This window comes from Cupressus sempervirens, chromosome 10 (assembly GCF_028749045.1).
Source record: "Cupressus sempervirens isolate cs-2001-9-10 chromosome 10, ASM2874904v1, whole genome shotgun sequence".
In the NCBI taxonomy this organism is placed as follows: Eukaryota; Viridiplantae; Streptophyta; class Pinopsida; order Cupressales; family Cupressaceae; genus Cupressus; species Cupressus sempervirens.
The window spans coordinates 266,934,534-267,006,622 of NC_143127.1; the positions used below are offsets into that span (position 1 = coordinate 266,934,534).

At 33.2% G+C, this 72,089-nt stretch overlaps 1 pseudogene; it reads right to left on the reverse strand.

Annotated features, from left to right (window-relative positions):
• Nucleotides 1-4,503: 4,503 nt before the first annotated feature.
• On the reverse strand, nt 4,504-22,348 carry LOC149533668 (2-succinylbenzoate--CoA ligase, chloroplastic/peroxisomal-like; annotated as a pseudogene).
• Nucleotides 22,349-72,089: the final 49,741 nt, after the last annotated feature.

The following is a 72,089-nucleotide window of genomic DNA, read 5'->3' on the forward strand; positions in this document are numbered from 1 at the left end:
TATATATATATATATATATATATATATATATATATATGCAAGTGTGTGCAGGTGTAAACAAAAAAGGAACACAAACATGGAAGTACAAGTATAAAACAACATAGATACAAAAAAGGAAACATGACAACACACAACCCGATAAAGATTATGCAAACACCCCAATCTAGAAATATGTAGATGGGTATAAGAAGTGTATCTATATATAGGAAAAGAATATATATATATATATATATATATATATATATATATATATATATGCGTGAGACCAAATAGTAATAATAACAACAATGATAATAATAACAAATACATATAAAGGATAACCACAATAATAAATATTGAAAAAATAAGAAAAATACAAAAAGGGGATGCATACTTATAGTTTTTTTAATAAAAGTTCCAACAATACCTTGATAGGGAAAATATGACCAACCAGTTGAATTTTCAATTTTAATTTTCCTTTTCAAATCAAAACCCTTCTCGGTTTAAATTCCAATTTGTAAAATCACTAAACAAGGATTCTACAATGTTTTAATCTTTATGTATACAGAAGAATCAACATGCATACTAGTAATTTACAATATTGAAATATTCGTCACAAAGAAATTCAAATACACAATTCATAGTCACGAAGAAGATAGGAATATAACATAATTAAATGGGCGAATCAAAACACAAGTATCTACCTGGTTCTAATGCTAAAATCGTGAACACCCAAAAGATTTGTGAGAGAAATTTCTTCTCTCAAAACTTTCTCTCTGAAAATTCCTTCTCCAAAATTCGTGGTCCCTAAAAATGAACCCTCAAATGCTAATAATGAGTTCTCTCCTAAATTTGGGGCACTAATTGTGCAATCACCTAAGAGGATTCCTTGCTCACAACTCTTTAACTCTTTATTAATTTTTCTTTTATGTTTTCATGCACACTTTATGCAATTAAAATATCTTTATTAAATTTACTTGCTTTATCTTTTTAATTAATATATTATATTTTAATCTCATGCAATTTTAAAGCTCTAATAAATTAATATCTTTTCCACTCTTAAATTTATTTTTGAAGCATTTATTTGATAAAATATTTATCAACTCAAGTAATAATAATATTTAGCATTTATTTAAAAATGATCTCCTAAATATATTATTACTAAATAAAATAAATATTCTTACACTCTAAAATTAAACTATGATTTAATTTTTAAATTTAAGTATTTTTATTTAATTAATTTCCTAGTTAATTAAATATTAAAAATTTCATAGCAATTTTTTGTTAAATTAAATAATTAATTTAATCATTTAATTTGACTTAACTAATAGAAAAATCACCAAAGACTGATACGATGAAATATGAAAACCTATCATAGAAAAGCACATACAAGATTAAACTAAAGGGTTATAACCACACATTTACATCATACAACACATTCAGAAGGTAAGCAACTTAGATACTTGTCCTAATTTTCTAGGACAAATGGATTTAAAGGTTAGGATTTGGACTTAAGAATTTATCTCCCCTCTCTTACCATTGAGATAATGTGATAAGGTATGCTCATCCTGGAAATTCAAGGAATTCGATACCTGGTACCTACAATCTGCATAAAATCCACACATGTACAAACACATATATACTAAACTAAACAGGCAATGACAGGAAGTGGTGCATCGTGTAGATCCTGTCTGGTAGGTGACTAAGACTCCCTTTCTTAACCACATCAAAAATGTCATACGTAAAGAAAACACACACACACACACACACACACACACACACACACACACACACACACACACACACACACACACACACACACACACACATACCTAATGGGGTAAGTATCCATAAGAAAACATGTATAATAATCCATCTAACTGATCATCATCAAATAACCAAAATCATTGTAATAAGTATCATCAAGGTATAATTATGAACACATGAAGTAAATTGTACCAAGTAGTCTCATCATAAAATCAATTGAATATGTAACAATATCTGATAATCTGAAAGATAATGCTACTTTAATCATCAAGCATAAAACTGGCCTAAAAGAGTTTGGCAATAATAGCAAAATGTAAACTAGGGGCAAACACTACATAGTCTACCAAAGGCATATGTTGTTGCCTTGGGCAACATAGATACTTCCTTAAGCAGTATGTTGTTGCCTTTGGTAGTAGTGGCCTGACCTTTGCAGCTACAGTTGCCAAGCTAGGCATGTTACAAGGTGGGGGCTAATGGCCCGTCCCTCAACAAAAAATATTTTTTTTATTTAATTTTTTTTAAAGAAAATAGAGTTTTAATATCATCTACAATCCAAACGGAGTAGCTCATTTTATACTTTCACAGCCCATTCATTCCTTATGGGGTGTATGAGTTTATTGAAGGCCTCTTGATCAAGGGTTGAGCTTCTTAGCATTCAGTAGTTTCAACCTTACCCTCAAAAGTGTAACTGTAGTAACTTCTATCACCCAGGCATCATATGACTCCCATGCATATAACATCCTAGATGCAATTAACATGCAATTATTGTGAGACAAACAAATCAAAAACACTATCCATAACCTAAGGATGATTAAAAAACAAATAGATGATTGATAACAACTTATAATAGGTTTGGTGAAGACAAGTAGTTAATACTTATATAACTATGGCAAGAGAGAAAACTAGATAAAAGTGGTATTTTAGAGGCACAGTAACCACCATGGTATGCTTCCCTAGTCCAATATGCAGGGGTGCTTGTTTTACTACATCATTTCTATACAAAACCTTTCTTATGCAGGGTAGTCATCACCATCCCATTATAGTAATAAGTAATAAGTTATTAATAATTGTTGGCATTCTATATTATAATATTTTTATGGCTATAGAAATCCACCAATCTCCAAAAATTGAAAGAAAATAACTCATGCAAGCTAATAGGAAAGAGGATTTTGTCCTGGATTAACCTAGGCAAATAAATCTAGGAGAAATCCAAGTTAACCTTGCGAAAACCATATTGAAAACATCCAGAAAAGAATATTTATGTCTTTGTTAAAATATTTCATGATACAAAATATTTAGGGAAAAATGTATTTATGGATAACCAAAATACATACATACTCTAGACTTTTCTTAATATTAATATTCAGAAAATAGACACTCAAATTATCCACCTATTTAAAAAAAAATCCATTTGTGGATCCAAAATTGAGTCAAGACCAGAACATGATAGACAAGGCTTGTTAAGTAATAAATAACCAAACCATAACAAAGATCAGTTCTCAATGCATAATAATTAGATACCTTAATGTAAATTTTTGTTTTGCACTATTTAACATGCAATACTTTTTTCAATGTTTTGAGATTACCATATTGGTATAGAGGATATTGTATATTACATAAATGCAAATAACTTGAAGTTATATATCATTGCCTATTTTGTCATTTTTGAGGTGCCTTATCTGTTAAATTAAACTTTGTTACTTTTGCCCCTCAATTTGTGAGCACTTGTCTGCAACCTATCATTCTTTTCCTTTCATCCTGATGATGCATTGGAGTACTATCTTTAAAAGTTGATGTAGAAAACTATGTCGATGTAGAAAACACTTCAGTTGCATTTGCATTTTCTTTTAGAAACAATCTTGATTCCAATAATCTCCTATCTATAAGAATGTCTAATGCCTCAGAGTTGAATCAAAATGATACTGTCAAGGAAAACCACATGATTTGATGGTTGATTGTGAGGTCTCTTCTCAAAAGATTGACAATGATCCTATAAACAAAATTCACCATCGTTGTAGATTAACCATGTTGGCCCTTTTGTACAAGGTTGAGAGTAAATTTATGTTATAAGGAAAATGGCTAAATAAATTTGCAGATAGCCTTATGCTATTGTAGGTCAACATAAACACTACAAGGCTAGAAGACTTGAGTGACCTCAAAATTTATTCTTTGATTCCACCTATAGTACATTGTTTGAACTGGTTAGGATTCTATGCAAATATAGGCAGTACCTCTTGTCCCAGTGTCAAGATCCAGTCTGTACTAGTTTAGGCACGACTAGGGCTTCAGAGAATTATGGGACTTATTCCTGTAATAGTTACTGCACACTTACATACATTAGTGATGTTAAATACAGTTTTAATATTTTATCGTGTGTTACAGTAATTGGTACTTGAGTGCCAAGAACAATTTCTGACAATCTAATTGTCATATTTAATCCTATTTTATCTCTTCTTGAAATATGTCATAGTTTAGGCATGGCCAGGGCTTAAGAGAATTATGGGACTTATTCCTGTAGTTAGTCAAATCAACTATATCCAACTTGAAACACTCCAATTAGGATAATTTTCTAAAAACATATATTATACAAGCTTCCCTTGTTTGAATCCAAGTGGGCCCTAAATCATCTCAGATATAGCTATTCAATTAGCAAAGTTGATAGTCTAATTTATTTCATAATTTTGTCTTCTATTTTATTCATAACACATGAAAATGAATAGAAGAGAGTTTGTCAAAAATTAAGAGCAATATTGTATTCTACAAGCTGCTTCTAGCTGCTGTCAATTCTGAATAGGGTTGAAGTCTCAAAATAATTTCTCTCTTTAGTGCATCTCTCTTCACTTTTCTTGTTGTGGTTCTTGGAAATGGCTCTTTCTGTGGGAAGAACATCCTTGGTGACTTAAACATGTTTATACAATGCACAAACCATTTCTTTCCATTTTTAAGGTGTGGGAAGAAAATCAAATAATAAATTCTTGAAAATGATTTGAAATATTAATTAAAAAAAATACACAGTTGATCCCAGATATAATCTTGTCGATTGTGTCTCCATTGAAGATTTTCCAACATATAAGGCTATGTTATAAAGAATATAGCCACATAATCTACAATTTTTAAAGAGGCTGATAGGAGAGGCATAGCTAGAAAGTCCTTGCTGTTTACAAAAAAATTGTAGCAGCATTGGGGACAATTTTTTGTGCTCATTCATAGCTACATTATTCAGCATTGCGAAATTCTGATGTTCCCAGTGCCAACCATCCCTTAGCTGGATGCATGTAGTAACAATTTCAATAAACCTTGAATCTGGGATTCTGATAATGATAGCTACCAAAATCCTTGGATGCTGTAATAGGATCTTCTCCACCTACGATGGTAGAAAATTATTTACTGGCATATATGAAATAGATGAGTATCATCTTGACCATCAATGAAAATTATGCTCAACAACTAAAGTTGAAGTGCTTTCATTTGAAACAACTTAAGTTTTTGTAGATGGGAGACTTTAAAAAGAACCAAAAAGTGCCAAAGGTAATTGAGAAGAGGTGAACATATCCAAACCAATAACAGAATAAACTACCACAATAGAACAAGATGATTTTATGGGTGCAATTTTACAACAGATGATTTTATTATAAGTTGGCATTGAGCTATAAGAGAAACACTCATCTGGAAGGATAAACATTTTCTCCACCACTTTTAATCATGTCTTTAGATTGGCCAAGAAGCCATAATCTTCCCTCTTCATCAATCCATCCAAGATCCCCTATATTTAGCCATCCATTTTCACTCAATGCTATTGTGGTTGAATCATTTTGGCCCCAATACTTCAGTGTCACATGTGGGCCTCTTGTCATTATAGTCTCCACATTGTATAAGTTATTAGCTTCAAGACATTCATCACTATGTTCTATCTGTATTTCCACATGAGGAGTAGGCTTTCCCACACAAACTCCTATTCGACGATCTTGAAAATTATTTTGATCAGTTGGATCCATGGAATAATCCTATATTTTGTTAAAACTTCCTTGTCTAATGATTGTATCATGGGCAAGAGTGAAAGTCATTGAGGAACATGCCTCTGTCATACCTTTTTTAAAATAATAACAAACAAGAGTTTAGAAAAAGAAGTAAAATTAGGTCTCCTTAGGAAGTAATATGAAATAGGTAAACGAATGCAACTACATGAAAGAAAATAACATGACATAAAGGTTAATATAAATTATTAAATGGGAGAGTTTTCAATGATTCTGTCATCTCCCTTTCCTATTATTAAAGCAGACTGTAAACTAACCATAAGCCAAAAAGATCTGAGGTCTTCAAAAAATTTCAATGACTTTCTTGATAAGTTGTGGTGATAGGCTTCTAGCTTCATTAAGTATCTTCTCAAGACTTGAAAATCATAGCCTTGATTCTCCTTTCTTTCTTCTATTGCAGAAGCATGAGGGATAGACAATTAGTAGTGTCTAAATTAGATTTATTCTCGCAAGTTCATTTTTAGCCTTTACAAACATTATAATTTTACAAAAGCAACAAACATAGAAAGGAATTTTTCAAGTACAAACATTATAGTGATATATGTGGTTAGTATTTGATGTTCTCGTTGACAATAACTGTTGCTCGACAAATGTTCCTTCTGCTCAACACTTGGGTTTGGTTCTAACTTGTGTGTAGCCACATTTTCCAAAATATTACAAGTGACTACATCTTCTTACTACAGCTTTACTACATATTGATAAAACCTCTTATTTCTACTAGGTTTTGGCAAACAAAAGAAACCATGTTTTGCCAAGAGAGTTTGAACTTTGGAATGGTCTGAATAAAACATTTTAATATTTATGTTTTTAGTAAGAGAATTTAGTTACGCAAGTAAAAGTAATTATTAGCGTACCTCGAATTGATGCAAAATGTAACTATATCAGCAAGCATAGTTGGTACAGTGATCATCGCTAATACATAGTATCTTTGTATTGCAAATAGAGCAGAAGCTGCTTCAAACTTCGGTATAAAGATATGGCATACTCCTGCCAGTACAATGGCCAACTCTGAAGAGATTCCACCAATGTGGCATAGTGGGGAAGTGTGAAGATAAACTTGTCAAACATGATATGAGGAAGAACAAATGAGAATTTTCTAGATTCTATAATTTGGAGCCATCTTGAAAATAATTCTTACATTTTTTTTTGTAGTTGACGGCTTAAACATCACACATTAAGGCTTGATTCCTAGGCTAAAGTGTTAAATAGTCAAAGTTGACTTACTTTTTCCAAGCCTAATTTTCCTTAGTATGTGAAGTTTAAGGGTGGTTGTACTCTTCATACTATTTTTTAAATTGAAAAATTTCTAATTTGCTTAACTAGGACATGTGTTGTGAGAAGCAACTACTAAAGCAAATGGAATTACAAAAAATAATTCAATTATACGTTTACAGTAGTACTTGACAAATACACCATTATCAATCTTTGTTATTCTTTATTATTAACTGATATGCAATGATTACAATATTCATTTTTTAGTCTACTAGTCGTCCATGAGTCCTCAACTATGAATCAATGATTCAATACATAGTAGGCCAATGGTAGTTAAGATGACCACTTGTCGATATATACTAGATGGCAACCAATGGGAAATTACCAATTACAATGCATAAGAAATGACTGGCCAAATAATTAGGAAATAAACTCTCGATTGACAATTATACTTGCTTTTATTTGGAAATAGTACAAACTACATCTTTTGCTAGGGCACTCTTGATTGATAATTAAACTTGCTTTTATTGGTTGAAATGTGCACTGGAGCAATTCCGTAAGCCATTGCATTATTGTTTTAGTCATTGGTTGTTTTAGGTCTTAATTTTGAACTGCTTTTCATATTGACCATAGTGGTCTTGAGTTTGGAGAATTGTGTTGCATGACTGACTGGGTTCTTTTTGCAAGTGGGCAGGATTAAGTTCAGAAGAGATCTACAGGGCTATTGTCAAGGCATGGAGGCAACCACCACAATATGCCAGTGTAGTTGGTGTGGGCATCCCAATAGAGTTGTGGAAGATGATTGGTGAATGTCTACAGTTCAAACCTTCAAAAAGGCCTACTTTTAATGCTATGTTATCTATTTTTTTGCGTCATCTGCAGGAGATCCCCCTTACTCCTCCTACAAGCCCAGAGAAGTAAGATAAGTTTTCATTTTAACTTTGTAGAAAACTTCTTTGGATTTAATTGTTATACCTTTCCTTTGTTAATGGTTGCATAATGAAATTATTTTGTATGCTTAAGGTGCTTGTTTCTTGAACATGGTACTAAGTTCCACATATTCAAGTCTTCACCAATAAAATGGGTTAGGATTTTTTTATTGTACAATCTTACTAAGCATTGTGCTTATATGATTTGTATATTGGTGCTACGTATCATCTTCCACTGCTAGCAAGGATTCTCCAACTCCATTTAAATGTTGATATAGTCTGCAATGATCTTTCTAACCATGATTCTCAAGTATTTCAAACATCCAGTAAACATAGATGTTACAGTTGGTGTCCCTCGCCATTTGGCTTGCCCTTCTCAATGTGATTGTAGCATATAATGTAATAGTAATAAGTTGTCCTGGCTAGAGCTTCTTTTTTTTACATATAAGACCCATGTTGGTCAAAATTTTGACCAACACAGGGCTTATACATCCACAAAGGAAAAAAAAATTTGTCATTTTAGGTCTTTCCTACACCCTATTTCATTTTAGGTTTTCTCTAAATTTTTGCATGGTTTTTTCAGAGGGTAGGGCTGGTCTTCAAAGCGAATTTTCCCCTTGCTACAGCTACAAGAAAATGTGGGTTGGTCTTGAAAGTGAATCTGCACCCTGCACCTTGGTCAAGCTTCTTCTGGAAAACATGGGCTTTCTTTCCTATCTACTCAATCCTCATCATGAAGTTTATGGTGTTTGAGGAGGGTTAGTGCACTATTTGCTAGGTATTTCATTATCTTCATACCCATAGTTAGAATATAGAATATAAAATTGCACATTCTTTCCCTTTCTATAGAATTGCACTTAAATGGAGATTTAATTGTAATGTTTTTTTGAGATCAAGTTTTTAAGTCAATTGTATCTTAAAAATATGAGAGCTTTTTTAAATAGTTCGTAACAATTTTTTCATATTATTTCTATAATAGTAGATCTGTTCATTGTTAGATACACATGATATTTCAGTTTTATGTTCTCAAGTTTTGGCTATTTTTAAACTTTTAAGACATGATGGAAGTTTGTGAAGGATTTTCCATGAATTAATACTTTGCATTTTACTCTCTTAACGTTACCAGAATTGATTATTTTGCACTTGATTAATGTGCATTCTTTTGATTCGTGATTACCACGATACAATTTATAACAACTTTCTGCTCATGTATCATTTTCAACCTTGTGTAGGCCATTTTTATCTTTTTCTACACAATTTTTTTTCTTTCTAGTTTGAATCCATTCATAGAGAACATAGAAAGGACAAAAACTAGATCATCATATTGAGGAAAGTAGTAGTTAAAGCTTCTTTGGATGCACATAAAATATTTTTAATGACATTTGTTAAGGTAGATTACCAAGGTTTCAGTTCAAATACGTCGGGATGCAATCTTTCATTACATTGAAAATAATATAGTTTGAAAGACAAAGAGTTGTACTTTTCTAATTCTCATTCTTAAAATTAGTCTTAACACCTTGTTTTTTCATAAAGGGAAGTCTTTATTTAATCACAAGAAGAAGTTAAAAAAATATAATAGATGTTGCCAAATAAATTACACCAAGGATGGTCCAGTAGAGCCAGTGAAGTGCCTAGGGACAATCAGGTTTGATAGCTCCTTAGCTTTGAAAATGTCTTATGCAGGATGATTTCATTGGCCTTTCTATCAACAAGAGTTAATTTTTTGGAGGAATAAACTGCTGGATAATCTGATCAAAATTCTAAATAATCTTAAAATCAGATTAAACACAAGATGAAGCTGTACAAATTTGACTACATATTTTCCCAAAAGACATTGGATTACCAACTTAGAACCTCCATAAATGTTAAAGATTCTTTAACTTTTTTAATTTCAAAAGGAAGGCCAAACTTCCAGATTATAAATTCAGCAATGTTGTTGGATGCTTGCTCAAGCTTTATGTTGAATTTTGATAGCTTTAGAGGAGGTTCAAACCAAAGCACACAATTAGTAGCACAAATATTAATTTTGACTTTCAAGGTACCACTAAAAAAAGAAAGAAGGATATTTGAAATGAATTTTTAGACAAAGGAAACCTGCCGATGAGTAGCTGATGAATTTCATAAGGTTTCATTCTTTGAGAAAATGAATTTCCACATTAGATAGCTCAGTTAGAGTTCATTTTTTCTTGAGATAAGCTTTGACATTTTTCATCATAGCCTGCTGAATATTTTGTATCAAGGTGTTCTTCAGGGTAGTTGTGTCTATAAAATTTATTTGGTTCTTATCAATCCAAATGGACCAAAAGATAGGTAAGGGAGAGTACAAAAAATTAATAAGGGACTTCCTATGTACAAAATTAAATTTTAATGCCAAGTACATAATTCTAATCTCAATTTTGTTTGAAAGTAGACACCAAAATTGAGAGAGAGAAATCTGACTAGAAAACACTTTCTTCTTGTCAAAGAGAAGGTGATGTTGGGTTTCATAGGTGTTGTAGCATCTGAAGCAAATATTAGGTCCCAAAATGCCCCTTTTTCATTGGTGAGAACTCTGTTCTGCTTGACAAGCCACTGAGACATGCAACTTTAGAGGTAATGCTGAAACATTTTTAAGTTTTTGACTTAGAGGACTATTAAGAGGTTACCCTTCTTGGAGAAGATGAAAACCACATCAACTGAATACATCCTTGTAGAAATAATTTTTCTCCAAGTTAAAATGTCAGCCCTATATGAATTTGTAGGAATAATGCCCCTAAATCTCTTCCTAATAAACACCCATTCATTTTGAAGTTCATTAGAAAGCCCATTAATACCAGAACACTTCGAAAAAATACTTTCCAGTCGAATGCAGTATTCAAGCTTTTTCCACAAGTTGTTTCATGGACAAAAAAGGGCCACTCAAAGAGCTTAAGAATTCATTATTGAGAGCTAGATCATCTAAGAAGTAAGATATGATTCTATAGCTATCTTTAGGATGCTTAATTTTATTAGCAGCTATAACAACTAGAGTCCATATTTTAGAGGTGCCTTTCTTTTGAAGGATGGAATTTAGTGAGCACATGCATTATTTTCCATCACCATATTTGATGGAATAAAACAAAGACTTAATGGAGTATATAAGAATGTCCAAACAAGCTCAGTCCTTGGGGTAGTACTCATTGTGAGTGAGATCTAATTTCCAAACCACCTTGCAACTTTTCTTTAGTAATTTTATCTTTAGCTAACAAAATGAAATTTCTTCTCATAGATCTGATTACACTCTTTCCATAAAATGTTATTTTTTATCTGAAAACTGAAGAATTAGAATGGTAACACAATATGACATGAGTTGATAGAGAAAGGCTAAAGATGACTAATTTTATCAAACCAATCTACCTGTGAGATTTAGCTTCCCATTGATGAAGCTTTGAATGTGCATGCCAAATTTTTTCCAAGAGTTAAGTCAGCAATTAGAGCTTTACAAATTGAAGTTAATAGGAACACTCAACTATTAAAAGAGATTAACATCATTGTGCACAAATTGAGGAATCAGGAACAATTTTTTTATTAGTAGAAGAGGCATTTATACTTATAGTGTAAAATTTGCATTTTTCAGCATCAATGGCATCAGTCAAAGTGAAATTAGAAATTGTCAAGACAACTCTTTAGCTGGCTAACATTGAAGTTATTGACTTTCTTAAAAAAGGGTGTTATTAGTGAAGTGAGCATCATTAATCTTTCTGATCTCATTGATAACCTTGATTCCAATACCAATTGAAGCTCTCATTGAAGCTGATAGGCACATACAGGAAGCTTCTTCTAAAATGATATATAGGTAGGGAATGACTGACCAGCCTTGACCTAAACTTTTAGTGGCCTTAAGAAATTGAGTTGGAGATTTTTTGATAATTAGACCCACCCAAGGGCCAATGATGTATCAAAGATTCATTTAATGATTAAAAAAGGGTGCCCAAAAGCTTGCAAGACTTGCGTCAAGAAGTTAAGATCAATTCTGTCAAAGGCATTTTCCATGTCAAGTTCAATGGAAATCCTTTTCTTAGTCATGTTGCTATTGGTATCCAGTGCAACAATAACAATATTTTCATACATTTACTTACCTAGAATGAATCAACCTTTCTCCTCAAGGATGTTAAAACTTAAATCTTTTTTATTTTGTTGGCTAAGATTTTAGTTATGAATTTTTCAGATGAATTGCAAAGAGAAACATGCATGAACCTATTGAAGGCGAGAGTGTTCTCTTCTTTAGGTACCAATGCTAAGGCAGAATTGATGGCTTCAATGAGCATACCACTTTGTGAACATCTTCAACCAGTTGGAGGTCAGCCACAATGAGTTAAAAAAACTAATGGCTGAAAGAGTCAGAGATCTCATCAGGTTCAGGTGTCTTGTCTTATAGCCATGTTCAAAATGAAATCCCTGAGCTCCTTCTTGGTGACTATTTGACAATATAATATTTTTAATTTCTTTAGTGATGATATTAGGAATGTTGTTAAAGGAGAGAAGCTTGAACAATAGGGTCTCGTTTGACTTGTGATAAAGATCTTTTTAATTCCTTTTCTGTTAAAAATCATATTGCCATTACCTAACACAATTTTTCTGATCGTTTTCCTTTCACACCTTTGATATGCTTTGAGGTGAAAAAAATATTTTATTAGCATCTCCTTCATAGCGTCAAGTTATGTAGAATTTGACCCTCAAATGCTCTTCCTGCCTGACTATTTTATGCAACTGGGCAAGGAAAAAAATCTCTTTGATTTAAGAGCTTTAGTTATGATCAACAAATACATTCCAAAACATTTTCATAAGATGTGGTCACAAAGAGCATGTTGATGTTGGCGAAATATGTAATGTCGTGCCCACCCAAGTGTTAACTCTTACCTTGCTCTGATATTTCTACCATAGGAGTAAAAGTTATATTAAGTTTATTCTGATATGCTGTAATTGTAGGATGGATATGTGCCTTCTAGATTGCAATCACCTATTCACAATATTATGATATTCGGCTGTGATTTCAATTATCGAATTTGATGCTTCACCTCAAGTGTGTATAATGTATATACAAGTTTACAACTAATGAATGTATATGGAAAGGAATGACATGGGTTCACTAACCCTTCTTACTGTACCTAGTTTGTGTGGTCAAGTTAGTGACCCTGTTACTCAGGGTATGTTTCGTTACTTCACCCATCATGTTTGGATACAAATGAAAGGATGTTCTTGCCTAAATTGCCAATAATTTGAACTGTTTGTTATTTTGAACCCATGTGTTGTAGATGAACATGCAAAATGGTTGTTTCTATTGAATTTGTAGCATTGTTCTTATCTGATTATTGCTCTCATACATAAATGTGTCTGTATGTGTGTGTGTATACATACATACATACATACATACATACATACATATATATATACATACATACATACATACGTATATATATATATATATATATATATATATATATAAACTGTACAAACTGGTTCGATCTAATTCAAATCTTTGTTATAAAGTAGTGATCATACTATGAATATGATTCCATTATTTACTGTTATTGTGAACTACTTCATTTTGCCATATCACCGAATGAGATTGGGTATTGTGAAATATCATATGCCAATCATGATTGGACTTTTGAAGCACGCAACCACCGAATGTGGTTAAGGATAACAAATAATGGTTTATCTCGATGTGTAAACATAAGCATATGTGATGAGCTTTGGATAGGGGATGTCCCTTCCAAGAAGAAACCTTAGGGGGTGCACTCCAAAGAAGACGGTGCATATTGCCCTTTCATTTGGTTTGCTTGTTATATACACATAGCATTTCCCAATAGAGAATAATTTCATAAAGATGCTACAAGTATCTTAACATACAAATTTTGCATTTATATTAATTTTATTGAATTTACTGTCATTGATGTCAAAGGTTAATTCAAGCTCATATGAATTTCAGAGGATCATGTAATGTATTAGAATTTTTGGTTAAGTTGCTTGCTTGGCTAATTGAGCTGGTTGCCTGTATACGTCAGCTGGCTACTTGTCTGCATGTTGTGCCATGTCAACCTTTTGAAAAGAGGATTGATTTATAGGAAGATTTAAATATGGTTTCAGATTTAAGAGCAAAAGGTGTCATCTCATATTTTTATAATAGCTTCAGATTTCTTTGCCATGCTACTGCTCATTAAGCTTTAACATCTTGGAAACAAGTCACATGTGTCAAGTTACATGGTATTGCCATCCTCATATTATGTAATTTTTGCTAGCTTTTGGTAATACTTGAACCTTGAGAGGGATGGAACACTTGGATCATCCCATCTATATTGGAGGAACCCATAAGAAAGTCTTAAGACAAGGCACGAGAATAGAAATTGGTGTTCTAGTAGTTTGACCTATAGAAAACTATAAAGATGATCAAATGATCAACACCATAAATATTATACAATTTTATCAATTACGTATTTGCTATTAGGAAAAAAAATGAGCCCCATATAGATCAAGAGTTCAAAAAATAGTTTTGGTTGACAAAGTACTTAAATTTGAAAACTAACCTTCAGATAAGCCGAAAAAAATCTGACATGTGTTAGTTTCTTTTCTAAGAATGGTGATACGACTTTGTCCCAGCCGCCTAAAGTTCATAAGAATTTTGCAAAGGTATTCAAAATACTTATAGTCAACTATCTTCTCTAACAAGATAAGCTAATATAATATAAATTTCTTGGCAGCTTTCAATGAAATATATACATGCAAGGGAGGAAATATTGACTTTAAGATCAATCGATGATCAAAAGAAGACAATAGATCCCACAAACACATTCATGACAATGTGCGATGAGTAGTAGGATTGAAATACCATGGTCAGTGCTAGATATTTTTTCCATTTTCAAAGGCGGGACATAGTTATAATTTGAAATTTCAATAACAGGTTATGGGTGTGGTAGAGTTAGTTCTTGCTTTGTCAGGATAGAGAGTCAGATTTTTTTGATTTAATTAGATTTTTTGAAGGTGGGTATCCATTTTCCAGCCGCACCTACAAACAAAAATTAGGGGAGATGACAGATTATTCAGAAGGAGATAATCAGGGGCCTAAGCATTTTCAACATACAAAGGGCAGCATGAGTCTCTTTCTTTTTTAGTTCTTTCTTCTCTCTTTCGCATGTAGAAGAGAAATGCATTGTAACTCATTTTTCTAAGTATTATAGCAACAAGTTCCTTTTAGCTCAATAAAGTGTAGGAGTTGTTCCTTCTTGATCTTTCTTATCTACTCCCTTGAATGAATATAATGTTATGTTTTCTATTTTTTGTAATAAAAAACTCCTGACAACATCTTACTCAAACATCAATGGTGCAAGATGGATTTTTTAGTGTAGGTCATAATCTATGTTAGAGTAACTTTAAGTTGTGAAAACCCTCATTTTCCTTCATGCAAAAGTCAATGTTTAAACCTTTCTATGAAGTGCTTATGCCTGACATGTCTCGATTCAACTTGTGAGTAGAGATTAATCTTTTATTAACTGATTGTGAATGAATGAAGTTTGTAAGATATTGGTCTATCACTAGGTTTAGCTAGGAGTATTTCATTTTAGGATGTTCAAATTGACTTTGATGACTGTTAAGGTTCATTTGTATCAAACAAAAGACATATGAATATGTTTTTGAGGTATAGTTGTATAAATTGTAAAATTTGCACATTGTTCCTAAAGAAACTTTATAATATGTTAACATTGGCTTAGTCTTATTATCCTCCAAACAATAGCAAAACCATAATATGATTACCATAGAGATGAGGTCATATACTTTTTAGCATTTCAATAGTTTATTCATGTGTTTGATATGGAAGTTGGTGTTGCAGCTGCTCTATATGCAAATGTTGGATATTCTCAGTCTAATATATTTATTGCTTTGGCTCACCCAAGATGCAGTTCAACAACCCTCTTTAATTAGGACCTCTCAGAGTCGACATGCTTGATTTTTTTAAGTTGCCCACCTATTAATGAAGATTTGATTAGTAGTGCTTCAAGGTACTGTTCTTCTTATGTGTGTGGAATGGTTCACAATTTCATGATTATGTAATCTACCTGTTTGGCCTAACTTTTTTGGATTCTACAGTAGTATTTTTGCTCCAATAGTACGGACAAATGAATTGTGTCATCAATATTCTGAAGCCTGTGTGCAAGTCTACAAAGAGATGGGTGTCAAGGTTATAGATTCATTACTACGCTCAAGAATGGGCTCATCTTCAATCTCAAAAGATTGAATATGAGCCTATTCCTAACAGTGGTAATGAATCTCAAAGCTCCTTCAGGTTGAGCATATCATGTCCTTCAGAAGATCTTTCTGAAGCTGCTTCAACATTGTATCCTTTAGACTTTAGTTTATACTTGCCAACAACAAGACTACTTTGCATCATTAGAATCATGAATAAGGAATGCAAAGGTAAGCTTTTCTAGGTTTTTGCTGAGAAAATGTTGATATTAAAGCAGTGGGGCTACTTGGCATTTTATGCAAATTTGTTTGGTGTAATTTAAGATTTGAAGAAAACTATTGAAAATTTTCCTGTCCTTCCTATTTTATGCAAATTAAATATGAGATTCATTGTTACTTGACTCCTCTAAAATTTTCAATAACCGCTGGGATACTAAGAGCATATCATCTTGGAATGTTGGTATCATGGCTATTTAACAAGGTTACATTTAATGTTAAGTGCTTAGTAGACCATAATTCTGTATCTCTTATAATCTTGTTACGTGGCTGAAGGCTTTTTTTTTTGAGTGCAGGATTACACACAATACATTCTCCTATCAGTTTATGAATTAGAATCATGGTTTGGGACACCCTTAATTTATGTGTTTGATCATTCTACTGCTAGTATGATTATGAATGCATTTCTAGAGATAAGTTTTACTCAATAAATTGTGAAGCGCATGGAATCTTCTATGATTAATCCAAACAAATACATATGCCCCTTTATAAGTTAATTATTTGTTTGAGTATATATAATATTTTTTTTGATAGTGTCTTTGTTTGATGTGCACCATCAAGACTTGGGTTTTGGTATTTCTTCTGTAGTCACAATGAAGGATTGTATATTACTTGCAGCTTGTGGAGTAGATGAGATTCTTCCTCAGAGTCTTGAATTTCCAGCTGATATCTTAACTTCATGTCTCACAACACCTATTAAAATTGCATTGTGATGGTATTATCTTATTCTCATACCTCTAATCATCTCATTCTTTTTACACATGATTGAGAAACTGCAATTTGTGATGCACTAATAGCTAGCTCCTTTGCTGGGTACAACACCTGGACATATTAGGGAGTGAATTAATAGCATGGTTTCTTGTACAAAATCAATTTAATATAGAGTTTTGGTAATGACTGTTTATCTATCTTGTATCTTAAATTATTCTCATTTCCCTCAAATATGTGTCACAATGGATATAGTGTTTACATGTATCATAATATTGAAACGATTCTCTAAGGTAGGGCAAAGTTGTTTACTATGCACAAATAACTCACTTCTAATGGAATGGAACTTAAAAACATTGGGATACTAAAATTAGCGATCATTTTATTCCCATCACGTGAATTTTTGGGTTTTTGCAATGTATGTTACTAGTTTTGGATTTTTGTTTGCTAAACATGATTACATCTTTATCTAACAAGACATAAAGAATTACCAAAATGCTTATCACCCATCCTTGTACAATGCTAATGATTCTTTGTTGGAGTAGTTCCAAGATAAGTCACCTCTTGGGAAGTATTGATTGTTACCCTTTAGAGCATTGCCTGAATTGAAAAGTGACAAGTGGACCATTCATGCCCACGAGATGGTTTTCCACAATCTGCATTTGATGAATTATGGGTCAACAACTTTGATTCAAAAAACTATGTAGCTGAATCCTGCTATAGCATAATGTAAAAATTACCTTATTTGTCAACCTAATTTGTGTGTATGATTGATAATACATTAATAAATAGCAAATTAAGAGCTAAAATTCAAGCCATAGTATGCCGATTTTGCAAACAAAAACTTGGCCTTATCTGTCCCAGCTAAAACCTTTAAAAAAAGGCTCACGTTAGCATGTTGTGATGGTTAAATAGTGGTGTTGTTCTTTCCATTAATATTCAAATCCTGCTTGGGTGCTAGTTTAGTTCCTCCATTTCTGGGAATTCTATGTCAATAGCAAGATCCTCCAACGTGAGAAACACAATGCAGAATAAAAGGACTATTAGATGATGGATCATGTTTTTCTATCGCATTGAGTTTTGCATATTTTTTGAGAAAACACAATTTTGGTGCTGCCCATACTAAAACACTAGAAAAACCAAAAATAAAGACTAAAAGACTTTGAAGCAACGAGCTAAAAGATATGTGTGAAGGAACAAGCTAAATAGATATGCCTATTCTAGCAGCTTTAAAAAATCAGTGTGCAACGAAAGTAGATTCAACTCCAAAGACAAGTCTATTTTTTCTAATTCTGGCATGCAGCTTTAGGAGAACAGCAACTGAGTACCCCATATGTTCAAAACATGAAAATAAGTCTTTTTATCATATGTTTTATCTTTTGGTGGGCCCTGTCAGACATGGACTGCCTTCATACAATGTACATGATTTGTCTCAATCATATGACTAATTATATATTCTTCATATTAGTTACTATCGATGTTTTTCAGGCATTCTATAAAATAGTTCACATGCTTTATGTATGATATGACATTTTGCATGCATCCTGCACTCTCTCTCATCTGGCTGATATGGATTACGTAGAGTGATTTGAAACCATGATGCTAAAAAAAACACAATCAAATCCAAAATGAACTTGCACTACAAATGGATTGTGGAAATCTGATATTGCTAAAATTGCATGCATGTCTACCAAGACAGTTACAACTTTAACATATATTTGTCCTGGTAGACATGCATGCAAAATCAACAATATCAGATTTCCACAATTCATTTGTAGTGCAAGTTCATTTTGGATTTGATTATGTGTTTTTTAGCATCATCGTTTTAGATCACTCTCTGTAATCCATCATCAGCTCGATGAGAGAGTGTAGGATGCACGCAAAATCTCATATCATACTCAAGGCATGTGAACTATTTTATAGAATGCCTAAACAAAAATTTACACCCAGGTGTTGGTAGATATTTCTACCTTCATTGGTCAAAATTTCTACCTTCAATGGTCAAAATTTTTGACCTTCATTGGTCAAAATTTCTATCTTTCTTAGTCAACATTTTCTACCTTTATTGGTCGAAATTTCTACCTTTCTTGGTCAAGATTTTCTACCTTCTTTGGTCAAAATTTCTACCTTTATTGGTCAAAATTTCTACCTTCTTTGGTCAAAATTTCCACCTTTCTTGGCCAATATTTTCTACCTACATTGGTCGAATTTTCTACCTTTATTGGTCAAAAATTTCTTCCTTATTTGGTCAAAATTTTGACCAATTCCTGATAGAACTTGCACCATGGCTATGGAAGTTTTTCGACCAAAGTATTGGTCAAAATTTCTGACCAATGGGTTGGTCAACGTTGGTCAAATTTTGGTCGAAAAGTGGGTCAAAATTTCAACCAATAATGGTCAAAAAATAGTCTTAGATGTACTAGTGTTTGAAGAAACTTAATGTTGATTTGTGCAAGAATTGCCAAGTTGGTAAAATGGGAAAGACTAGTTTTAAAAGTAAAAATTATTAGTCAGAAGAAGTCTTGGAAGTTGTAAATATTGAATTATATGGACCTATTGGAATAGAGAGTTATAGTGGAGAAAAGTTTTTCGTTCTTTTTGTTGATGACTACTTTAGAATGATGATGGTAATGTACCTAAAAAAAATCAGAAGCCTTTTAAAAATTCAAGTGGTATCTAGCAAGAGTAGAAAAGGAAACTGGAAAGAGATTAATTTTTTAAAGATTAGATAGAGGTGGTGAATTCATCTCCAATGAATTCAATAATTTTTGCGTTGAAAGAGGAATTGAAAGACAAGTATCAGCTCTTGGTAGACCACAACAGAATGGTATAACTGAAAGAAGAAATAGATCTATCACGGATTGTGCAAGAACAATGATAATTGAAAAAATGTTGCTCTCAAATACTGGAAGGAAGTTATCAGGACTACAATTCATACCTTGAATAGAGTACAATTGAAGAAAGATTCAAACAAAACTCCTTATCAACTATGCTATGGCTACAAACCTAATGTAAGTTACTTTAAAGTATTTGGCAACAAATGTTATATCTTGAAAGAGTCTAGAAAAGGAAAATTTGATGTAAAACGTGATGAAGACATATTTTTAAGATAATCCTATAGAATTAAAGCATACAAATGTTTGAATTTGTCTACTCATAAGATCATAGAGAGTGCACATGTCATAATTGATGAGTTTGAAGAAAAGAGTGAAGAAGAAAGCAAAAAGGAGCCAGAGGATTACAGAAGATTTGTCTACTATGAACTTGATACATTGCCAAATCTATTTGAAAGAAAGAAGACTTCATCTCCCAAGTCCCCTAAATTTGCAACGGTTATCGAGTCACAATCTGAAGGACCCTGTTGGCTCCTGATTTAACAGTTTTGAAAATGACCAAGAAACTAGATAAATTCATTTAAGGCTAGCAACTTCCTATGATAGATACATTTGACTATAGTCTTGGTCCAACTATAAGGCTAGACCCTTCTTCTACTTTAGGCTCTGCAAGACCTAGGTGGGTGGACCTCAGATTCAATTGATACCATACCAGTGCAAAAACATATCCCCGAACCTATTAAGAAGATAAAAACCCCTTATATATCCTAATAACTCAAGTAATAATAGAGATATACAGTAGCTAAATGCAAATCTGTGAATCACATAAGTTGAGTTAGGGTTAATCCTTTAAGTCCTTCAACATGAAAGGGAAAGAACGTTTGATTAATAATGTTGAATGCAGTAAGGCATAATAATCTTGTAAACTGATCAGTGTCTTAACCATTGGGAAAATCTGTGAATCAAAAACACACATATGGATATCTCAGATATATTTGTATCTTTAGATATACGATCTATCCATTCACCTTGTAAATAGACATACATGTTCAATCTAAATCTCATTCTTATGTGATATCCTTCTTAATAAACTTGTATCCCTGTTGATTCCTTGAAGCATTTACATAACTCCTTGAGTCATAAGCAACAATAAAACAACATACAACCTTAAGGGATTGCAACTATGACCTAAGCTCTTTGTTCAAAGATCATAAAACATTGAAAATTCACTTAGACTGGAGACAAGAATCAGAATGAAACTAATGAAATTCCTCTACTCTTTGTATTATTTCCTTGAAATTATATAGTCATATGCATGAAATGAAAACACAGAAAACACCTAACAGATCTAAACTATCTGTATTATCCTTCCTAATGCTGTTCATAGAAGAGAGAATATGCTGAAGAAAATGGTTTCACTGTAAAACACTAGAACCCTGCTGGTATTACCTAGAGAAAACTGCCAACCTCCTGCAAAAGAGAAGAAGGAAGAAAGATATAGAAAAGAAGAAATTCTCGGATTAAATTTGCAATTGACAAATTTCCCTTCAGAATTCCTTCCCAAGAAGCTAAAAAATCCTCTCTCTACCTTCTCTCTATAACTACTAATCATATCTTTTCTGTTTTGCCTCTCCAAATGTAAAATATCTCAGTAAAGACAAATATCTACTAATGAACTTGGATATGTGCCAATTTATTAACTTAAAGCAAAAACATCACAAAAACTCAAAATAATTTGATACAATAGTCACTGAATACTTTCATGATGTTTTCCCACTGAATTCTACAACTGGTGACTTGAAACATCTGATAAAACACACCATTCAATCTTTGAGAGAAAACCTTTTGTAGCATGAACCAGTGGAATTCTATGCAAAAACTGACCTCAGAATCAAAAAGTTCATCTTCTCACGATTCCAACGATATATAATATCACATATTTAGCCTTTCGAAAACCCCTTAAAAGCCAATTTGAAAAATGCCCCCCCCCCCCCGGTATGAAACTCAGGTCTGCAACTATAAAATTTAAAATTTCAAAAATTTAAAATAACCTAAAGTAGAAACTTTAGATTATTTCCCTTTGAAAATTTAAAAGCCTGCACATTTGAAAAAATAATTTTTTAAAAGAAAACATTTTAATTATTTTTTCATTTTTCTTTCATTTTTTGGCCTATCCCTTGAATTTTGAGCTCAAATGGGTTTGACCGACCCTTTTCCATGTGGCAGTTCATGATTCATCCACCTCTACATTAGATGCCACATCATCATCTGGGTAGGCCTAGTGCCATGTGGTAGAATTTTTCTTACCCGCATTCCTTAAATCCTGAGCATTTTTGTTTTGCGGGTTTGCGCTAACTTGAATTTCAAGGTCAACTATGTTTGACCGACCTTTTGCCGTGTGGCAATTCATGATTCGTCCACCTCTACATTAGATGCCACATCATCATTTGGGCAGGCCCGGTGCCACATGGAAGAATTTTTCTTACCTGCATTCCTTAAATCCTGAGCATTTTGGTTTTGTGGGTTTGCACTAACTGTTAGATCGTGACACGTGTCACTATCTGATGCCTTCATCTAAAACTACATGTCTCTGCCACATCATCATGCGCCGGGGCCCATCGCCACTTGTCACATTTATGAAAATCCTACATTATTTAAACCTCAATCACTTTCATTTTGCGGATTTGTAGGATTATGATGTTTTCCCACTGAATTCTACAACTGGTGACTTGAAACATCTGATAAAACACACCATTCAATCTCTGAGAGAAAACCTTTTGTAGCATGAACCAGTGGAATTCTATGCAAAAACTGACCTCAGAATCAAAAAGTTCATCTTCTCACGATTCCAACGATATATAATATCACATATTTAGCCTTTCGAAAACCCCTTAAAAGTCAATTTGAAAAATGCCTCCCCCCCCCCCCGGTATGAAACTTAGGTCTGCAACTATAAAATTTAAAATTTCAAAAATTTAAAATAACCTAAAGTAGAAACTTTAGATTATTTCCCTTTGAAAATTTAAAAGCCGGCACATTTGAAAAAATAATTTTTTAAAAGAAAACATTTTAATTATTTTTTCATTTTTCTTTCATTTTTTGGCCTATCCCTTGAATTTTGAGGTCAAATGGGTTTGACCGACCCTTTTCCATGTGGCAGTTCATGATTCATCCACCTCTACATTAGATGCCACATCATCATCTGGGTAGGCCTAGTGCCATGTGGTAGAATTTTTCTTACACGCATTCCTTAAATCCTGAGCATTTTTGTTTTGCGGGTTTGCGCTAACTTGAATTTCAAGGTCAACTATGTTTGACCGACCTTTTGCCGTGTGGCAATTCATGATTCGTCCACCTCTACATTAGATGCCACATCATCATCTGAGCAGGCTCGGTGCCACATGGAAGAATTTTTCTTACCTGCATTCCTTTAATCCTGAGCATTTTGGTTTTGTGGGTTTGCACTAACCGTTAGATCGTGACACGTGTCACTATCTGATGCCTTCATCTAAAACTACATGTCTCTGCCACATCATCATGCGCCGGGGCCCATCGCCACTTGTCACATTTATGAAAATCCTACATTATTTAAACCTCAATCACTTTCATTTTGCGGATTTGTAGGACTCGTTGGATCTACCACGTGTTGAAATCTGAGCCTCTGTCACCACCTCATCTCGTGTGCAATTTCATTTAAAAACTGTGACCTCAATCTCCTAGATGGCATCCACTTTATGTCGAACATCGGGCCCCACACGAGCTTGTGCTTCCAAAACGTGCCATTTCTTAAGACAACGTGTATATCGAGTGGAGTAGTTTTTAAAAATTAGAAAATCCCACAATCTGGGCAATGTGGGATAATTTCTCTGGAAGCTTTTTCTTTAAAACGTCTGAACTTGGCTTATGCATGTAGTTCTTTGCAAGATGTTTGCTGCTTCATTGACATGCCGTTGACTACCCTTCTCGATGCCATGGGAGCTCCTTATTTCTTTTCATTGAAGTCTTCTTGTCTTTTGCAATGCGTGAAGCCTTCATTTTGTGGTCATTGCCGCAACCTCTCTCTGATGCGCAGGGCCTTTTATGTGTTAACCTCCCTTTTCTCTATGACTGCCCCTTTTTTTTGTTGCCTCTATCTTTGTTGGATTTCATGCAAGGTATCTCCCTTCATACTGCTCCTCTTTCCTACATGGATCTTCCCCTTAATTTCCACCTTGGCGGCTTTGCATTCAAATGCTGCTACATCAGCTTGAGGCATGGAGTTTTGCAATGTTTTCCTCTTGTTAATAGTGTATTCTACCTCTCCATGCATGAGCTTTCTCTTTTAATTGTAGGTGGATTTTTATTGACAAAGGGCCCCTCTCATTTCTACTATGGCTTCTCCCTACGATTTCCCATGTTCTTCAAATTGACGCCACTTCCACTTTGATGGCAGAGTCTTTGGGCATGCGGCCTTATTTTTCTTTTGGTCTTTATCTTTCTAACGTGTTCCCCTATTTGCTTGGTCTTTTATGAGCTTTATAACCTACAGTTAATGCTTTCAAGCCTCATTTCTTGCATAATTTTTGATTATTGTTTGCGCGTGCTTGGAGCTGGACATTCCCCATCTACTGCGGTCTACTCTTTACACGTGCTCCCCTACCTTTAAAATGTTGGCTACCTTTTCTTGACACACGGAATTCTCTGGTTGACTCTTTCCTTCATTCAAAAGATTCTATTCAATGTGAAGTTCTTACTCTAGGCGTGAACATGACAGCTTCCTTGTGCAAGGCGGCTTCCAATTGCTTCAATATTGGCTCTGCCCCTATTTTTTGTTTGCCAACAAAAATCATCCTCTTCTTCAAGCATAAAGGGGTGCTCACAATATGGGCACACATGATTTGCATGTGCAACTCTTTCAAATAGATCAAAAATCCTCCGCATTCCATCTTCACTTTCAAAGTGGGGCTTTTTTTGTCGTGACCTACTCATCATATGGTCTTCCCCTTTTTTTACTTGCTCGTGCTTCATCACTTTTGCTGATGAAGTGAATGGATTTCTAATTGTTAAAGATGTTGCAAAATGATTATTGTGGAAGAAATAAGTCTCTATTTAGAAAAATGAACGAGCTTTGATAAGTGTAGAAGATGGAATCTTTCTGAGTTTTGTGAAAATGCAAACTGTTGGGTTACAAAATACCGTCCCTGCAAAAATTTCAACTCTTGGAGAGCTGTAGTGATTATCCATCACTCCCAATAGATGCCCAACTTAAACCTTAAATTTTGAAGAATGATTTGAAATGTAAAAATTGCCAAAGGAGTTTGGAGAGAATGGGGATTTCCCAAGCTGGTTTATCTGGAGATTAGAACATATCTCTTTTGGAAGAGTTGCTTACATTGGAAAATGAAGTGATGCAATGTCTAGAACTACTAATAATAAAAAATTGTCCAAACTACAATAATTCCAGACTCATTTTGAAGGATTCCTCATTCAACATTAATGCTACATCATCTCCATCTTTAGACTTCTTGATCTCTCTCATCATTCAATCAAAACACTCACACATAGCAATTAAATTTAACCATAATTCTGAGTCAATTTTCTTTTAATCATCAATGGCTGCCCTGACATTCTTCATCACACTTTTTACATTTGAATTACTTTTTGGAAACAATTTTTTGATGGAGGTCTTACTGCCTTGAGAACATGCAAGCAAACAAAAAAATTCTTGACATACCCTATCAGCTTGTTGAAGTCAGTCGAACCCCAAAGTGGGTCCGACTAAATTTTTCTTCCGTTTTTGGACCACTGAAATGCTGAATTGATCTATTGATAATCTCGAACTAATTGAAATTGATTTCAAGCATTAATTTGATCATTAAAGACTCATTTACCCACTTTTTGCAAACTGTGAATTTGGTGCCAGATGGTCTGTTGACTAGCCTTAAAAACTAATCCAAACCTCTGACTAGGCTTTGAAAACTGACCCATTGATTCTCTGTTCTGCACACTTGCACCCTGTCAAATCTCATCTCGTGAAAAAATTGGGGTCAAAAGATATTCGTTGTCAAATTTGATCTCTTAAAATCACTTGCAGATAAACATGTTAGAAAGCAACAAACTGGGTTCAGATTTGTCTTTGAAAATTGGACAGATGGACACTTGGGAGAACGAAACTTGGGGCGGTGGTTCTTTGTCACAAGGTGAGTATAAATCTGGGATTTGGGCTCATGGTGAATAATAGGATGCATTTGGCGAGCGGTCAAAGTGAGCTAGTTGGATTTACTAACTGGAAAGAATGACAAGAAATCAATTTTTGCAAATGGAATTGACCTGGAAAAGTGTGCAAATGGATTCATCATGACTTAAAAACTGACATACTTGGAGTATTTTCAGAGGAAAACATAGGGGTACAATCCATTTGATCTTACCAATCATGGATCTCAAGCTATGAAATCCCAAACAGGGGTACCAAATAATTTGCAAATGCTGACACTAGTTAAAAGATATAAATTGCGTTTAGAATCGTGTTTGAAAACTGATCAAATAGATTCATCATAAGCTGAAACTTGAAATATAACAAGTCTTTGACATTTAAAAAGCAACGAAAAAGGAATTTAAATATTTTGGTCAACTGGTCAAAAGTTATAACACGTCAAACAGGGCTTCGCAGAATTATGTACAATGTGCATCAACATGAAAACAGTAAACTACCAACTTTGAGGGATTCAAAACCTAGTCAAACGGATTCAAAATGACTCAAAATCTAAAACATAGGTTCTTGGATATGGAAACTTGACACTCCCAAAGTGGTGGGTCATGACACAATTCTGGATGTGAGATATTCAATGACAAACACAACTTCCTGTCACTGTTTGACACTTTGGTGAAAAATGCAAATTTGACATTTGCTCAAAATAGGACTTCTCAAAATAGGACTTCACCAAATGACTCAGAATCTCAATTTAACTTCATGAAACACATAGATGCACTAAATGAAAGGTGTTAGAAACATTAAACACCTCATGGGGCTCAAAGGTACAGCCGGGTATAATCTCATCAGAAAGCATTTATAGGGCTCAATTTTCTCAATAGTGCTCAAAATCTGGGCTACAATTTTGAGCGCCAACAGACCCAAGTTGCAATCAAAGGCTACCGAGCTAGTTCAAACCAAGTCTAATGAACCCAAGTCACAAACAAAAGGACCCAAGCTTGAAGTTTAAGTTCATAATGAAGATAGTGGAATTCATTCAAAGCTCAAAGAGCCTGTGTTAGCAAGATATTATAGAAGGCATCATGCACCTGACCAGATCATTGGAGACAAATCAGATGGAACAATGTCAAGAAGAAAATTAAAAGGTACATATTTAATTGCTAAATTTGAACCTAGAAATGTTGAATATGCTCTAGAAAATGAAAGTTGGATTGAAGAAATGAATGAAGAAATAGAATAGATAGAAAAAAATAAAACTTGGAGTCTTGTTCCTAGACCCAAGGATAATAATGTAATTGGCACAAAGTGGGTATTCAGAAATAAGCTAGATGAAGATGGAAAAGTTTCAAGAAACAAGCCAAGACTGGTATGTAAAGGCTATTCTCAAGAAGAAGGTATTGATTATGGTGAGACTTTTGCTCCTGTAGTAAGACAAGAAGATGTTAGAACTTTACTAGCATACACAACACATAGAGGATTTAAAGTTTATCAAATGGATGTTAAATCTACATTCTTGAATGGAATTCTTGATGAAGAAGTCTTCATTGAACAACCATAAGGTTTTGTAGATCTTAGCAAAAGAGGCATGGTTTGCAAGTTACACAAAGCATTATATGGTCTCAAGCAAGCTCCAAGAGCTTGGTATGAAAGACTACATAACTATTTGATACATATTGGTTTTCAAAGAACAAATGATAATAGTAGTCTATATATCAAGGAAGGTCCAGACAAGAAGATTGTGTTGGTAGAAATATTTTTTGATGATACCCTATTTAATGGAAATGATGACTTATGCAAATCATTCTCGAAAGAAATGAGTAAAGAATTTGAGATGTCCTTATTTGGTGAGATAAAATTCTTTGTTGGATTGTAGATACAATAGAACAAAAATGGTATCTACATCACTCAATCTAAGTATATCAAGGATATATTAAAGAAGTTTGGAATGGAAGATTCAAGACCAGTTAGAACCCCCATATCTACTAGACATAAGCTTTCCAAAAATGATGATTCCAAAGAAGTAGATCAAACCACATACAAATCAATGATTGGAAAATTTTAGTATGTAGTACATACAAGGCCTATATTGCTCCAGCAATTGGAATAATGGTAAGATTCTTAACAAATCCTAAAGAAAATCACATGATGGCAATCAAGAGAATCATGAGATATCAGAAAGGAACTAAAGACTATGGCTTATGGTATAAAAATGGAGGCAATTTGGACTTGAAAGTATTTACTGATGTTGATTGGGCAAAAAGTCTTAATGACAAAAAAAAAACTAGTGGTGGAGCATTCTTTCTTGGTAGAAGACTAGTGTCTTGGACAAGCATGAAGCAAAAATGTACATCTCAATCCACAACAGAGGCAAAATATGTGGTAGCAACAATTAATTGTTCTAATATTGTTTAGTTCAAACAATTATTGGAAGGAATGAAAATAGAGATCAAGCATCCTATAGTTATATACTGTGATAAAACTAGTGCAATCAATATATCAAAGAATCTAGTGATGCACACCAAAACAAAGCACATTGCTATAAAATATCACTTCTTAAGAGAGTTGGTGCAGAATGAAGAAGTAAGATTAGAATATGGTACTACAAAAGAATGGATTGTAGACATATTCACCAAGCCATTGCCTGAGGATGCATTTTTGTACCTAAGAGGTAAGCTAGGGGTCATTCCCCTATCTAAAGCTCACTAAATGAAGTTTAGTGATGCATCAACAAGAGCTAAGTTGAAAATCAATTAGTTGGTGCATAATTGACAAGAGCATATTGCAAATGAATTAGTACCTAAGGTATGTTGATATTAATAGAGTTGTTATCTTTGGGATGTGTTGTCAAAGAGGGAGTAGTTTACTGTCATATCTTTGAGAAATTTTTTCATTCCAAAGAAGAAGTTTGCTATAAGAGGAAGAGAGTTTTGTGAATGAACTTGGAAAAAGTTGTTCTAGATAGTGAAAGGAAGAGATCATATTACAGAGGGAGTGAATCCAAAATTTCATTGTGACATGACATATTGTGTTGCCATCAATGCTAAAGAGGGAGATTGTTGCATATAATTGATTAATTGTGTGTTGTCTTTGATGCTACAAAAATATCATATCAATTATCAGTTAGTATATGCCAAGCTCACTCAGGTAGTGAAGACAACTTTTTATGTCTACCAAGCATTCCTGTGGTTACCTAGTTTAGAAGACAATATCTATCGAGTTCATTTAGGCATCAAAGGAAAGACTGCAGAAGATGAGTTTTAATCAAGCTTCTATTGATTAAAATAGGAAATCACTTATGAGTTAGTTTCTATTGAGTTGGTTCAGCTAACGAAGGATTTTCTTATTTTGGCATATTAAGCTCAATTGATTTATCTATGGGTTCTAGCCAATTGAGGTGATAAATATTAATTATTCTAAGTTGTATTTGAGCCAACTTGACAATATGAAAGATATAAGTATAAGGTCAAGTTGTGGTTTCAATGTGTGGAAGCTATTATGAATGAATTAAAAGGATGAAGAGAGGAAGAAAATTTGAAGGATAAGTAGAATATCCTATTGGAGTAGAAAAACTATATTTGATTAGGAAGAATCAAGTACAAGTTAGAAAAGAGATCTATAATCAGCAATTTAGTTGCATCAAAATTAGGTCATCTCATTGTTACTTTCTAACCATTATAGTAGTGATCTAAATCTCTTAACAAGAGTTGGCTTAATAGCTATTTGTAAATCCTCTAACAAGGTGGCAGTTCTATTGAATTGTCTCAAGACCTCTAACAAGGCCACTCTTAATAGGGTAATTAGATCCTTTAACAGGGTCACACCTAATAGTGTGTTTTGTGACCTTTAACAGGGTTGGCTCCTAACATGGCTCACTTTAGAAGAGTGAAAACTATAACTAGTTGTAATTGGTGGTTTTTTCCAAATTAGGTTTTCACATTAAATTCTACTGTCAAAAGTGTTCATGCTATTTTCTTTTATGTGTTTGCAACTAAGTTAAAATAATGGTAATCATAGTTTTTTACAATTTTTTTATGTATGTTTACCAAGCATCAATGGTATTCAATTTTTAGTTTGTAGTTTAACTGACATCTAAGGGATCTGGAATTTATTTTAGTAGTAACTGATTCACCCCTCCCCTCTCAGTGACTCCTCTTATATTTCCAACATAGGGCACTTCAGATTGAGATGGAGCTTACCTGTCTTGTATTGGATTCTTTTCCTTCCATTGAGACTTCTTGATGAAGACCAATCAACATAGATCTTTATTGCAAGGTTGTGGGAAGACCAAGATTGATACTAAGTGCATCTACTTGATTCCTTTTAAGATTCATGGAAACTTTCAGATGTTTGCTTCTACCTTCTATTCCATCAAAGATGCTTTTGGTAATAGATTTACCATGTCATCCTTTGAGGTTTTTTGTGATCATTTGACTTGAGAGAAAGCTAACATCTTTTAGTTGGATTCTCTGACAGGTTCACAAACTTATTTATTGGTATCTCAACCATCTTCAGGGATGAAGGAGAAGACACATAATTTCATTCTATATATTCTCAGATTCATTCTAGCACTTCATCAGGGTCACCTTCTCCTAAAGGGGGTAAATTAAAGCCAAAAAGACCAAAGTGTGCTTATTTTAATAAGCCTAATCATGATGAGTCACATTGCTATGAGAAGAAGTTAGATGGCTATGCCAAACATATTTCAAATTTGACAGCTCTCCTTTAGAAGAGCAATATTGATATACCTTCTACTTCTCATTGATCTTCTTCTTCATCATTATTTTACTTAGATAGTAAAGATATAGGAAAGGTTCATGCACTATGTGCAACTACTATTCCTCATTCTTCTAGATGTTTACTAGATTTAGGTGCTTCACACCATATGGTATCTTCTCAGGGTTTGTTCTCCTCTGTTGAGGTTCTCCTAGTCCACACATGTTGATGGGTAACAACACTATTATGAATGTATGTGGGAAAGGTTCTATTGACATTGATGATGGTACATTTCATGATGTACTTTGTGTTCTATCTTTGTCCTATAACCTTCTCTCTATTTATCAGATTACACATAGTGGGATAGGGAAGACAATTGAGTTTGCACAATATTTAGTGCACATCAGAGATAGTGAAACAACAAATATTATTGCCATAGGACTATTGATCATGCTTCCCACCTATATTCCTACTCACATTTTGGCTTTCCATCTCCACTATCAAAAGCTCACTCTCTTTTTTCATGAGAGTCCACTTAGGTGAAATCATGTCGCTTGAACTTATGTATTGTTAATGAGACCAATGTTGTGACTTCTACACCTCCACCTCCTATTCAAATTCCATCTCTTTCACAATATTGTTCTTTAGCATTGCCTTCTATTGTAGCTCTAGTCATCAATCCACCTATTGCAATTGTTAAAGATATATCTATTAATCTTAGATTGGTTTTAACAAGTGAGTGTCTATATAGTTAAGTCATTTACTTAGTTCATGCCAAACAAGTAACATATGCTAAGCACAACATATAAATTAGAGCACGCCGAGTAAATAGTGAGTTTCAAGTCACTCAAGTGCTAAGTAGATAGTATGTGCCGAGTGATTTAGGAACTAAGAAAGCATGCATGGTGAGTCATTTAGATGCTGAGTAACAACATTAAAGTCATAGTATGTGTCAAGCATCAAGGACCTCAGATGCTGAGTAACATAGTTTTTTCATATTTGTTTATAGTGGCACAAACACCTCTATAAACCATTTTTGAGCCAACTTAAGTATTGAATTATGATATTTTGTTGATAAGGATGAATCTTAAGTGGGAATACCTATTGTGTTACATACACCTAACAAGGTAAAGTGAAGGTTTAAGTGGAAATGTGGATTAATCATAGCCATTGATTCATATCTAACCCTAATTCACCTAGGTCTTCTTAAGGAGAAAAATCCCTAAACTTCATATGTGTAAGTAAGGAAATGAATGAATGATTAAGGAGAGTTTTACATGCACAAACTAGGACATTCATGGTGATCAATGCATTATGGTTTGAATTGAATTACATAATCAATTAAAGGAAAACAAAGGAAGGAAATAGTGAACAACATAAAGAGATCTAATCAAGAAGGATCAAGTACATAGTAGAATAGAGGTGATCTATCATCAAGCATCAGAGTGCTAACCACAGGGTCATTTTTGAGACATTTTAATAGAGTAGTCCTAATAGGCTCTAACAAAATCCTCTAATAAGGTGCTTAATTAATTGTGAGTTGAAGTCATTTTACCAAGTACACTTCTAATAGGGTGTTGAAATCCTTTAACAGAGTGAGACCTAATAGTCTTTGTAATCCTTTAACAGGGTAGAACTTTCACAGGGTAGATCATGTTTCATGATCAAGCATTGTAACCTTCATTAGATAAACTTGATTACTGTAGTAGTGAAGATTTTTGGGTGTCATCCCCACCCTAGTTTTACCTTCTCATTGGAGGGTTTCTAGGTAATCATATCTTGTGTCATGAATGTGTGAATTCTTACTTACATACTTTAGATGTATATGCTTTACATGGTATTTTAGTTTACTTATTGAATGTGTGAGATGGATGTGTGGTGCATGTTTTTATGGGTCAAAGTTTGAAGCAATAATTCACCCCCCTTAGAAGTTTACCTTTCCTATTTTAATTCAAACAATTGGTATTAGAGCATAATTCTCTAAAAGTGAAGCCTAACAACCTTGAGGAAAGATCTTGGAAATAGAAGTCTACAAGTTGAAAAAAATCATTGAGAACTAGGGGATTGAATTACAACTCATTCTACATCAGTTGAATGAAGCAAGAGGTGACCTAAAGAAATCATTGAGAAGAAGGAAGGAAATTTCTATCAAGGAGAATGACACACAATACCAAGAGATGGGCACTACTAGGCTATTTGCAAATAGAAACTCCAATGAATTTGATGTAGCAATTGTAGATCTAATGGAAAAGAATAGAACCCTAGCTAAAGAGATAAAAAATCTTAAGATAGAGTAAGAATCACAAGCCATATTACTATGTAAGGTGACCGAAAAAAAGAAGAAAGCTATGGAAGACAAAGTCATGATTGAAGATGACAAAAGAGTTTTGACTAGCAGACTAGAGGAGAAATCATCAAAAGTAAATAAGATTTTTCACATACAATTGGAAACAATGAATTAAGTCATGATTGCTAATCATGACATAAATAGTAAAGACATTGAGATAATAACACTGAAGTTGTAGAATGAATAGTTGAGCAATGATCTAAAAGGGAAAAAGAGTTTGCTAAAAGTTTCAATAAACCAAATGAAGCTATTACATACTTTGAACAATTGATAAAATATCCTAGATCTAACAATGATACATTTGGACTAGGATACACAAGTACTGAAAAAGGAGAATCATCCAAAAGTGCTGAAATAAGAAGTTAAAAAGGTAATGACTCAAAACCTACTTGTCATAATTATGGTAAGAAAGGACATACTACTAATGTGTGCAGGAGAAAGTTTGAAAATCAAAACGTTAAGTAGAAGATAATGGGTTACTACCACAAGTGTAAAAAACAAGGTCATCAGGCACATGAATGTAGAACCAAGACCATGCACATTCAAAATTTGAAGGATATTGTTATAACTATTAGAAGTATGGACATGGAGCTTTTGAGTGCAAATCCAAATCCATGTGGTCATCAAACATGTAGAAAAAGGTAATGAATAATGACAACCTTTATAGTTGGGATTATAACACAAGGTATAGTTGTCACTACTATCAAGAGTGTGGACATGTTCCTAAGAACTATATTAAAACCCACTTCAGGAGTGACTACAAAAGGTGGTTGAGTCAAACCACATGTTTTAGTTGTTTGGAGACTAGTCATATCAGCCAATATTGTCCAACAAGGTCAAAGGCACTAGGTTGTGAGTTCAACAAAGGAAAAGGCAAGGCAGCAATTGAAAATGTTAGAGATGAGATGAACAAGACATGGAAGAGAAAGGAGGATTGTAGCACATCAAGTGCAGATGGGATCACTTCACCCAATGGGTCAGGTGATCATACCTCATCAAACTAAGCAATCAAGAGGTATGTGGGACTGATATTTAAAAGTTATACTATACATTAGTTGCAAGGATTTAGTTCTAAAAAGATTACATATGCATGAATAAAGATGCAAAGTGTTATAAGAAATCAAGGAAAAATCTTTAAAGTTTTGTCAACTTTTTCATGTTACTGCCGAGCATGAAAAGTTTCTTATGGTTCTTGAGAAAAATATTAGTGGATGCTGAGCTAATAAAATTTATTAGTTAAGGCTGAGCTTGTAATGGTTGCTGAGTGAATGAAAAGACATGTGGATGTCGAGTGAGGCAAAAATTAGTTGACGCCAAGCTTACAATTGTGTAAGCACTTAATATTAATTGTAGTTTTTTAAGGGCTATTTGATCAATTTCTACTCATTTAACATCATTTAAAATTGAGAAAGAAGATGAAGAGCTAAAGGTGAGCTGTAGAACTTCATTTGATTGTTTGCAAGAGATTTGAACATTTGCTCATCACCATTTCATCAGAATTTGTAAGGTATTTACCATGTGTCGAGCTATGTAGTATCAAATTTTGCAAACCCTAGATATATGTAATGGCATCTAGTTCTTCAAAAGTGAAAGGAATAGAGGGAAAAAAAGTTTTACATATTTAGTTAATTAGCAATGAGATTAAACAACCTACTTTCAAGGCTATTCTAAATATAGTGTATAAATAGGATCCCTTCGGTGCATTATCTATGATACCGCTATGAGTCTTAATGATACAAGATGTCAAGAATTTTTATAATTGAGAGATTGGAAGCATAGGTGACATGGAAATTGGAGAAGAATATGGAAGACTATGTGAAAATGAAGTATTGAAGGAAGAATACAATATTGTCAAGAAGAAAGGGTTAACTCATGCCCTAAATTTTCTAAATGTCTTCAAAACTAGGTGGATTAGGATTGTCTTGAGTAGAATTTACGACAACTTAGTATGTTTAGAGGATGAAGCGGTTAAAATTATAAAGAACATTGTTCAAAGTCTAACAAGGTATCCAACCCTAGATCAGCCAAAGACTATGAGAAGTGAGTCAAAGGAGGTCATTGGAAAGAACATAGGAGTAGTATGGAACAAAAGGGGAATGACAATTGATACAATCATAGATCCCTGATAGCTTTTGTAGGAAGGGTAATAGCACAAAAAATTTATTAGTCAAGTAGATTAAATAGTGTACCTTGCATTGTAGTGGACATGGGATATATAATTATGAAGAAAGATCATACTTATGATCTTGCCAAGTTGTAGTTGCAACAATTGATTGAAAATTAGGGAGCAATAAGGAAAACAAAGAGTGCTCAATGTAAATTTGGATCTATTTTGGTATGTATTTTCTTCTATGTTTAGAATAAATTTCCTACATTTGGTAAGGTTGCATGGAAGACAAATAGATCAATGGTAGTACATATAGGAGAATTCATTGAACAGTTAGTTGATAACTTTGAGTCAGTAATGACTAGTTATTTTGAATTTTTAAAACAATCTATGAAGAAGATTAAGGATTCTAGTCTCACTAGTGGAGAAACATTATGATGATGTTTTCTTCCTAGTTGATACTGACCACACATATGTTCAAGGAAAAATTCCTAAAGTGAGATGGCTAAGGCCATTAGGTTATGAGATAAATGTTGATGAGGCCTTTGGAACACTCACAACATTACTTGTAGAAGAAGTTGACAAAGAAGCCAAATCAAAAATCACTATGGAGTTGAAGATTGCTTCTATAATCAAGAAGAAGAACAAATTGGTAAAGAAACTAAAAGAAAAAATTAGTGAGGGAGCCAAGGAAGAGGAAGAAGAGGAATAAGAAGAAGAAGACACACAAGCTCAAGCACCACTAACACTTACACAAGGTTAGGGAGAGGATCAACAATAAGAGGAAACAAAAACTATAGAAGGGGTTGAGGGAGAAGAAGCCAAGAAAGCACCTATTCCTACTGACAAGAAAAAATGAAAAGAAAAGACACTAGTAGTGACAAGACCAAAGAAGGTTGCAAAACCTAGCCACCCCAAAACCAATTACACCTACCACAAGGGCTAGTACAAGATTCACTACACGAAAGGTTAAAGAGTTAGCCAAGCCTAAAGAGAAGGAAGGTGGGGCACATAAAAGAAAAAGAAGAAAGTATGTTGCTTAGGGTAAATATGATGAGTAGAAGACTAAATTTGATGACATCAACTAATTTCAAGTGGTGAGTCATAGTCCCTCCTCAAACCTAGATAATTTATGTGAGAACATTAGAAACAATGTTGATTTGTCAGGTTTCTCTCACATTGAACTCGATAATCTTGGAAAGATAGAGAATAATCAAATAGAGGAGATAATATATGCCATGGTGGCCACTTTTAAGAAAGCTCCTCTAGAAATTTTCAACTCAATACCTAAGATTTTATATGACAAAGTTGAGCAAAAATGACACTATTGTTTAGACACAGAGAAGCAAATTTGGGAGACAACCCTCACTCAAGTTATGCCAAAACTTAGAAAGGTACAAATGTCTAAAGCCATAAAGAAATATGCTGTGAGATTTGTACCTAAGTATAGAGCATTCAACATATTATAGAACAACATAGAGGATGTTGTAAAGAATTTCAAATATATTTGGAAACTAACATATGGACTAGCCATAGACAAAGAAGGTGAAATAGAACTTATTGAGGTAGAAGATGATGAAGAGAATAAAAATGAAGAAGGAATAGTTGAGGGAGGAACTAATATGAATATTGATGATGAGGTAATAGCTAAGGAAGAACAACAACTACATCAAAGTATACAAGATACACAAATGTTGAGTACTAGTCCTACATGGGTAATAAGTGCAAGTACTAAAACTATCATAGTAAAGGATGTTTTTGATCCTAATGATCAAAATATCAATCACTTAATAGAGGAAGACTTGAAAAGATACTTATCCAATCTACATTATAGGTCAAATTATGCGACAACCTTGTATTGGTAAGTGTAGATGAAATTCACAAGTTAGAGACTATGACTGTAGGGGAGGAAGTGAAAACACAAGAAATACTTACAATCACTCCTCAAGTCACAAGTGTACAACCTTCACAACCTTTAGTTGTATACCAAGAGAAGGAGACAATAGGATGCATTGTCAGTACACTCATGGAAGGAACCCAAGTCCCAGAAAATTCACAAGAACCTGAAAAAAGACAAGGTGGAAACACAAGTGAATGATGGGACACAAAGCAAAATAGGTTAGGTGGATGTACCTACACCTTTAGCAAAAGTTCAAGGTGCAACTGAAATCAAAGAGTTAGAAAAGGACAAGTCTAAAGAGACAACTTTGACACCCAAGTTGAAGGAGCTAGAAGCAATTCAAGCACTAGTGACATTAGGAACCCCTTCTAGTTAAACTCTTTAGAGGTTGAGCATAGATCTTACACCATTACAATTCCTAGTGCTGAGTCCTAGCTCATCTAAGACAGAAGAAGTAATTACATATGGAGATGTTAGCCTAGATGAAGAAATTGTATTGCCTAAGTTTTATTATGCAACAATAACAATTGAGTAGATGGATATACTAAAAGAAGCTCTAGCAAGAAAGAAACATAAACATCAAGAACTACTTAGATTGGAGCATAGGCAGAAGCAAGCTTTGATTGAGATCAAAGACATTTTCTTAGATGCATTTAGTTTGCCTACTCTAGATGAAACAAAGCCAATCATTGAATAATTAACCAACATAGTGGAAATAATAAGTAATACAGAGCTAGATACTAATGTCAAATTATTAGAATGGTTTGAGAAGAAGTTTTAACACAAAGTGAATGAGAAAATATGTAGTGATATAGCACTAACATAGGTTGCATTGGCAACTAAAGTAGATAGTGTGAAGAAGGCACTAGAGACCATTTTCTCTCTATATAAAAAATTGTGTAATCCTATACCCTTCACATAGGAACTAAGGAATCACATCCTGAGCTTGGAGAGTCAAATGTAGTCATCAGTTACCAAATTGCCCATGATTCTAGCTCAAAGTGAGAAACAATTTCAGACTCTTTTGCAAACCCAAAGTCAATTAGCAACATTACATGCAGATGAAGCCAACATAAGGGCTAAACTAATTAGCATCCAATCTACATTAACTCCTCACTTGGAGATTCTACACAAGGAGACAGGATATGCAGAAACACTTATGAAGAAAGATCCCAATCTTTCTACATTAGATGGCTTAGTACACCTTGCCTCCAAGCTGGACATCAAAATTAAGTCTTTGGAGGTAGCATGTGATAATTGAAATGCAACTCTTAAAATTGTACTCAAGATCCACAAATTCCTTTTGGAGAAATACACTATTAGTGTATAACCCATTTACATCAGTGTGAAAAAGGGGGAGTAAGAGCTAAGGGGGAGCAAGAATGTGGGAGTAAGAGCATGAGTAAGAGCAAGTGCAAGTGCAAGTGGAAGTAGAAAAAAAAAGAAAGAGTATCACTTGAGGAAAACCTAATTAGAAGGAGAAAGTTTTTGATATAGAGTATAATACATAACATATGAAACAACTTAGAGGGAGTTATAAGATTTTGAGGTATAAGCATGTTGCAAAATTTTGATATTTGGAAATTTTGTATAGAAGTCAAATAGTCATTTATGTTATGCTCGTAAGAATAAGAGTATTAATGTATGACCAACTATTTTTGACACTCATGTAAAAGGGGGAGATTGTTAATCTTAGATTGGTTTTGACAAGTGAGTGTTTACTTATTTCATGCTGAACAAGTAACATATGTCGAGCAGAACATGTAAATTAGAGCATGCCGAGTAAATAGTGAGTGCCGAGTCACTTACATGCCAAGTCACTCAAGTGACAAGTAGACAATATGTGCTGAGTGATTTAGGAACCAGGCAAGTAGTACATGTCAAGCCATTTAGATGCCGAGTAACAACATCGGAGTCATAGTATGTGCAGAGCATTAGGGACTTCAGATGTTGAATAACACAATTTTGTCATAATTGTTTTGTAGTGGCATAAACTACTATGTAAACCATTTTTTAGTTGAGTTAAGGATTGAATTATGATATTTTGTTGATAACGACTAATCTTAAGTTGGAATCCCTATGTGTTACATGTACCCAATCAAGTAAAGGGAAGGTTTAAGTGGCAATATGGATGAATTATAGTTGTTTATTCATACCTAACCCTAATTCACCTAGGTCTTATTAAGGAGAACAAAACCTAAACTTCATATGTGTGAGTAAGGGAATGAATGAATGATTAAGTAGAGTTTTGCATGTGCAAACCTGGACATTCATGGTGACCAAGGCATTATGATCTAAATTGAATTGTAGAATCAATTAAAGGAGAATAGAGGAAGGAAATAGTATATGCTAAGAAAAGTAGTGGATGCCAAGTAAAGTTTAGTTGATGTCGAGCACCAATAAACTTTAGTTTGTGCCAAGTGATTTTATAGAGAATGCTGAGCAATGCAGTATGTGCCAAGCATTAGAAGAAAGTTAATTTTGAGTGCCAACATTATTAGAAAGATTGTGAATTCAATGGATCTAAGTAGAAAAGTTTGTTTTCTTGAATTGTGTGAACTAGGTGGAAGATAGGATTGATGAGCTAGTGGCACATAATTCATGGTAAACCATTTTGAGGAGAATTGAAAGAGGATTGAAGGAGAAGTTTCTAAAAGTGATATGAAATGAGGGGTAGATTCATTGAATCCTACCTCATCTATCCTAAGCCTAAATTGGATGTTGGAGAATGAATGACAAAAGATCTGAATTATCTATTTAAAGGGATGGCTGGATAGAAGCAAGGGTTTTCATGTGTGAGAACCTAAGGAAGGCAAGGAGTCAAGGGTATTACTTCATTCAATGACCTAATTGAGAGTGTTCATTGGCATGTTAAGAATGAAGGCTTAAGGGTATGGACGCTTGAAGGGTGAACAATCTATCAGAGCTAAAATATGTGAAAGTCAAGTAGAATGGAGGACTAAAACAAAGATTTGTAATCTACAAATGGAGTTATAAGTTGTTATCAGATCAAGCCTTACTGTTACTCTCTAATAATTGTACCAGTCTAGGGTAAATCCTTCGGATTAAGGTTGACCTAATAGTCATTTTTAAATCCTTTAGCTAGGTGACATTCCAAGTGAATGGTCTAAAGTCCTCTAACAAGGCTTACTCCTAATAGGGTGATTGAAATCTTTTATTAGGGTCACATTTGATAGTGTGCATTGTAACCTTTAACAAGGTTGGCCTTTCATAGGGCATCACTTCTGAAGAGTGAAAAAGAGTAGGATGTTACTAGTGATTTTTCCTAAATTGGGTTTCCATGTAAATTATTGTGTCAAGTGTGTTACCGAATCTACTATGTTTCATGTTTACATTTTTGCAAATTGAGTTGATAGTAACCTACAAGTTTTAAGTGATTGCATAATCTTATGGATGCATGCATGAAGATAAATGCTTTATGGGTTCACTAAGCTATGAAAAGTTTTATTTATATATCTAGACCTTAGATAACTATTTCACCCCTAGTTATCCTAAAGAATTTTGATAATTGGTATTAGAGCCATCTTCTTAAGAGGACTATTTTGAAGGTATTAGAAGGACAATGATCAAGATGTTAAAAAGAGATGTATACAAGCTTGATAGAGATAACTTTCCTACATGAATTTTTTTGATGAAGCTGCACCTTGAAAGACTTGGAGATCATGCAAAATCTACCATTACTACTGAGCATGTTGATCCTGCTGGAGCCCTAACTGCTGAGGATTTGAAAAAGAAAAAGAACACAACTAGGCAATGTTGGAGATTGCCTCTTCCCTAAGCTATGCTAAATTTGATGATATCAAGAGTCTTGAAAATGCAAAAAAAATGTGGGATGCCTTACACACCATCTATGGAGGAGACAAGAATGTTGTAAGAGCAAAATCTAAGAGTCTCAGAGGTAAGTTTGATGATATGAGAATGCAAGAAGGTGAAAATATTGCTCAATATTGCTTAAGAATAAAAGATGTTGTTAATGCAATAAGAGGAGCTACTGGTACAATAGATGATGATACTGTGCTAAGAAAAGTTTTAAGAACACTGCTACTTATATATGCTATTAGAGTTTTTGCAATACAAGAACTGAGATGTATACTATGGAATACTCCATCTCTTGAAGGTCCAATAGGTAGACTCACTGCTTTTGAGCTATCTAATTTTGATAATTACAAACCTAAAAACATTGAATCTACTTTCAAAGCTAAGCTATCATTGAAAGAACCTAATTGTGAAGAAGAAAATGACAAAGTATGTTTCCAGTGACAGTGATACAGATGATGAGGACGTAGATAAACTTGAAGCACTACTGGCAAGGAGATTTCATAGAGGTAAAGCCAATTTTAATGGTAAATTACTAATCATTTTTTTTAGTTGTAATGAAGTTGATCATATTGCTTCTAGATGTCTAGAGAAGAAGAACTATAGAGGTGGTGACAAGTATAAAAGTAGATGAGATGAAGACAACAAAGATTACAAAGACAAAAGAAAGAACTCTTGCTACATTGCTGAAGAGGAAACAAAAGATGAATTTGATGAACATGATGATGAAGTGGTGTGTGTTGCAATGAAGGACAAATCTGATGAAGATGAGGTAACTGCACTCATGTCTTGTGTGAAAAATAATGACATATGGATCATTGACAATGGGTGTTCACATCACATGTGACTGGAGATAAAAGTAGGTTCATTTCCTTGAATTGTTGTGATGGAAATAGTGTAAGATTTGGTAATGCTACACCATGTTTGATAAAAGAAAAAGGTTCTATCAAACTCATAGAAAAGATTTTATGTGACAATGCATACTATGTTGAAGGGCTTAACTATAATCTGTTGAGTGTGTCACAATTCAATAATTCAGATTGTGAGGTTGAGTTTGAAAACAAGATTACTAAGATATATGATACTGATAGAAAATTGATTGGAAAGGGTGATCAAACTAGGAGTAATCTATTCTATTTTGATATAGAGGATGCTGCTTGTATGATATGTGGCTATGGAACAAGAGGTTATGTCATGTTAATTTTGATAACTTGGTTTGTATTAGTAACATGAGAAAGTTAGGGGTTTTCCTAAGTTTAAAAATCCTAATAATATGATGTGCAAATAATGTCAGTTAGGTAAAATGACAAAGTCAAGTTTTAAGAGTAAAGATCATACATCTAAAGGAATATTAGAGATTGTTCATGCTAACTTGTGTGGACCAATTGAAGTGCAAAGATACAAAGGAGATAAGCACATTATGCTATTTGTTGATGGGTAAAAGTACAAAGTTGTGTTACCTTTCAGGCTAACTTATCATAACGACTAAAATTTTATATTTCTATCTAATTTTTTTTTCAAACATATGATCTTGATAAGTTTATTATAGTTTAGTTACATATGGTCTCACACGTTTCCAATAGGAAATGTCTATTAAATGCATGTTTTAAACTAGTTTGTATCCAATTACTAAAGAAATAAAATTATTTCAAAAAAATAATGTTTCAATAACTCTTACTATTTTTTTAGTATATTTTTTTAATAACATATAAAAAACATTTTTTAGATGTCAAAGTCAAGAATATTCTCATATATAATTTATAGTGTTTTAATTAGATATATTATATTATAATTAAAAAATTCTACAAGTATATATTTTAGCACTTGAGAAGATGTCAATTTTAAGAAAGAAAATATGTTAAACCATATAAAAAAATAAAAAATTATATGATGTTCTAGACGAGAGAGTCATCTTCAAGAATGTATAAGCTTTATTTTGGTTGGAATAGATTTATTTTGAAAGATGTAGTGGGAGATGAAAACTATCAAAATTAAGTGAGTTGAAATTTGAATCATTATAAAAGAGAAAATATAGGTCTAAAGCCAATGTTTATTTTTTATTGTTCTAGCTACATATGTTATGTATAAAATAATATAAGATTAAAGGATAATAAGTTTATTTGCATATAGTTTTGTGGTGGGAACTAGACCCTTAATTTTTAACATTTTTCAGCAACTAAAAATTTAGCTTTAAAAAGTAGGAAAGTATATCAATTCTTATTCCAAATAATAATTAAAAATTATAATCTTAAACTTCATCCATTTCTACAAATTTCATTAGTTTACCTCATTTTATAATTCTACATAATAATACCAATTTTATGTCATTGAAGGTAAAAAATTATACTTTTGTTAGCCTTTTCCTTTGTAAAAGGGTGACACAAGTTTGTGCTTTTACCCTAATGATTATTCTAAATTGAGGACAGTTATGTTTCTGAAACATAAATTTGATACTTTCCAAATGTTGAAGTGTTACTTAGCAAGAGTTGAGAAAGAAACAGGTAAAAGTTAGAATTGTTTGAAATCTAACAAATGAGGAAAATTCACATCAAATGAGTTCTAGATGTTCTATAATGATAGAGGAATCAAAAGAAAAACATCTGCTCCTAGAACCCCTCCACAAAATGAAATTGCTAAGAGGAGGAACAAGTCTGTAATGGACTATGCTAGGACATTCATGATGGAGAAAAATATTTCTTTAAAATAATGGAGAGAAGCTATAAGTACAACTGTTTATACCATAAACCATGTACAAGTCAAGAAATGTACTCATTCAACACATTTTGAACTAAGGTATGGATACTCACCCAATGTAAATTATTTTAAGGTATTTGGAAGTAGATGCTTTATTCTCAAAGATTTTAGGAATGGTAAATTATATGAAAAAAGTTTAAAAGGTATATTCCTAGGCTATTCCACAATAACTAAAGCTTATAAGTGTTTAAATACTAACACTAACAAAGTTGTGAAAAGTGCAAATGTGAAATTTGATGAATATATAAAAGTATATGAGGCTGAACCTATGAGTGAATCAGAAGAAGACAAATCATTTGTATATTTTTATGAAGGTATTCCTATTGAAGAAGATGTTGCAAATCAAGCTAAAAATCAACAACAAGTTTTAGTGATTGCTGAGTCACATACTATGAATGTCGAGTTGCATTCAGGAGTCGAGCTACATTCAGATGCCAAATTACAAAATGAAGTTGAGGCACATTCTGATTCTAAGATTAGTGTACATGAGAGAGATGTTGAAGTACCTGACAAAGATGTACATAGTGACTCTTAAGTAGATAGGCCAAATGTATAAACCAAAGCTGAACCAAGATTGTCTAAATATGTCAAGAAACATCATCTTGTTGCACAAATCATCAGAGATAAAGATGCTAGACCAATGAAAGGAAAAAATTGAGAAATGATACATGTTTGCTAAGTGTTAGCACTCATAGTTTTAATGCAGTTTGTTGTCATGGTCTCGTTCTCATCATGGAAGTTGAACTTGAAGTTTTGTTCATTTCGACTTCAACTTCGGGTTAGTGATAGTTTTCATCTACCAATCCAACTTTCTTTCCCCCACGCCTCCCTTTTTCAAGCCGAAGTAGAAGTTGAAACGCATCCCTCCAAAACTTCAACTTCAAGTTTAGTATCGATTTTATGCACTAACATAAGTTGTTTGCAGGTTTTGAGTCGTCGAATCAGATCTAAGGTGGGTCCCATTACAACACTTCTCGAGGCATTGTAAGTCACAAATAGAAATATCTAAGGTGGTACGTGCTCAAGCTATGGCAGAAATTTGAAAAGGCTAATATTGTTACGACATGATTATCCAGTTGAGCTGCGTACGTGCGGATTTGAGGGAATGAATAAATCGAATCACACATGGCGTCCTTCCCTACTCATGCCACATTAATGAGCAATTATTGCCCTTACTTGCCGAATCTGCTCCGTAATCTTCTGCACAACCCTGCCTTAAATGCATTGATTTCCAACCTTTTTCTCACTCTTTGCAATTTCTTCATAGGAATTTCAGCATACTGGGTAGGAAGGGCAAATTGCAGGCTGAGTCTCTATTAAACTGTAAGTGCCTTTTTCTCATTCTCTTCTTCATTTCAATTGTATTTGCTTTGTTTTGGGCCACCTCTAGCCTTAGCCTCTTTTAAAAATCATGACACTCTTTCGTCCAAAGTTGCCTAAGTTAGAAAAACCACCTTTGCTCAGCTCACTCCCTAAAATTCGGGACACATTCTTAGTAAATAGAAACCCATCTGAGGTAATAGAGAGAGCTAAAAACACACCTTCAAGTCCTATTTACTAGAGATTAGTAGAGAGTGGGTTGATAGAGGCCGCTACTTTTCCTGCTGCTATCCCATACCTAGAATGTGTCCTTGAGTGTGCGAGCCATTTCGACCCTGTTTCTGGGTGCGTTAAAAAATCATCAGGGGAAGTAGTTGTTAAAATCAGCAGAAACAGTGTAAATTCCACCCTCAGGATTCCTCATAAAGAACCCTATGAGCCATGGACATTTGAGGAGGCTGAGTGCATGTATGCAACAAATAAAACCAGCTATGACACCAAGATTGCTCAGTCCTTGCTCTTGAAGCCTGCAGAAGGGAGTTCTAGGCTGCCAAAACCATTGACGATCAAGCATTTTATCAAGGAGATTGCAGATATTGTCTTCCTGTTGAATAGAATTAAAGGAAACAAGCATGCTTTCTATTGGGAATCCTAGATGTATTTCTTTATTCAGAAGATAGTTGAGGGAGTCAAGTTCATCGATTGGTCAGACCTCATAGCCGAGAATCTGCATAAAGGCTTGATTAATGTTACCAACTGTGATCCTTTCTTTCTATCTTCCTATCTAATTTACATTCTGGTAGCATCCAAAGATTGGGATTATCTTCCACATACACCCTAGGTTGATGACATGCCTATCTATCAATACTATACAGACCTCCAGGATGACACGGTGTGCAAAGAATTTAAGAAAATAAATGATGCCTTTTTGGGGAAGTTGGTATTTGAGCTGCAAGGGCGAGAAAATGATAGAATGTCAGAGGAAGCCATGCAAGCTGTTCAGATTTATGGATGTTATTTCATTCAGTTTCCCAGATTTACATATATAAGAATAGGTGGATTTCTTGGTGAACCCTTAAAATTGCCTCGCTACTGTTCAGACTCCATGGTGCCAGCAAAAATGTGTAGACAGTTTGCTTCTCTTGTTGAATCCTTTCAAATTTCAAAGAAGGCCTCTTCAATTTTCTTCCCAATTGAGATCGGGCATTATAGATGCCCTAGTGTGAAAGAAGCTCTATTGTCGACCAAGTCATTGACCCGTTTGTGTCTTAAACCTTTCACTCGTTGACTAGATTTTGACTACACTGGCTTTATTATAGACAATGTCAAAAATGCATTCACTCTATTTCACTCCCCACAGCTAGAGGACTTCTGGGCAAATTGTCACAATGAATTCAGGGTGAGGAAGAGACTGTGGTCACACTTAACCATCAAGCAGGTCATCATGTTCAATATAGAGCTGGATACTTATGGTTTGAAAGATGATGATTCAGAGGAAATAGTTGATCAATTTTACCTGGATCAAGTTGAATGCATGCCAATTCCAGAGATCGACTGGGAGAAAAAAGAAGAAAATGATGTGTATGCCCATTCCAAGGATGTAATAGCCAAAACTGCCAAATGGATAAAGTCGAAGGCGGCAATTACTCCCAGCTTTTCTGAGAAACCTTCAAGGAACAAAGATAAAAAGACTCCCTGAACACAAACTAATCAAAGTGTTCCTGAATTTTTTGCAGGTCCACTTGAAGCTGAACTTGAAGCAGCCCCGAAAACACTTCAACTTTAGGTTCAAGAGGAAACCCCGAGAAGTAAAAGGATAACTCGCTTGAGTACAAAGAAGGCACGGATCACTCCAAGCCAGAGCACCATAACTGTGGACCTCAAAGCGGCGAAAGACCCACCCATGGTAGATAATTTACCAGAGTCTCAGAGCTTGGCAGCGACCGTCGACAATCAACAGGGTAACCTTGTTCTGGCCAAATGTCCCTCCACTGCAGAAAAAGAACAGGCAACTCCCAAATGGCTAGAGACGTCTGTGGAGAAGAAAAGAAGCATTGTTCCCATCTCCATGCCAATTGATGACCTGGTTAGTAAATGCCTAGGTAAGATACCCAAAGTGAAGAAAGCAAGGACAGAGTCGAGAATTAACTTTGACAAAGCCTCAAGGCGATGGACAACAGAAATAGCCACACCACCTGATGGAAGTGCTTGCGATTCTATGGCTCCTCAAGATTATCAGATAACCAAGGTTGACCTTGGAAAGGCAAACCGCGAGACAGATATGAAATTCTTCAAGGTGTCTAATAAAAAGATCACTGAAAGAGTATGGAAGGATGGGCAGGACAAACAGGAAATGAAAGAAACAATCAAGAGCATGGCCCAGTACATCAATGCCATACTTCACCCCAAAGTCAAGCCTATGAGCAAGATGTACGCAATTGTCGACGTATCCTCTATGGTCAATCAACAATCACTTGAAAATTTTCATAAGTGCAAGGCTGTGGCAAAAATAGTAGGTGAATGGGTGTTGGATGTTCTGCATAACACTGTCCAACATATAGGCCATTTAGACCAGGCATCAAAGGAAATATTGAATATTTCCAAGAAGGTGGAAACAAACAACGATGTGTATGAAAAGGAGAGGAATAATTGGTCTAAAATAGTCATATGGTTGGAAGATGTGCAAGAGCTTGGTTTGCAAAAGTTTCTCGCTGAATGTCCAGTAGCAGGTCTTGATGAGAAAGTTTTATATGTCATTAAAGACTGCATTGAATGGAGAAATGAGGCGTTAATGCAGGGAATATCTGAAGTCAAGGAAGCTCTGCAAGAATTGAAAGTTATTCATTAGATCATCCAAAATGATTTAAAATGGTTTGCCAAACATTTTATGGGAAAAGATGATGACTCTGTGGCCCAATCGGATGAAATAATCAAGGAAGTGCAGAAGAAATTTCAGGAGTGGCAGGATAAAAAGACACTAGTAAGGCAGGATTTCTCCAACGTGGCACATGCGGAAGCTATGCTAATTATCAACTCAAAACACCTGGAGATGCACGAGGAAAAGGCTGCTGAGCTAAAGAAAATAAAGGAGATTTGGAAACAAAGATTCGCCTATATCGGCTTGCCACATCACTCAGTTATTTCGGCCTTTTCAGCTGCCTACGAGACATGGAAGACTATGAGAAACACGGCTAGTGGAGACAGTTTGGCATGATCAAGACAAGCAGTTACACTTGAAAATGTTTAGTTACAGTTTCTTGGCCGTTTTCCTTGGTTTTTTTTTAAAGATTAGTTTTAGCTTAGTAAAAAAAGACAATCTACTCCTAGCGGGGTAATTTTGGCTCTAGTCCAGCCCCTTCGCCTATAAATGTAATAATTGGTATTGTTTTAGGGGTTGGATTCTCTCAGGCAGACCGATAAACAGAAATATTTTTGTTTATGGTTTGGTTTCAATTTTAGAAGTAGCAACTCTGGATCTATGCAGACGTATTGAAACTCTATAGTTTGAATCTCAGTTGAAGGTTTTGTGAGTAGATACTATTATCTGCTTATTTCAGTTAGTATTTCTATAAATTCTAGTTAAAGCTTTTAGCTGTGTCTGTTATCAATTCTGGGTTTGCGGATTCTGAGTATGGGAAATGCTGTGAGAAACTAGCGGATTTATATTGCCTGCTCGATGCTTTAATTCTCAATTATGTGGATCATTTTGATAATTAAAGTTGAGTGGTTCTTTTGCATTAAAGTTTGTTTCATATTGATGAAGTGAAATAAGTTGTTTCAGCACTTTCAACAGTTAGTTTCTTTTGCAAAGATCTTTCTGTTGAATCCTTTTGAACTGAAAACTCCATTTGCAATAAAGGTAGTTGCGCCTGTTTTCATTGAGAAAAATATTAGGTAGAGAATTCCTAAGCTTATCAAATAGGAATTCATTTGTTAGTTTACATTCTTTTCTCTATTTTTATATACAAACTTTATGGAAAAAACTGTTAACTAACACTAAGCATGAAAAAACCCAAAATAGTAAAAGATGCCTTAGAAGATGTGGACTGGAGTAAAGCCATGGAAGAAGAGATTGAACAAATTGAGAAAAACAAGCCATGGACTCTAGTTCCTAGACTAGAAGAAAACAATGTGATTGACATCAAGTGGGTATACATAAATAGGCTAGATGAAAATGGTGAAGTCACAAGGAACAAGGCAAGATTAATCTGCAAAGGATATGCACAAGAAGAAGGAATTGACTATGGAGAAACATTTTCTTCTATTGCTAGAATGGAAGGAGTAAGAACTTTGCTTGCTTATTCTGCATACAAATGTTTCAAAGTTTATCAAATGGGTCTTAAATTTACATTTTTGAATGATATATTAGAGGAAGAAGTTTATTTAGAACAACCAAAAGGATTTGTTGATGTTAATAATAAGAACATGATATGTAGATTACACAAAGCTTTATATGGTTTGAAACAAGCACTAAGAGCATGATATGAGAGGATTCATAATTATTTTGTGAAAATTGGATTTGAAATGACTGATGATAACAACAATCTATACATGAAGACAAAGAAAGGAAAAGGCATTTTGTTATCTAAAATTTTGTTTGATGATATCATATTTAGAGGTCAAGATCCTTTATGTAACGTCTTTGCAAATGAAATGAAGCAAGAATTTTAGACGTCTATGTTTGGAGAGATCAAGTTCTTTGTGGGTTTACAAGTGCATCACATGAAATATAGTATATATATCACTCAGTCAAAGTATGTCAAGGAGATACTAAAAACTTTTGGATTGGAGGATTCCAAACCAGTAAGTACACCTATGGTGACATGACATAAATTGTCAAAGACTGATGATTTAGCTAAGGTGAATCAAACATTAGATAGGTCTATGATTAGCAAATTACAATATTTAGTACATAGTAGACATGATATTGTATTATCTGTAGGGATAGTTGCTAGATTCTCTGTTGACCCTGGAGAGAATCATTTGATGGTTGTAAATAGAATACTAAGATATCTAAAAGGAATAGAGGAATATGGTCTATACTACAAAAAAAATGGGAAATTTGAATTAAGAGCCTATACTGATGCTGATTGGGTTGTAAACATTGATGATAGAAAAAGTACCAGTAGAGGAGCATTTTTCTTATGTAAGAGGTTGGTTACATGGACTAGAAAGAAACAAAAGTGTACTTTACAAGCTACCATTGAAGTTGAATATGTCATTGTTTCTATAAATTGTACAAACATTGTATGAGTCAAACAGCTACTCAAAGGTATGAAGGAAGAGATCACTAAACTGGTGATACTTTATTTTGATAATATAGCTATAAATATATCAAAGAATCTTGTGATGCACACAAAGACTAAGTACATTGCAATCAAGTAACATTACTTATGAGAATTAGTTCAAAATAAGGAGGTGAAGATGAAATATGTTAACACAAAAGAGCGAATTGCAAATATCTTCACAAAAGCATTACCTAAGGATTCTCATGAGTATCTGAGAGGTAAACTAGGGATGATACCCCTATCAAAGGCTATTTAAGAAACAAAAGGAGTGCCTTGCATCAAACAAGCTGATTGACATATGTTACACATTAATGTAGTGGATCTTAGTTTAGGAGCTACCTAAAGTAATCACAATGCTGAAACTACAAATCAATCACAAGAAAGGTGACTAAAAAGAATCAAAGAAGTTCATATTTTCATATTAAGATAAAAAATCTTTGGCATTTTTGGCAAAGAGGGAGAAATATAAAAGATTATAACTAATCCTAAAGGGAGAAATACAAGAGATTGAACAAAAAGGGAGAAATCCTAACACACAGTATGAGGGAGAAATACTGATTGTTGAGAAAGAAAGTGTATCTATTGATAACATCTATGTACCTAGTAAAAGGGAGATATTGTAGAAGGGAGAAATACAAAGTAATTTAGAGGGATTCATAAGGATGAATTAATTGCTATTGATAAGAACAAAACAAAATTTTATAACCTATTTAGAAGATGAAAGTTGTTGATAGAGGGAGAGATTTCAATACAAGTTTTTTTTTTTTTTGGGTAGTCTGTTGGTCTTATTGTTTTAACTGAGTCAGTTTGGTTTTCAATCAATGCCAAAGAGGGAAATTGTTAAGAAGGAGATTATTGAAAATAGATTGTTACAAGTGTGATAAATGTGTTCCAATCATTGTTTTTCTGATAAGACAATTGCTCATATGATTTAAGTACTATCACCTATTTGATTGATGAAGATGATTTGATCAAAGGATGTAACAATAGTGCCACCTAAAGGAAAGGTTGAGTTATGAGATAAAAAGTAGTACAAGAATTAGATAAGGTAGTGATATCATAGCACATTGATAATCTACTTAAGTTTTCAAAGGTTGGTTACACTAAGCAAGTTCAGAAGAACAAGTTGAATAAAGTTTGTCTACCAAGCTTAATTGAATGGATAGTATGTGTTGAGGAAAGTTAGTGCAAGCTAAGAAAAAAATTAGTTGGAGTCAAGTCAAAGTCTATTTTAGTGTATGCTAAGGAAAATAGTGGATGTCGAGTAAAGTTTAGTTGATGTCGAGCACCAGTAAACTTTAGTTCATATTGAGTGATTTTATAGAGGATGGCGAGAAATGTAGTATGTGCCGAGCATTAGAGAAAAGTTATTGTTGAGTGCCAATATTATTAGAAAGATTATGAATTCGATGAATCTAAGTTGACAAGTTTGTTTGCTTGGATTGTGTGAACTAGGTGGAAGATAAGATTGATGAGTTGGTGGCACATAATTCATGGTAAACTATATTGAGGCCAATTCAAAGAGGATTGAAGGAGAAATTTATGGAAGTGATATGAAATGATGGGTAGATTCATTAAATCCTACCTAATCTGTCCTAACCCTAAACTAGATGATGGTGAATGAATGATAAAAGATCTTAATTCTCTATTTAAAGGGATGGTTGGTCAGAAGCAAGGGTTGTCATGTGTGAGAACCTAAGGAAGAAAAGGAGTCAAGAGTATTACTTCATTCAGTGACCTAATTGAGAGTCTGCATTGGCATGTTAAGTAAGAAGGCTTAAGGGTATGGATGTTTGAAGGGTAAACAAGATATCAGAGCTGAAATGTGTGAAAGCTAAGAAAAATGGAGGACTAAAAAAGAGATTTGTAATCCACAAATAGAGTTGTAAGTTGCTATCAGATCAAGCCTTACCTAATAACTATATTAGTCTAGGGTAAATCCTTTGGATTAAGTTTAACCTAACATTCATTTGTAAATCCTTTAATCGGGTGACATTCCAAGTGAATAGTCTAAAGTCCTCTAACAAGGCTCACTCCTAATAGGGTGATTGAAATCCTTTAACAAGGTCACATTTAAAAGTGTTTATTGTAACCTTTAATAGGGTTGGCCTTTTATAGGGCATCACTTCAGAAGAGTGAAAAAGAGTAGCTTGTTATTGGTGGTTTTTCCCAAATTGGGTTTCCACATAAATCATTGTGTCAAGTGTGTTGAAAAATCTATTATGTTTCATGTTTACATTTCTGCAAATTGGTTTGATAGTAACCTACAAGTTTCAAGTGATTGCATAATCTTATGGATGCATGCATGAAGATAAATGTTTTAATGGTTCACTAAGCTGTGAAAAGTTTTATTTATACATATTGAACTTGGATAAGTGATTCGACCCCCCCTCTCATTTATTCTAAATAATTTCAACATCAACTAGCTCTGACACCACATTGTTAGTGGGAAAAGACAAGGAAGAAGATAAAACAAAAAAAATCAATGTTATATTGTTGCACAATAAAATCAACTTTTATTTCCTTGAGAAAAATATGATTAAAAATACCTTTTTATAGAGGATTTGGAGCAATCTAGAATCCTCTAGTCATATTAGAATGTGTAATGAAAATATGTGATACATCAAAAAATAGTAATAAATTTGAAAAGATTGAAGGATGACAATGGATAGTGGAAAGAGTCAATTTTAAATACATTTGTTGACCTATGGTCTGTAGAAATTAATATCTACCAACATATTGACAATTCAAATCATTCTATGTTAATAGTTTTTGTTTCAAAGTCATACAAAAGAATTTAGATCATTTAAACTAATTCTCATTTCATCATAATTGAATTAGTGAAATAAGTTCTTAATAGTTTTGTGTGATGTCTCATCCTAACCCATCATAGCATAGATGATATATTCACATTTTGATATTCCATGAAATAATATTTTGACACACTTTTGATTTAGTCAGACAAAGACTATATGGTTGTGTTATTTAATGTTTGCATTATGATGATGCTTACTTATGTTGTGTACTAAGACCCAACTTACATGTTTTAATATTTCAATATACACGGTTTCATTATTTCATTGTTTTGATTGAAACTAAATCATAGAGATAATTAAAATGTTAAATTATTATGTTAGGTGAGAATTAATGTTGATGAGAAGGTTATGATATTTTAATGTTGCAATGTTTTATGTGATATTGTTAGTAGGAAGAGTTAATTGCAAATGATTGGACATGCAAACCTAATGTTGAATGCAATTATGTGATAATGATTGTTGTAGTTATATATTTTCTCATATGATTACCTTAGACTACTAATGCTCAAGTTAGTGTGTAGGAAATTAAACATGGAATTTAATCAGGGAATTAAGGCTCAAACTTATGTGAACACAATTAAGCCAAGGTTGAATATATTGGAAACATTTGAACCTTGTTATCTTTTATTTTATTTCATAAATGTAAATGGAATGCATATAGTAGATTTAATTCATTTCGTAAAGGGTATTGTTCCTTATTGTGTCACTTGACACTTGTATTCTCCATGTGTGAATGAAAAGTCATTAGGGTTGTTGGCAAGAAGTCACCTAACCTAAACCTTACCCCAATGTAGCACACAAGTTAACCACACATGGAAAAGTGTTAGGAGAGGTCTCCATCAAGTTGAATTTCGAATTCTAACTTCCTAGTGACCTTGGAGGACCTAAAAGTGGTCGTAGAGTGTTAGTTTAGTGGGAAAATGATACCCATATGATAGTAGTGCGGGTTGGGGGTCTAAAATTCACCATTAGTTGGTCTAGATGACTTTGAATACTCTTTAAACAAGCCACTTTCTGAGCATTTCGAAAATAGAGTTCTCAAATGAATTTTTCTATACATTCTTACTTGGTTAAGGCTACATTTTTGTAAGTGGACGATAATGTAAGAAAAGGGAGGCTTGTATCATGGCCATTTTTAGATAGTGAGGTTTTAGGAATCCTTTCTAGAGGATTTGGGATCAAATTAGTGAGTTGTTTACCCACTCTAACTTTAGAGACACTTATGGTTCTAGAGGATTGGAGGTGAAGGAAAAGGGAGTTCTACTCAACCTTCATTGCCATTTTGCATAGGACCAAGGGTGGTGCTTCTTGCCCATCAAATTTTGTTCTTCATTTTAAAGATGAATATTTGTGTTGCATTCATAAGCATGTAGGAATGATAATTCTTATTGTAAGTAGATTGTATTGTGTTGTGCTATGATGAGTATGAAGATTGGTTGTATTGTTTTATTTTTCTTCTTGTTTCCTCCCTATTTTCTATGAGTGTTGTTTATGGGTGTGAGAATTGCAATCATCCTTTGGGAAGGGGAGAGAAGTCTTGGATGAAGGGGTTATTTGGGATTGACAATATAGTTGAGAACCTTTTCTCATGGAGAAGAGAGCAATTTCATTGAGTATGGGTTTTATTGAATCCATAGCATTGTAATATGTATTGGCAGTGATAAGGGAATTTTGTGGAGAGAAGAATGTATTGAAAGAGCCTTTTAGAGGCATGGTAATATTCATGTTATGTTACTTGTAAGCTATGGAAAATCTCCTTTTGAAAATCCCACCTTCACCCTATGTTTATGGCTCCATTGTAAACCATTGTGAAGCCATGGTTGGGGTTGTTAAATGTTGTATTTTTGATGTCCATACATTTGCATAGCTTGTATGTTTGTATCTCATCTGAGTTGTAATTTTCAGAGGGGAAGGGAAAATGCTCAGAACATGTGGGTGTAGATCTTTATAAAATTTAAACAACTAGAACATCAAGGCTTGATTGTAGATAATGTACTTTTTTCCTTCTTCACATTCTTTTCCTAATGTGCCAAACACAATCTTCCATTGAGTCTAATAGGAGAAAACAAAAATAAATGCATTCTTTGTTACATAAATGATTCATGATAGGGAAATGGTAGTTGTTGAAAACCTTAACTCATACTTCAAGGGTGACATTGTACATCATAGCAAACCATATTCTATGGCTCTGGAATATTCTCATGAGAAAAACTACTTTGAAAGCACACAGGGGGGTTTGTCTGAGTGAAAGAAACTCTTGAGGCTCGCTTCATCATTAATCATAAGCTACTTGCTCTATGACTTCCCTTCCAGTGAGAGGCTAGTGGCATTGGCTATCAGTTCTTCTGTGACATGAAAAGCGACCCCATCTCTAGAGACCCAACGTTTCTTCTAGGAAAAAAATTCTAAATTGTTGTTTATAATGATTATATTTATTGATCTATAGTCTAGAATTAATCTTTTGTACGTCATAATTTTGTACATATATTATTTATGAAAAATTTGCTTCATATAGATTCTATTAAATAGTGAAGATGTGCTTTTGAATATCTTTGTACTTGACTAAAAGTTGCTTAAATTATAGTGAATTTTTAAGTTCCATTCATTATAAACTTCACCCTTCCTTTCATTAATTAGCTTACTACCTTTAGGATAGTAGGGTCCCTCCCAACCTAATGATAGAAAGCCTTGGCTAGAAAGGACATGCTCAAGAACTAGATAGCAATAATACCAACTCAAAAACTCTAGATAGTAGAAACAATAGGGATCTCAATAATCATTTTTAACTAGCTCCAATAAATCTTGAAATGGAGAGATTTTTAAATTCTATATTCAAAAGAAATATTATTTTATTATTTAAATTTGATTGATCGTTTCTCCCACAATATTAGACTTTCAATTGCTCTATATTTTTCACATATATTTTCTCCATTCTCACTCTTTATAAAATAAAGACAATTCTTTCTAAAACTTCTAGCTTTGATTAGAAATGTTTTAGGAATTAATTATTTCTTGAATAAACTAAAAAATAATAAAGAAACAAATTTTTATTGTTATTATATTGATCATTGCACAAAAAAAACTAAATATGAATACAATTGAAAAACAAATTTAAAATAGAATAACAAAATTTATTGCAACAATATGTTTCTTTTTATCATTATGATTTTGGTATGTATATGATTTACCTAAATGTATTGTGCATAACATAAATCTTCTAGAAAAAGAGAATGAGTAGTCAAAAGAGAATACACAATCACATTAAGGATGACACATTTTCAATAGAAAAAAAAAACCATTACAAATTATAATGGTTATAAATATTCTAGAAAAAGAGAATGAGTAGCCAAAAGAGAATACACTATCAAAGGATGACACATTATTAATAGAAAAAAAAAATATTACAAATTATATTGTTGTACATTTTTAACATTAAATTTTGAAGAAGCCAACTATTTGAACTGTATGACTATAATCATAAACTTGTGTATTTGGTACACTAGAATGAGGAATACATATTCTCACACATGTTGATTATAACAAAAATCTTGCTTATCAATGATAGAAATAAATGGATATTAAAATATAGATGTCATTTTATCAAGTTTAACTTTTTAAAGTAAGGAAAGATAGTCTTATAAAGAATTTGGGAAAATAGCATTGTGTAATATGAATAGATAAGTTCAATTTTGAAGAATAACTATTAAATTTTAATAAAAAATTATATAATATGGTAATATAAATTAAATTTATAATATTATTTTTAAGGATTTGATTGTGTTAGAGTTTTTAGCATCAACATTTCAATTTGATGATGGAACTCTACCATAATCAAATCCAGATACATATGACATTCTAATAGATTATGGAAATTTGATTACATTAAAAGTTTATAATGAATAATAAAAAAATATTAAGTTAAAATTTTAATTTTTTTATTAATCATTCACAATCTTTAAAAAGATTAAATCAAAAGATCAATACTAATATATATTTCATTTGTATTATACATAATTTTTTTCTTTTCTATTGATCAAAATTGATCTTTGTTTATTTAAAGTAAACAATATCGTGTGACTTTAGAAATTTGTTGTATGTTAAACTTATTAATTTACAATGAACATTCCCAAGAAAAGTATTGTTCAAGGCAAGCTAGTAAATTAGCTACCACTAATAAATAGCTCTAAAACTTGTGAATCATTGTGAGCCTTTTATCTGACATTCAAGATAGAAGAGCTCGTAAATTATGAACATATGAATCCAAAGATGTAAAATCCTAGGTCGACAACATTTGCCACTTATGAAAACAACCTTAAGATGCAGAAATATATATGGAATTTGAAAAGTCAAAAGTTGATTTAAGTCACATAACTATATAATTCAATGTCCATTTCTAGATGGAAATCTACACATATCAACAATTAGTCAAGAATAACTGGAATCACAATCATTATTACATATCACCAATTTCTCTAAATACACTTGATAATACAAAGTCATCCACATATCGATACCATATACAAAACAAAGTATAAATGCTGGAAATGAATCAGGTGAACATGATGTCTTTTGTCAAGACTATGTAAATCCTGCAAGTCGAACATGATTATAACATCAACTCATTGTATGATATAAAAACATATATAACATAATCATATAAAATTAACATGCCATTGAAACTTAGTGTCCATCTACATGTACTTTCATCTTCGAGCCATCATAACAATGTCCATCTGCTATCATGAGACGAAAGAGTGGTCCAGACACTTTTATTGCCCAACCATGGAGTGGTTAGCTCCTTGAGATTCTCCTGGTCAAGGAGAACTACCCGACCCTAGCACAAGAAGGCTAGCAACTTGGCACAATTAGATCGAAAAGATTTGGTGCAACCTTTGTGCCTAATCTACTTACACACATGCCTAGTAGAAACATACACAAGGATGTGGGAGAGGGAAAACAATGTAAAATAACCAATGCATTTCAATCATATGCATAAATGTTTTACCGAGCTTGGCCAAGCATCATGAACCAGTTTAGCATAAAAGATTGGTAGGTAATGTGTAAGGAATATTAACACAAAATTTCAATAATTACCCTCCTCTTTGATTCCACATTCAACACCCCTCCAACAAAATACAATGTATCCCTTAAGAACGAAATTCATTCAATAAAGTAAACATTTACTTTATAAGAATTTTTTTTTTTTAGTTCCACTAGAACAATTTCAACTACAAGAATACCAAGAATACAAATTTCATGCGCACACACACGCGCGCGCGCGCACACACACACACACAAAGAACCGTTACTTAATTCAGCAGTAGTCTAAAAGTTGATAGGTTTAAATTAATTAATTAAAATAATTTGATTCTAAAAAGTAAATTCCACCTTCACATGGGTTGATTTAAAAATCCTAAGTTTTGCTCTTTACTAAATTCTACAAGGAAAAGAATAACCACTTATAGCTCAACCCAAAAACTCTACACCATAATATTTTTCAAACATAGACACCATTCCAAAATACTTGGGCTTAACTGAACAAATATGTACAGAATACGTGTTTTTGAGAAAAGCTTTACAAGTTACAAAATTTTCTTCTTTTCCCATGTAAATTTTTCTACTATTTAGCAATAGATATGCCTACTCCTTTTACCATTCCTTAATCATAAAACAAGAATGCAATTACACCCATTTTTTTACATAGTTTGACATTATCAGGTATTTTCATCATGCACTATTTTGATACTACTTCTTGCTTAATTTCACACTGTTGGTATGCTGGAATTAGTGATATCAAATTTGCATTAGTCTCTAGTTTCTGTATGATTTAACATTCTCATGCACAACATTTAGTAAGTCTTTTAATTTAAGAACTACCATTTCTAACACCAGAAAAATACTACACTATAACACCTATTTATGAGAATGAATAGACATTGGCTGAATATACATGCTAGATCAATCATACAACCAGTTAAAGGTACAATTTTTTCAAACTATATAGACACACACACACACACACACACACACACACACACACACACACACACACACACACACACACACACACACACACACACACACACACACACACACACTCTATTCTCTTAATGCTGAAAATTTTCTTGAAAATGTTTTCCTAATGTTTTGAAATGATAGTCTTTAGATATGTTTTCTAAGGAATGCTTAAAAAGATCCTTTTAACTACACAAACTGCAATGCTTCCAACAAACCGATAGGATAAGACTTCTTTAGACATCAAAGCAAAAACAATAATAAACAAAACATTTCTCTATCAACAATAAACAATTTATTATTAACCTTATCTATCAAACATAAAATGAATTATATTTATCATGCAAATGGGAACTTGATGATTTGTAGTCAATACTTTTGTTGAGGGTAGATGAGTCTCCCAACAACTTGGCAAACAACAGGTTTACTAAATTGCTATCCCTCTCCTAGCTTCTAATTTCAGCAATAAACATTTGACTCCTTCCCTCTCTTTACAATCCGAGCCATATCCTCTCAAGTCCAACTGTTGTCTCCACAATGATGGAAAGAGAGATTAACATATAAAACTTTTTCCTCCCTTCTCCTGTGTTATTTGTTTTAAATGGAATTCAGTCTTCTTTCCCCTCTTCCCACAAAAACGTCCCCCCTCCTTTTTAGAAAAATATCTTTCTCCCTTTTTAGAAATCATGTTTTCTCTCCTCTTTTCCCAATCGTGTTTCACACTTTTTTCCAAATTTCATCTCTCTCCCATAGGAAAAATCAGAGATTTCCTTCCAAGAAAAACATCTTTTTCCTCCAAATTAGTGCCATCTCTCTCTCTCTCTCTCTCTCTCTCTCTCTCTCTCTCTCTATATATATATATATATATATATATATATATATCCTTACCTACCACCTTTCTTCTTAATTTAACACTTTCCCTTCCTTACTAAATTAATCTCTATCTAAAACATGACCACTTCAACATTTTTCCATAATTTGAAAATTAAAACAAACTATCTATTATCTATTTAACTCTTTAATGAACCATTAAGATTAAACTTATAACATAAATAAAAATAATATTTAAATCTTTTCATTTAATCATTTATGCTATATATATATATATATATATATATATATATATATATATATATATATATATAATGTTTTAATCCATCTAGATAATTAAAAGTCAAAACACTTAATTTAAAATTAAATAAAATTATGTGTGTGCGCGCGCGCGACTACACCAAACAAATTTCGGACCACCTTGCCGAGGAGCTAAACTCCTCTACCTCAACCACCCCTCCGCCTTCAAGACTTGCACACTCGCAAACTCAACATCACCCAATGCGTCAGTAATGTCATCATCATAATAAATAAATAATATCTTAAATTCAAATTTTAAAACATTCAACATACATTATCAGATATAAACATATAAATGAAATCACAATTTTGACCATCATGTTGAAATCTCATAAGCTCAACATATTGCGACTATTCTAATGATTATTAAATTAAATTACCCTTCCACTAATATCAACAATAAAAGTTTTTAAGGTATTCAACTCAAGTCGAGTCCTACAAAGTCAATCATAGTCTTAGTCAAAAAATCAAATAACATACTAAGTCATAATAAAAACATGTCGAAAATAATGAGTCATGACAAAAGATGTATAGAAACACGCCTGCAATGAGTCCCCACTACATGGGCACTTTCTCTGCTGCCGATTTATCTGCACAGAGAGCGTTACAATATAATTCCTGGTTGGTATAGTTTTTTATGATTCATTTTGAGATTTGCTGGGTATGTTTTCTGATTAATGCTAAACTGATCTATCGTTTAGATGAAATTAATGAAAAATAGTATATGCAGCGAATTCAGAAATACATTCAATTTTACATTTTCCTCTAATTCCAGATACTCACATGACAATGGAACTTAGAAACTATATCTAACTAATTTAATCGCTTTCCATTCAAGTCAAATGAGTTGAAAAGATATAGAAATCTCACGATGAGCTGCTTGATCCACTTCAGTTGATCTGTAACGAGTAGTGCAGCTTTTATCGTAAGCCTGCGCTGATGAGTTGAGTCCCTCGTATTGCCTTGACAAGCATTTCCCGCTGTTGTGGGGAGACAGATCCCCTGGAGCACATCACGTAAGTGTCCAACTTTTGCTGTGCGGGAACGGAGTAATAAACGGATCCAGCAGCAAATCCATTATAATTGCCCTGGGAAGAAGCCAGCGTAGACAAATTGACCAAAAGCGTTCCCAGAGAAGCATTAAATGCAGCAGGGCTCTTGGATGATGGAGTAGGCCTTGTTGGGAGAAATGTTTCCATATGATGTCGCATAGAAGCCCGTTCCGGGCGTGTTGTCGACGAGATCATTTAGTGCCCTAATCAGATTGCTCTCAAACGCACTACCCTCGTCATATTCGTCTCTGGAACACCATACCATGAACGGGTCTCCGTCTCCACACCCCATCCGATCTGATCTGGGTGGCAAAGTTGCTTATCAAGAGTAACAACAATTGCATTGCCAATGCCGGGGAGATATTATAGCCCTTCATTGAACTCTCTTTCGCCTTATTTCAGCTCTGGATTACTTTGCCTCGGTTTTGGAGGCAGATCATGTGAGAATATGATTTGCAATGAAGTTGGGATTTTTATTAGCAGACTAGCATATGCCTATTGAAGGATGAATTTGTGGTCAACAAGATTGTAGCTGTTCATTACGTACACATTCAGTAATGGCAGGTGGGGATTGATTATACAAAATTAAGGGCAACGTGAGAAAACGGTTGTCCACTCAATATTTTAGCAACTAGTTGCACTCCCTGAATTTGTCAACCTTTGAACTGTACTCGCAGTGGCGTTTGTTTCGATTGTAAGGAGTTGCTTGAGTCACTAAGCGGCAAGTCAATCATGTGAACGGTCCAAACATTAGTGGGTCTAGAGTGTCCACATGAGAGTCCCATCCGTTGAGTCACAGGGGAGGATTACAACATACACTAACAAGGATTGAAATATTCGTAGAATAGTGTCATCTATTAATATGTGGAGAAGGAAAGTCTGAATTACTAGATATATCAATTGTATTTCTTATTTTCTATGAAAATCTATATATCATTAGGCGACAATGAGGGAAGATCTCAACCATGAGAGTTATTGCATACATTAATCAGAAATGTTCACATGAAAGCCCCATGGACTAGAGGAGGATCTCAATCGTTTGAATGACCATGCACATTAGTCAAATTTAAAGTGTCTACAATGGCCATACTATTATTCGAACAATACTATATTAAGAGTGGGTTCTATCATTTAATTTTAATTTTGCTAATACTTTCTATTAGAGGGTTTTGGATCTCTTCAAAATCTGTTTATTTTGTAATAAAAAACTAACACTACATTGATGAATTACAATCAAGATGAAACATCATATTAACATTTGATCACCAATTTTTATTAATCCATAGACCTAGAGTTATTACAATCATAATCTTGTATAATTTTTATTTAATAGAAATCTTTAAAATATATAATCAAATTAGCAACATATAATACTATTTATTACTTCTTCTTTTTTTCAAAAAATCATCCTATACAATATATTTTTCAAGAGTTAAATTCTATATAATACATGGTTAAAGATTTATAATTACTTATGTTTTCAAACATCCTGGTAGAGGCATATGAAGCAATTTGGCATGAGTTCAGAGAGTTTGTGCATTAATGATTATGCATGTATTTCCTTTTATGGGTTCATTTTTCACAGTATTTTGTTCATTTTGGTTGTGAGTTGGGTTAGGATATTTATCTTCAATGTGTAGCTACAAAAATGGTATTTGTCGTTCTTTTCTCTATGATTTCATGAAGTCAAAATTAGAGTTCACTTTAGTGGTAAATATTCACCATTTGATGAATTTCACTCATTGACCAATGTCAGTTTGACAAATCTTTTCTACATATGTGGTATGGTGCATCACCCCAAGTTTACCAAAAATGGGTCACACCCCTAATTCCATCGCCACAAAATTTATGCCATCGGATCTCCTTTTGAAATGAAATAGCCAGTCAAAATTTTTTTTTGCACATGATAAATTAAACACATTCACCCATGATTTCTAAAGAAGAATGTTTTGGACAACCTCAATTCATCCTTGAAATTAAAATAATGTTTTATGATAGGGACAACATTTGCCCCACAAATATGTGGATGCATGTCACACACTAATTCAATTTTTCCAACTATATTATGTATGGCCATATAATGGACAAAATCATATACGCCTTGGAAATTCAAGAAGATATATTTTTACTATGTAGGCTTCACCAAATATTTTGTATTCGCTATAATATTCCTACCAAATTTTCCAAAAAAGTATAAATACATTCATAGGTTAGTAGGTTATTTCAATTCCAATCAATATCAAAGTCTCAATTTCTCAAACTACTCAGATTATTGCCAAGTGAGTGGTGAGTGTGACCAGGGATAGCTTTAAGAAACCCTTGTTAGAAAAAAAAGTATAAAATTTTGGTGAATTGAACATTAGTTTAGGGGGGGGAAATTATTTTCTATTGGAAATTTTTTATTTTTAAGTAGGAAATTTTTAAATTTTATTGGCGATTATTTTTCAATCATATGAGAACTTTGCAAAATCATGGCAAATCTTTCATTATTGATGAAAATCATGGAAAAAAGTACACTTACCTAGAAACAATGATTTTATTATTATTATTATACGGAGCCTAATTAATTATCAAATTTTACGATTAAATTTAGCCCTCTTTTATGATTACAATTTCCCTCCAAATTATTAAATGGTGCTTTGGAGAAAGCACCTCTATTATTTTTAACCATTAGATGATCCTAGAACAATTACCTAAATCCTATTTCAAGCCAAACTTTTCAAAGGATACCAAATTTTGAAGAAAGTTCCCTATTTTGTAGAAAAGTGAGAAAGGATAAAAAGTTTCATGAAAAGTCTTCAGAATAGAGACACATGTCAAATCTAAATACTTAATCTATAGTATAACTTAAATTGTTACCAAATATTGACAAATATGACCATCAATTAAGATAAGCCTTGAAAATTATAGGCGAATATATTTAAATCACTACCTAGAAAAATTAGATTCCATTGGTGAAGTCATCACTAAATATACATATTTTTGTATTGTTATTGGCAATTAGACTAAGCATGGGACTTAATTTTGGTAAAGTGTTGGCAACATGGACACCCCAAAAGTGAAAAAATCTTAGCCAAATCTAGGGTCCCCCATGGTTGAGATTAGTCAATTAGCGAATATTAGCCACTAAAATTATCCTTGATGTGTGATGACTACAATTTAGGCAAAGGTGAGTAGCTCAATTTGTCTATTCTCTATAATTTTAGTTCATTCTTGTATAGTAGATACAAGTTAGACTCTTGGTGGTCAATTACCAATTGAGACTAGTACCTAGTACCATTGAGTGATGTACTAACTATGGAGACCTAGGACATCTATATTTTATAGTGTAGGTCATAAAACCAACGAATACTATTTAGATAAATATATGTAAGAGTATAGTTGACTGCCACTCTTTGAACAACTTGAATTTTATGGCAGCCTATATTTCTTGGTAGATGTTGAACATGAACAAGGATAAGAGTCCTACATGTGGTGGAAGTCAAGAAAGTCTAGCCAAATGCACTCACAAAACCTTGTTATCATATGTTAGTGGCCAAAATTAGGAAGCTACAACATCACAAGTACATTTGCAAGATTCACAACCATTACCTCTACTAGTTCCACTGGCACATACTACAAAAGTTGGCAAAATTGATATCTTCTATCATGATGAAATTGAAGAAGATATTAGGTAAATACCCAAAGTAGCCAAGATCCTCAGGTCAATACCCATAGTAGCATGAATAATATAGTAGAGTTAGATGAGAATTCCAAAGATGATGATGGTGCACAACTAGAATAGGGAAAAAGGAAATATGATGTAAAAACTAATGCAAAATCCAAAAAAGATTGGAATGGGATCTATCAATCAGGAACTTTCAAAATTAATGGCCCTTGGAGAAAAATATCCATTCATTGAACCTATACACAATCCGAATGAGGGTGAGCCTCTAGTAGAATACATATGTACAAAGTGCACAAGGATAAATAAAAAGGAAGAGAGGTTGTAGCTAAGACTTGACACCATAGAAAAAAAAGGGGTAAAGTTTATGAGAATAAAATCATAGATGGAGTGGAAAAATCAGCGATAAGATTGAAAAAAAGGGAGGAATTTCAACATGTTAAGAATGTAGAAATCTTAGAATTTGACAAGAAAATACAAACAAAGCCTACTAAAGTAAAAGGCTCCATTGAATCTCTTCTTGGAAAAGAAATGGAAGTTGAAGAAATGGGTAAAGTTCTTCAGTTAAGTGTTGTCTTCTATATTTTGAGCAAAGGGCATACCATGAAAGACTACCCATCATTGAGTGGTTTATTACACTTTGTGAAAGTTTATTATTATCCAAGGAGTCATTGGTCAGTAAATAGCATATGTGAATGGGTGAGTTATCTTTCTGAGGTTGAATAGGAAAATATCAAAGAAAAAATTGAAGAGTCCAATTTCATTGCATTATCTTTAGATGGGGTGACAGAAATAGATAATACTTCCTAGGTATCCACACACACACACACACACACACACACACACACACACACACACAGAGTACATAATTTTGTATGCCAATGTAATCTATTAATAGTTCTTAAAATTAAGGATAAATACACAACAAAATTTTTATTGGAACTAGCAAAGAGTTCTCTAATTGAAAATGCAGGTATAGATGAAATGACAATTGCCCAAAACTTGATGTGTGTTGGATAAGACAGAGCTTCAGTAATGCAAAGCCACAAGAATGGTCTTGTTACAAAGTTAAAAAATATTATTGCACCTTAAGTTGTTGGCATTCATTACATGACCCACATAATGAATCTAGCTTTTGGTATTGTCAGTAACTCTCCAAAAATATACAGAGTTGGAATTTTAATCAAAGAGATCGATAGGAACTTTTGTCAAAGTCCTAAATGATTGAGGGAATTTCAATAGTTTTCCAAGGGACTAAATAATGAGAAATCTTCTTAGCTGGGATATTAATACCAAAAGAATCTCTTTGGATGGGTTAGCTTATTGAGTTTTTTTGTAAATACCCATCATTGTTTGGTACAATGGAGTCAACTAGCGACAATCAATATGGTCAATAGAAATATGGTGAGCTACTTGAAAATTCAAGTAATGAAGAGAAACTCTTAACATTATTAACCATTCTCCCCATGCTAGAGGATATAAGAAATATAATGAAGAATATCCAACACAGATTTATGCATATTGCATAATATAATACACTATGTAAAATGACATGCATGGCCCTCAATAATCTCTATAGAAATCCAAATTCATTTAAGTGGATAAAAAACTTTTAGGGTGAATGAGAATCACAAATTTAGATAATGTTCATAACTTTTTAAATATGGATGCAAAGGGGGATTTATGTGCCAATATATGAGGTGTTGAGAATCCAATGTACTACTATGGAAGGCCCATGTCCACAAGAAAAGGAAACATACCCACACAACCAAGATTAAATATTACAAAGGAAGTGTTTGAACATATTGTTGTGTATGTAATAGATTCTATGAAGGATATTTATTATGATATTTCCTCAAAAATTAGGAAAAAATTGCCTTGACATGAATTACTTGAATCAATGTATATTATGTTTCCCCATTATTGGATTTTAAGAAGTCCTAAACATTTTAGAGATAAGTTATTGGTTTTGATAGATCAATTTTGTAAAAGCAAACAAATCAATGGGGTAGTAATAAATAGAGTTGTAGATGAATCTCTTTTGAGAGAACAATCCTTTCATTTTTCCATTACAATGATGGAGCAATATGATCTTATGTAGAACCCTAGAGAAGAAATACTGGTAACCAAACTTTGGAGAAATCTAGCTCAAAGCAAAGTGTTGTGGGATTCAATATCAGAAATTTTTAAGCTTGTTGAATTATTTTTTACCATGATAGTGGGGTCTATAGAGGATGAGAGAATTTTTAGTGCTTTGAGATTCCTTAAGTCAAAGGTAAGAAATAAAATAGACAAGAATTTGGAAATTTTTTAAAGGTTGTATACATCCAAATATGAAGTCAATAATTTTCCTTATGAAAGGACACTAAAATTGTAGAGGAATAAATGTCAAAGAAGAGGTTTGGGCAATATTTTAAACAATGATATCACTAACTCAAGTAGTGGTACTAGTATTGGTAACATTGATGTTGAAGTTGAGGATCAGATAAGTGAAGGTATGTAAAATGAAGAAAACATGGAGCATAATGAAGAACTATTTAAACTTGATGGTGAGGAATCCAAAGATTTAGATGATGAGATGCTATGTCAAGTTTAATCATTATGGTACGATGTCTCAACTATGAATTCATTGCTTATTAGTAATTACTATTGCCTACATTTTGGATTCTAGACAATATTCTCTGAATCAAATAATGATTCATTTATCATGCATAATAAGTTATATCATTTTATAAATGTCTAATGTCAAAAAAATTGTACATTTTGGGTTAGATGATGCCATGAATCAAGATTCATTCAAATTTTATCATTACTATTATGCTCATATGATACGTTGTTATGGTACAATCCTTGATAAATTTTATGAAAATATAGCAATTCTAATGATAAAATTTATATTCACTCTCACTAATTTTTTTCATGATAATTGATACAATTTAGTGAAGTCATGTTGCAAAAGTTAAATTTGAAAACCCAATTACATAATCATGAGTTATAAGTACTAAATTTACAACCATTACATTTAACAAATGACCACGAATTCCCTTCTATAGAAATATAGAAGTAAGGGAGAAACAATAGCTTTAGTTCATTTTGCCCCATGGGAAGAGTCTTAGAGTAGCATCAAATTCAGTATCAATTTTTTTTTCCTTTGCATTTGACATGCCTATTAAGAAAAATAACATTTGGATTCTGCTACATTTATCGTGTTCAAGAAACAAAGTTCAAACTTTAAACTCATATCAAACAATTATAAGTAGAAATAAAGTAAACACTACAAAGATGAATAAAATCACTTTCTAGGTTTCACATACTCTATGGATGTCTTATGTTATGATTGAATATTTGGTCATCTTTTTAAGGATGTTGAATTATGCTTCATTTGGAGTTTGAACAATTGTTATGTTATAGTAGATGCCATTTAACTTTGTTAGACTTTCATAGTTAGAAGATTTAATTGAAAGAAATGCTACATCCAATAGTGCATTCAGATTTGCCAATGGTTTAATGTAATTCAAAATACCTTCAGGAGTTGAATCTTGAGAAAACTTGACTACTTCAAATAACATTTTGGCCTCAAACTCTTTTTGGTAAGCTTCCCTTCCAACAAACATTGTTGATGAATTACTAGGGAAAGGATTAGGAAAATCAAGACTTATCATTAATTTTTCTTTGTCATCCATCTTGGTGAGTTTTCTCCCAATTGAGTTCAAATATTCCTCTCCTTCCCTTATACTTTGGCATTTTTGAATAATAGCTGATGACTTCAGGAACTTGTTTGTTGGTCAAATAACTTTTACTATATATGTTGATTATGTGTATAATCTTTCTTATAGTCTTCTCAAGTTGTAAAAAGTTTTTGTTCTTCTGAATCTTCACTTTGATACTCTCACAAAGAACTCAAAAAACTTTAATGCTACAATTCAAACCAACCACACAACCTATAAGTATTTTCCATAATTTTGCCCCATATTTTTTCTTTAATTAGTTTGATTGAGTTTTTTTTTCTTTAATTTGACTCAAACAAGTTATTCTCATAGGTTGTGATTGTTTTATTTTCCTTTTGTACCTCTTGCACCATTTGTGACACCTAATTTTAACTTTGTTTCTTTATTTCCTTTGCTTTCTCTTCCCATTATTTTTCTTTTTCCCTCTCACTGTTTGATTCCTTATTTATGTTACTAATTGTATGTCCACTAGACTCCAACTTTTTGAAAATATCTACTGCAGATGCTCTTTCATCTTCAAGTTGTTTATTGGATTCTTGCAATTTGTCCCTAAGTTTTTTGGATTTTACATTTGCATCCATATTAACATGATTTAGAGTATCAGTAATTTTTTTATTTCTTTGTTCCAATTGTTCCTTTAACTTCTTGAGTTCTGCTTCTCTCTATACATTTACATCACTTACCTTTTTATTGCTTTCTTCCAATTGTTCCTTCAAAATTTTCATTTATGCCTCCATATTTTCTAGCTAAGGTTATGCACTTATTTCTTGAGAGGAAGAACTTGTAATCTTTTTCTCTATTTCTTTGCACCTATTATCTGCTTCTTTCTCCTTTGCCTTTTCACTTTCCAAGTTTTCTTTTAACTTTTCAATTTTCTTCTCCATCTCTTTTTTCTCTTTCTCCATCTTGAATAGTGAATTGTAGACCATAAAATTGATATTTTTCCACACTGACTTTGTCCACATTTTGAATTTGAAGAAATCCATAGATAATGTGCTAACATGAAAATTAGGTGGATTTATCTCACTCATTGGTGGATTATTATTTGGCTATGGGGGAGAAACAATCATAAAATCCATTTCTTTATTTGTGTTATATGTTGGAAATATTCTACTCGATGTAGGCTCTTGAGAATGAGCCACCTCAAATACATCCTTTTTGAATGTCTTATTATTTTTTTGTATTCATTTTTGTGGTTTCTTGAAAATTTGTTAAAAAATTATTGAATTGAAGATTTGGGTCTATTGATACAATATGATGTTTGAAAGGAGAAAGAGTACTTACAACATTGCACGTATCTCCACCAATGACTAAGGTTGTAATAATTGTATTTTGAGGATTACCAACAACATCACTCCTTCCTAATCCTACCCCATTGCCACTAACAAGTAGAGTTTTTAGACTATTTTGAAGGTTTTGTCCCGAGGGAAATGTGACTGGCATTGTATTAATATGAGTATTCGAACAAAAATTTCTTTTTTGCATCATACTTTTTGAAGATGAAACAACATGGGTGGTTATAATTCCACCTTAGATGAATAATAACATGGGATCACCTTTTTTTGAAGAACCTGATGGGACATTTGACTCATCTCCAATGACTAGTTTATGACTAGATTTCAGTGGCTCTAGCATTAGGAGTCAATACCAATTTCCTTGAATTGTTGTGCCCAATCAACCATCACCTGGATAACCCATTTTTTCTATCATATCTGTCACAATGCCATAATTTTCCATTATCAGTTGATTAAGTACAATGTGTTGTTCAATTAAATCAAATCTACTACTATTAGTAGTAGTTGGAATAGTGGATTTAGTGGAATCAGTGGCAGTGCTTGTGGTGGTGGATTTAGGATCCTTAGAAAACTCATACTTATCATCTTCATCATGTGCATCATGTTATGCTACTACTGTATCTGGATTCTCATTATCCCATAATTTTCTAAATGTTTCATCCTCAAGTAAATCTTCAAAACCTGTAGAGGTTTTAGGATTATTGAGATTCTTCCTCATTTCCCAAAAAGATTTTTTTTTTTATCGAGACCAATGTGTAGCTCCACAATCTTTATTTATGGTGTTTGGAAGATGTTTTTTACTTGGATGATCCACTATTTGGTAGAAACCATAGCATGTCATGGGAGGTACTTTTTCTTTATGTTTGTGCAATTCTTTAATTTGTTTTGATAATGCTTGTATTGAAATATTGTTTTCACTGGCACATTTCTCCATCTCTATTTTGAAATCTTCGCATGAGTCCATGTTTTTAAAGCTTTCAATCAATGAAATATTCTCATGTTAACGTTTTATTGTGGAGTTCCCATTATGTACAAGTTTTTTGGTAATTATGTTTAGTACTATAAGTGTCTAATAACATCAAATTTTAAAACTGTAAAAAATTCTTGTAGGTCACATTGAGTTCTCTTCTCTCAAATGTGAACCCTCCCTATCTTATAGGAAAGGAAGGATAAATGGTTTTCTTTTGCTAACCATGAAAGAATACATCTATGCTTTCCATCTGCCATACATATTCTAGAGAAAATACCCTCTTTGTCACATGTATTGGAAGTTTGTAAGGTTCTACAATTGAAGCATAAAATCTTAATATAGTATACTCGTCTATAAAGTACCAATCAACCAATTGTGACTTCTAGTTGAATTAAACATTTATGAGCCAAATGCAATCTAGGCATTGAAGTGCCTCTTATTTTATGATAAAGTGGTGCCAAAAATAAGTCTACAAAGTGGTGTCAGTTCCCTTGGGGACCATCCATCCTAATCACATTCATCCATTCAAATATTGGTTTATCAAACTTAAGTTGAAGCTTGTTTGTTTCAAAAATTTGACGATGCTTTGATAAAAGAAGATAGCATAAGTAGGTCATGTATCTAAATATCTTCTTTGATAGTAGATCTAAACCTCTTTTAATTATTAAAAAATGTTTTTTGCATGTGACATGTACAATGTTCACAATATAATTATATCTTACTAGTTGTTTTAGATAATAAATATTGAAAATCATTTCTAGAACAGTGGCACCCATTTTCTTGTTAATTTCCAAACCAAAATAGATTGATAAGAGAGATACAATATCTTGAACCCATTGCAAAAGCTATCCAATTCATAAGAAGGTGTATGATCATGAGGTAGATTGAATTCATCTACTAACTCTCTGATATAATAATGTTTTTTAACCTAGTCCTAAGTTGTCATATGTTTGTGCCAAATTTTCTAAGTCAATGTGGATTGGATTTTATGCTTCATACCTTGGGTCCAATAGTCTACCAAACT